General features: G+C 45.8%; 3 protein-coding genes across 4 annotated transcripts in view; 1 reads left to right on the plus strand and 2 right to left on the minus strand.

The window, feature by feature from the left end:
- The window catches only part of LOC311243870 (uncharacterized protein), a 24,003-nt gene extending 7,171 nt beyond the window's left edge, over positions 1–16,832 (minus strand). The window contains exons 1-4 of the mRNA XM_084333242.1: positions 16,723–16,832; positions 10,626–14,565; positions 7,109–7,897; positions 1,849–1,898 (exon numbers count right to left, since the gene is read on the minus strand). Coding sequence (XP_084189368.1) covers positions 1,849–1,898; positions 7,109–7,897; positions 10,626–14,303 — 4,517 coding nt within the window. The 5' untranslated portion in view covers positions 14,304–14,565; positions 16,723–16,832. The remainder of the gene's footprint in view (positions 1–1,848; positions 1,899–7,108; positions 7,898–10,625; positions 14,566–16,722) is intronic.
- Positions 16,833–18,420: 1,588 nt separating this feature from the next.
- On the plus strand, positions 18,421–54,694 carry zfta (zinc finger translocation associated). 2 transcript variants are annotated; one of them, XM_084325221.1, is made up of 5 exons: positions 18,421–18,702; positions 19,237–19,761; positions 26,568–26,960; positions 49,139–49,636; positions 53,434–54,694. In XM_084325221.1, the coding sequence occupies exons 1-5, from the start codon at positions 18,552–18,554 to the stop codon at positions 54,141–54,143; spliced, it is 2,277 nt and encodes a 758-aa protein (XP_084181347.1). In that variant the 5' UTR covers positions 18,421–18,551; the 3' UTR covers positions 54,144–54,694. The 2 variants fall into 2 exon arrangements, with proteins under 2 accessions (XP_084181347.1, XP_084181348.1); XM_084325222.1 differs by lacking the exon at positions 18,421–18,702 and adding an exon at positions 18,897–18,998.
- Positions 54,695–65,036: 10,342 nt separating this feature from the next.
- Positions 65,037–72,089, minus strand: part of rtn3 (reticulon 3) — a 38,573-nt gene continuing 31,520 nt past the window's right edge. Inside the window, exons 6-7 of the mRNA XM_084333155.1 lie at positions 68,798–68,856; positions 65,037–68,186 (exon numbers count right to left, since the gene is read on the minus strand). Coding sequence (XP_084189281.1) covers positions 68,138–68,186; positions 68,798–68,856 — 108 coding nt within the window. The 3' untranslated portion in view covers positions 65,037–68,137. The remainder of the gene's footprint in view (positions 68,187–68,797; positions 68,857–72,089) is intronic.

Consider the following 72,089-nt stretch of genomic DNA (forward strand, 5'->3'; position numbering starts at 1 on the left):
AGAGAGGTGTACATGTTACATTCATTATCACTGTTAAAGAGAGGTGTACATGTTACATCCATTATCACTGTGAAAGAGAGATGTACATGTTACATCCATTATCACTGTGAAAGAGAGGTGTACATGTTACATCCATTATCACTGTGAAAGAGGTGTACATGTTACATTCTTTATCACTGTGAAAGAGGTGTACATGTTACATTCTTTATCACTGTTGAGAGATATTGGTGTTTTTTCAATATATGTGATGTATAGATTGGGGGGAGATGACAGCATCTAAACGGTGCCAGGTCAGAGGGGTCGAAATGTGCATGGTTTAGCAGAGGGTGATGGAAGCAGTCAGTGTGAGCAGCACACTGCCAGCGAGCAGGGTGTTGACATTCCATCAAGAACATCAACAAGCTGATAAGAGCCGCCGCAGGCACAATGGTCTGAGAGAGAGGTTTGACATTAATGAAACAGACGTTTTGATGTGTGTGAAAGGTTTAAAACCGTTGCCATGACAGCGCGTCACCTGACAACCAGGAGAGAGGCCGGGCCTGTCGTTGCTATGGCGAGAATATAGAAAAGTGAGTTTCTTCCGGGTGTAAGGCAGACTGAGCCTAAGAACGACTGAGAAACTAATCCCACAGAGGAGAGAGAACCATCAGAGACTTGGAAGCGATTCCCCCTTCCCCTCCCCTTGCGGGGAGAGGAGGGGAGGACTGACGTGGCACGACCACGACGACAGGCTTCTGGAATAACCACCAGGCCGCGAGGATCCCCGAGCGGGGTTAAAGGAGAGATCATTAGAATAGACTTTTCAAGGACAATACAATGTGATAACATCTGAGCTGAGGCTTTCTGTTTATGGAATAAACAACGCTTTTCCTTGTAAGGTAGTACAGTGGTTCCCAAAGTCGGGGTCGCGACCCAAAGGTGGGCCGCGAGCAGCCACGGGTGGGCCACGAGATGATTTAAAAAAATTAAAAAAAATAAAAATAAAATGTTATTTTTATTTTTTATTTTTTTATTATAATTTTTTTTTGTCAGGCCACTGAACTTAGAAGCAGGCCAGGACAGTGTTTCTAGTTGTATTCTAAAATTCTATTCTATTGTATTCTAAAATGTGACTATATGGTTTTATATTAACTTAATAAATAAACAAAAACGAAAAATCTACTTATTTCAACGAATATTTCAAACTAAATAACAGATTAAGCAGATAAAACGCTGAAAACAACCGAAGCAACAATAGTATTTTAATGAGGCTATTATTATTATCATTATTATTTTGCAACAAGTTAGCCCTCTCATAAATAGCACATATAAATGAATAACTAACTTGAACTAACTTAATAGGATTGAAGTGATATTTGGCTTAAAAAATCGGTCGCCTGGCAAAAAAAAAAAAAAAAAAAAGCCCGACGATGTGCATTGGGCCGCGGCTCTCTGACGCCTTATTTTCTGGGCCCTGGCCTGAAAAGTTTGGGAACCCCTGAGGTAGTACACTGTCAAGTGTCGAATTCTTACAAAGGTGGTGAATTATTATGGTTGCAGATTGCACTAACGGGGAATGATAAGATTGTACAGCCAGTATGAGAAGACGTCGGGGGAATAAAATACACATTACACAACGCAGAGGTCAGTGGATGGAGAGGATAACACAAGCCAAACAGACGAAGACGTGATACTGGCTGATTGATCAGAATCTAACACTGTGAAAGAGGTGTACATGTTACATTCATTATCAATGTGAAAGAGAGGTGTACATGTCACATCCATTATCACTGTGAAAGAGAGGTGTACATGTCACATCCATTATCACTACGCGTTGAGCTCCAGGAGACAGAAAAAAAGGTGTCCCACCTTATTAGCTGATCAGAATCTTCAGAGGAGTTCATCCACTGCCCAGAATCCTACAGAACGATAGGAGAGAGAGAGAATTATAAACAGAATTATTATATACTGTACAGAATGCTTTACATTGCGGTGCTGTGCAGCATTATCAGAAAAGGCCACCCAATCTTCAACAATCAATGAGGGCTGTCCTTGACTTAAGAAATGTCTTAGTCAACTAATAGTCATAGGACTTTGTTGACTAATTGATTTGTTGATTTGAAGACAAATCCATGAAATTGTGTTTCCCACATGCAACCGTGCAGATGGACCTCTTTAAATCGAGTGCTTCCAAGAGATGTGCTTGTGACTTTTCAGGGGATAACGAATCAACGAACAAAGAGACCAAACCAACCGATGAATCAACTAAGAGAGGACTAGCCCTATAGTCAGTATAAATCTAACAATCAAGCAGATCCCCAAAGCCCTTATGAGCTGGTCCTAGACCAGTCACAGTCCCCTTTACCTGTGTCTCCATGCCCTGGAGCTGGTCCTAGACCAGTCACAGTCCCCTGTACCTGTGTCTCCATGCCCTGGAGCTGGTCCTAGACCAGTCACAGTCCCCTGTACCTGTGTCTCCATGCCCTGGAGCTGGTCCTAGACCAGTCACAGTCCCCTGTACCTGTGTCTCCATGCCCTGGATCTGGTCCTAGACCAGTCACAGTCCCCTGTACCTGTGTCTCCATGCCCTGGAGCTGGTCCTAGACCAGTCACAGTCCCCTGTACCTGTGTCTCCATGCCCTGGAGCTGGTCCTAGACCAGTCACAGTCCCCTTTACCTGTGTCTCCATGGCCTGGAGCTGGTCCTAGACCAGTCACAGTCCCCTTTACCTGTGTCTCCATGCCCTGGAGCTGGTCCTAGACCAGTCACAGTCCCCTTTACCCGTGTCTCCATGCCCTGGAGCTGGTCCTAGACCAGTCACAGTCCCCTTTACCTGTGTCTCCATGCCCTGGAGCTGGTCCTAGACCAGTCACCGTCCCCTTTACCTGTGTATCCATGCCCTGGAGCTGGTCCTAGACCAGTCACAGTCCCCTTTACCCGTGTCTCCATGCCCTGGAGCTGGTCCTAGACCAGTCACAGTCCCCTTTACCTGTGTCTCCATGCCCTGGAGCTGGTCCTAGACCAGTCACAGTCCCCTTTACCCGTGTCTCCATGCCCTGGAGCTGGTCCTAGACCAGTCACAGTCCCCTTTACCTGTGTCTCCATGCCCTGGAGCTGGTCCTAGACCAGTCACCGTCCCCTTTACCTGTGTATCCATGCCCTGGAGCTGGTCCTAGACCAGTCACAGTCCCCTTTACCTGTGTCTCCATGCCCTGGAGCTGGTCCTAGACCAGTCACCATCCCCTTTACCTGTGTATCCATGCCCTGGAGCTGGTCCTAGACCAGTCACAGTCCCCTTTACCTGTGTCTCCATGCCCTGGAGCTGGTCCTAGACCAGTCACCGTCCCCTTTACCTGTGTATCTAAACTGGAACATGTTCAAACCCCCTGCCCAAGTCCTCCGTCAATGGGACTCCCTCAATCTCACACAAATTATCACCAAGCCCACCAGATACAACACCAAAAACCCAGAAATAATAGAAAAGGCCACACTCATTCTGACAAATAACCCTGATAGATACACATCTGGTGTTTTCTGTAGCGATATGAGTGACCACTGTTTCACTGCCTGCATCCGAAATGGCAGTACAGCTAAACAGCCTGTCTTAATCACCCACAGACGACTACTGAAAAAGTTTGATGAGCAAGCTTTCCTCCATGACCTAGCTAATGTTAAATGGGACAGAATAAGTCTAATCCCTGATATTGACAATGCATGGTACCTCTTTAATGACTCATTCAGCAAAATAGTCAACAAACATGCCCCTATGAAGAGAATGAGGATCAAAAACAGATGCAGCCCATGGTTCGACCACAACCTAGCAGAACAACTTCGCCTCAAAAACACCATCTGGCGTAAAGCTCGTCAGTCAAAATCTCATGAAGACTGGTTATCCTTTCGACAAATAAGAAATAAATGCACCCAGGCTATCCGCAAAACCAAGACTGGTTACTTTCAAGAGCAGTTTAGACTCAGTAGCTCAAACCCAAGCAGGTTTTGGAAAACAGTTAAAGAGATGGAGAACAAACCCTCATCCTCCCAGCTGCCCACCTCCCTAGTAACTGGGGATATGGTAATTACTGGAAATGAGCGTGTGGCAGAGGCCTTTAATAATCACTTTATTAAAGCTGGGAGCCTGTTTGAGTCCATGGCACCCCCTGCCCCACCATCCAACCCCTTGCCCCTCAGCCCTACAGTGCCACCTGCCTCACCATCCAACCTTCGTGCCCCTAATCCAGCCACGCATCACAGTTTTGCACTGCAGGAATTTACTGAGAAGGACGTTTTAGAAGTACTCAGCAAACTCGACCCCAAGAAACCTCCTGGCCTTGACGGGTTAGACCCCTTTTTCTACAGAACTGCAGCCCCCATCATTGCTGAACCTATTTCCCATCTATGTAACCTATCCCTGCATCAGCGTTTCCGTTAGCCGGTAATTACCGGTATTTGACTGGCAAAATCTGTTGAAGTCCGACAAATTTAATCTCTCCGGTCATAGTGTCCGGTGAAAATAGTTCCCTCTGGGCACAGTTTGATTATTTGAATTGTATTTGGATGGGCTGGAGTTGGGTGGCCTATGCGATGAACGAAACAATCATTGCGTTTGTTGTCGTTGCATCGCCAAGCAGCCGGTCTGGTAATGACGACGCTGTGTCAGTGAGAGCTTGCTGCTGGATTTGCGGAAGGCATGCAGCTGCAGACCCACAGAACCCACCAGCTTTGCTGGCACAGTGCGGTCCCCAGACCTGGAAAGCTGCTCTGCGGGTCTGCAGCTGGATGCTTCTTGCAAACTAACTGCGGCCGGCTCGCGCTGATATTGTTGGACCGGCTGCTTGGTGGAGCAACGATGAAACGAATGTAATGAATCGTTCGTCGCATGGGCTATTTAATTTTGGCCTGTTTTGGTACGGTTCGGGTGGTCAAGTTGTGCTTGGAGGGAGTTGTTTTCACCGGACATTATGACCAGCACCAAGTCGTTGGGAGGTGGAGATATACATCACGCAAACCCACGATAATGTTGCCGTCTCTCTGCCAAATTTCTCAGTTCTTCGCTTGATATAATTAATACAAATGTCCAATATAACGGAATTTGTTAGCTCATAAAAATGTGATTATAACAGACTGCTGTTTAGTGTCGGACCGACTGCCCACATACACGGTCTATTTTATTTCAAGTCAGCAGCAGCACGGAGTATCGAGGGACTTATTTTATTTGGAATATATTAATGACTGTATACGCAAAAGTAGTCTAGTTTTAAGTAATAATATTATAAATCTACATGACATTCTTTATATAGCCTGCCTATCAATTGTTTTAAAGCTCAATAAACTATGACCGGAATTAATCTCATTTGTCCGGTAGATTGAAATCTTGCAGGTCACGGAGACCGGCAACAATTTTTTCTAACGGAAACCCTGCCCTGCATACAGCAGAACTGCCCTCTGCTTGGAAAGCAGCCTTGGTACGGCCCCTGTTCAAAGGAGGAAACAATACCGACCCCAACTGCTACCGCCCAATTTAAATTTTACCCTGTATAGCAAAAGTGCTAGAGAGACTAGTTTGCAAACAACTCACAAGCTTTCTAGAAACCTACAACAAACCTACAACAATCGGAAAACCAATCTGGCTTCCGCTCAGGGCATGGATGTGAGACTGCTACAATGAAAGTCCTCAATGATGTCCTCAATGCCCTTGACTCCAAACTCTACTGTGCTGCTGCCTTTATAGATCTGGCCAAGGCCTTTGACACTGTGGATCATGAACAGCTTTTGGAGCGGCTGAGAGACATTGGTGTCACTAATCACAGTGTAGCATGGTTCGAGAACTACCTCTCTGATCGCACTCAGTCAATAAAAACCGACAATCTATTAACCCAGTCCCTATCCATCTCTAAGGGGGTCCCCCAAGGCTCCTTACTAGCTCCAATCCTCTTCTCCATCTATATAAACAACATAGGCCAGTTCACTGGAAACTCCCTAATTCACCTCTATGCTGATGACACAGTCCTGTACACCTCTGGTCCCTCCCCGGATGTTGTCCTGAAAACTCTCCAGGAGAGCTTTCTAAAAATCCAAGCTGGTTTCTCCGCCCTTTGCCTGGTCCTAAACACCAGCAAGACCAAAGTTATGTGGTTCGGCCACAAGGGTACCTCCCAGACTGGCACCATTGTAGCCGCCGATGGCAAAAAGCTTGAACTGGTCACCTCTTATAAATACCTGGGAGTGTGGATCGACACCAAACTCTCCTTCTCTGAACACCTAATTAAACTGCAGGCCAAAGTCAAAGCAAGGCTTAGCTTTCTGTATAGGAACCGTTCCTCCTTCACTAGATCTGCTAAACTCACCCTGGTCCAGATGACTGTCCTGCCGCTATTTGATTTTAGCGATGTAATCTACCGCTTGGCCCGTAAAGGTGATCTAGAGCGCTTAGATATCCTATATCACTCCGCCATTCGCTTCGCTACCAATGCCCCCTACAGGACCCACCACTGCGAGCTATACTCCCTAGTAAACTGGCCCTCCCTGGAGATTAGACGCAACATCCACTGGCTGGCCTTTGTATATAAAACACTTCTAGGCCGTAATCCCCCTTACCTTACTCGCCTAGTCCACCCTCGTCCACTCCCAAATTACCACACCCGGTCAGCCACACATATCCTGGTAAACGCCCCCCATGCCAACTCCTCACAAGGCCGTTCCTCCTTTCAGTACGCAGCAGCTGATAGCTGGAACACACTACAAAAAACCTTAAATATGGAAACGTTTATTTCAATTCGATTGTTTAAGGAAACTTTAACAAACTCCCTAGAGCACTCATGTAGATGTTTCTCCATGTGCTAACACCATGCTGCCACTATTGTTCTGTTGTCCGCCAGTTGTTGTTCAGTTCAGTTGTTGCTCTGTATGTATGTCCTGCCTTTTTAATAATGTTCCTTTGTGTTTTATTTTTATTTATTTGATTTTATCCCCCATCCCCTTTCCCCTAGGGGGCTTTTTACCCCCAAATAGGCCGTTATTGAAAATAAGAACTTGTTCTTAATTAACCTGCCTATTCAAATAAAGGTTTGATGATGATGATGATGTATCCATGCCCTGGAGCTGGTCCTAGACCAGTCACCGTCCCCTTTACCTGTGTATCCATGCCCTGGAGCTGGTCCTGGGCGGCGGGTTGAATGGGCCTCCAGTTGTTGTAGGCTCTCCTCTGGGTCAGCTCCTTGTCCTTCATGGCCTTCCTGGCCCTCTGCTCCTTCTTCTTCACCCTCCAGTTTTCCCTCTTCCTCCGCAGGAAGTCCTCCTGAGACTCGCCCGGGATGGGCTTCGGCGACGCCATGGTGCTGATGGGCACCAGCTTCACGGGGGGCAGAGGCCGCATGTTCGCGGGGCTCAGAGGCTGGGGCCGCGGCATCTTCCTGGGGTCGGGCGTGGACGTCCAGGTGGGGGTTTGGGGCTCGATGGGCAGCAGCTTGATGCTGGACAGCGGGTTGGCCGGAGGGGTGAGAGTCGGGAGCGACGACGACGCGTCCAAGTCCAGGCTCTCCTGCATCCGCAGCGTCCACTTTCGAACCCTGGGCGGCGCCAAGCTCGAACCCGGCGCCTGTTGGTTCTCCACCAGCAGCAGTCGACCATCGGTCCCGTTCTTACCCGGCGAGGCCGCGGCGCCGAGGCCGTGAGACGCCGGCCGCTGAACCTGCCTCCGCTGAGGGGTGGCGTGAGGACTGCGGACGGGCGGCTTCACCAGGAGCGTGTCGGGCGGCCGTCCGACGTGAGGCGCGGTGGGGCCGACCACGAGGAGCGGGGGGAAGCCGCTGGGCGCGTTGAGGGTGGCGGCGGGGGGCTTGGGATGCAGGACGGGTCTCCGCTGGGAGCTCATCGTGACCTGATGTGGCCTCGCGGTCGTCGCGGAGAGCAGATGTGGGGCCTGGAAGACGACAATGCAGTGCAGAGATATAAAAGGAATCACACACTGAGGTTTCTTCAAGATCTTACTTCAACGCAAGACACAAAAGAGAACTAAGTGATACTTATTGAGGAACATTTAAAGATCTCAAAGGCTCAAGAGTGAGAGTAAATGTGCACTTATTATTTGAAACATGAGAAAATGCCCTTATTCTAATTTTTGTTATGGAACCGTATGGAATAGATCTCTTTTTGTTGTCTAGGAGGAAGTAAATAAGTGAGATCTCATCTTGGATTCTGCTTCCCTGTGGGAAGGTATCAACAGCGTTCCACAAGAAAACACGATACAATTCTCAGATTAGAATAATAGGGCTGGGTATCAGCGCCGATTACCCAATTCGATTTCAATTCACACGGTCCTGATTCCATTTTATTTTATTCAATATTAGTGATTATCAAGCAACCACGGTTCTGAACCATCAACCTTTCCCTGTAATATCCCATGGTAGGAATGTATGTTGCGCAAAGCACATATGCGTAATGCCACATGCCACTACAATGGAGGGTCAACTATAAACATCAATATTGAATTGCAACAGTGGATGTTGTAATTTAATATACATTATTAAACCGCACTAGATTACAAGATTGTCGTTTGTAGGGCGGCTACGTGGTGCAGTGGGCAAGGCGCTCACCACGAATACTGGAGACTGGGCTCGAACAGGTACGCCTCCCTGTTCGAGCCGAGCGCTCCACATTGCTTTCAGTTTAGCTGGTCGTCCGCACTAATACAAATTGGCAGTATTAGGGGGAGGGTATCGGGCGTTGTGGACAGCGACTCCTACAGGTCGGTTGGTGCGCCTGCGCAGTAGAATCAGGAAGCGACGGGGGCGGGGCCCCTCCAAAGCCCAGACCCCTGACGCTGGAAGATCGAGCCGCGCAGGTGGAAAGATGCGACTGCTGTTACCTCGAGTATCGGAGGGGACTCGTGCTATGTATGACTTAGTCCACATTGCAGTCGGCTTGTGGGAGGCAAGAAACAGCGTTCAAAGACAGGGGAGGGTTGAATTGGACGATATGAAAATTGGGATGGGAGAAAAATAGAAAATGGGAGAAAAAGTGGATAAAAAAAAAAAGATTGTCGTTTGTATTTTGCATCTTTAATGCAAAATAAACGATCCCATGTTGCAGTGCAGGGAGCTGGAAGTTTGAACATTAACGTTATCTCACTACTCACATAGCAGTCAATTAGATTAATTCAAGTAGAGTGAAGACATTTCCCCACATTAAAGCAAAATATTATTTTTTTTTCTTTTTTTCGATGGGCCATAGTACGTTAATCAAAAGGGGGTAATGAATACCGTGGTATTTTGGTAGATACTGTACCGTACTGTGAAATCTCATACCGTTACATCCCTGACATTGACTCAATTAGGCTCGACGGCGCTGGTTTCGGTGAGTCAGCACCTGCCCTTGTTGTCAAAAGATATCATTTGGTGAACTAGGTAAAACTAGAGGTCTGCAGGGTGGGAGGTGGAAGGCTAGACGTCTTCACACGTCCACTAAAAATAGGCATTGATTAAAACATAAATCTCAGGACTTTAGGGATCGATTTGATTAGACTCCACGGCCCTATGGCATAACATGTTTACTACCAAGGTATCTTTTCCAAAAGTAAACATCCAAGTGTTTGTCTCGAGGTTCTCCAGGGCCCCTCAGAGTCCCCCTCCTCTCTATTTTTGCTACTTAAGTGTCAGATGCCAGAGCGAGGTTTGTGCTCCGATGATTCAGGTTTCAGCCTGATTGGACAGCGGCCAGTACCTCGTCCTAAACGGTGCTCACTGGCAAACTGATATTGACAACCAGACAGTCAGTAGGCTACAGTTGAGCACAGTACATACAGGCAGATATGCTACAATACATGCCACCTGACCAAAACACTCTCTCTCCCTCTCTCCGTCTGTCTCTCCTCTCTCTCTCTCCCTCCATCTGTCTGTCTCTCTCTCTCTCCCTGTCTCTCCTCTCCCTCTCTCTCCCTCCATCTGTCTGTCTCTCTCCGTCTCCCTCTCTCTCTACTCTCTCCCTCTCTGTCCGTCTCTCCTCTCTCCCTGTCTGTCTGTCTGTCTGTCTCTCTCTCTCTCTCTCCCTCCCTCCCTCCCTCCCTCTCTAATTATTATTATCTTAAAGGGGAACCATCTTATAAATGACCTTTTCCAGTGTTTAGCATTGTTTCCTAGCTATGTGGACTTATATTAATAGGATCTATGTCTCTAATTCTCATATTGGCGCATTCTTCCAATTCTCCTCTCACAATATTCACCCTCACTGAACTGAGTCATCTGAAAATGTGCATATCTGTGATGTCAGAGATTTCTCAGCTGCATAATAATGTGGCAGTTGATGTGGCAGTTGGCACCAGGCCACACAGTGGTTGGAGCCCAGCCTCAAAACGGCTTAAGATCTTGAGGTAGAAAAATGCTGTTTTTGAGTATTTGATTAGAAATACAAAACAATGAATAAAAAAAATTAAAAACTTAGAGGTATTCCATAGACTCACAGGAATTGTGTAAAAGTGCCCAAATAGTGAAAGAAATAGTAAAATAGTTCCCCTTTAACAGGTCAATCCTATAAAACAAAATTAAATAAGTAAGTTTCCAATCTCTCACCACCCTCATACATTTGAAATAATACAGCATCTAAACCGTTTGCCTAGAGATATATTGCCAACCGCATCATGGGTGTTCCCTCACCTGGGCAGCCCTTGGGCCAAGGGGCCTGCTGTAGTCCCCTGGTCTGGCGCTGGGGTTCCCCATGGACCTGGCCCGCTGCTGTCTCTTCATCAGCCTCCAGTACTCTCTCTTCTTCTGCAGACTCATCGCAGGGCTCTGCTCCGGGCATTGCACCATCGGCGGTGGTCGAGACTGTTGATCACACTGTTGTGGTAGCAGTGGTAGAAGTGGTTGATGTTGATGTAGTTGTTGTTGTTGTGGATGCTGTTGCATCAAAGGAAGGTGATGCAGCTTGGGTGGCTCCGGCGAGCAGCAGTGGTGGTGGCCCGCTCTCTTGGCGCGGAGCCGCTGGGCTCTGAGCGGGGAAGGGCCGTCTCCGCCGTCCGACGAGCCGTCCCTGGAGGCGCACGGGCGTTCGGGGGTGCGAGACGTGGGCTCAGAGGTGGGGTGTGGGAGGGTCTCGGTGCACGAGAGGGAAAGAGAAAGTGAATCACTCGTCGGAGGGGAGTTTTTTAGATGAGGGCTTGGTGGACAAGTGGGCACCAGGGCATCGGCGTCCGCCTGCCAGCTCTTGATGTCCAAAGTAAGATCGGAAGCTATAGGGACCTTCTCGTCATCTCCAAAGGACAGCAGAGGAACATCCGGCTTCAACTCCTGGTACTGGTCGGAAAACTCCTCCACTACACAAGCCTCTGGTTCAGTTTTACAGGATAGCTGCTCCATTTTAACCCCCGCCTGATCACTTTCACACTCTGCCACTGTGCTGAGTGATTCCTCCAGGAGTTTCTTCATGGAGGCTACGGCTAGCAGAGTGGTAGCCTGGTTATCTGCACTCAAAGCCGGGTCGGACTCTGACTGAGGCCCTACAGGAGGTGGTGGTGGTGGTAACGGTAGTGGAGAAGATGGGGGTTTGATATCTGGACAGATGGTTGGCTCTGGTTGAGAATTGAGGTCAACCGCTGGTGTTGATTCTCGCTCTTGTTTTATGTCATTAGCCTGCGGCGTGACAGGCACACTAGTGTTGGGGTGAGGTTGGATATTTACAGTACGATTAGTAGTGCTTGTGCCCGCTCTAATATTGATCCCGGCTCTTTGTTGGAGAGGGGCCAGCCTTTGGACTTGTCTCCTCTGCCAGGCTGCGCTGCCTCTGGCTTGTAACACACCCTGCTTTAGCCGCACAGCGCGGGCCGCTCTCTGCTCCCGTTTCTTCACCCTCCAGTACTCCCTCTTCTTCGTCATCCTCCCTTCCTCCGTGAACTCGGGATCCAGAGTGATCGCCGTAATCCACGGCACTATCGGCAGAGCTTTTGACGGCGACGGCAAAGTCGTGACGGCCATTTTCATGACACAGCTGCCCCGGTTGGGCCCGGCTGCGGCGGCCACTCCGGAAGAGCTCCTCTGAAGAGTCGAGTGAGGATGAGTGAGTGTGATTTGACTCGGGGTTCGAACGAGCAGTGTGTGTGTGTTGGTAACAGTTTTAGTTGTGCTTTGAAGTGCCTCCCATGGTCTGATTGACAGTAACCTAGGAGGCTTGTTTACAGACTGGCCAGCCAGTGGAAAGGAGACTTTCACCTGAGCTGGGCGGAGTGGGGGGGGTGGGGGGTTTACCCTAATGGAGTCTCCTAACACCACATTCCTGGTGGCATTACCTGCGGGTTTGGGAAGAAGTAGGTGTTGGGGCATTGTATAGGTGTTATTGGTAGCAAACGTATGCATTTCCCCTCTAGTTAAGCTTGTGGCTGTGACAGAGCCGAAAGGAATTTGGGGAATATTGATGGTCACTGTCCCATCCTCTTTTATGAACCCCCCAATGGTCTCAGAGGCATGGGTGACATTGCTTCCCATTGGCTGTGTCACCATGTTGTGGCAGGCTCCCGCCCTGGCCCTCCTCATCTCCTCCAGTATGCTCTGGTAACGCTTGACTCTCCTCATCAGGGAATCCCTCTCCTTCAGCGTCGACTTCATCTCCGTCGACAGCTTGGCGCGCTGCTCGCGCTTCTTGACGCGCCAGTACTCGCGCTTCCTGGCCGCCTGCTGCTCCGGGGTTTCGTTGGGATCGATTCTCGGAGCGTTTCTGGTCGTGAACATGTGGGCGTGAGAGAAGAACCTCCCCCTCCCGTTTCTCTGACCCAGGAAACTCCGTTGGGCTTCGAGGAACCTCTGCCGGGGGGTCCTACACCGGACGATCCCTCGACTGGACACCTGCGTGTAAAACGGAAGCCTTCTGCTCGGTTCTCCCGCCGGTTTCTCGACGATAACGTTCGGCGGGATACCTGTATGTGTTTTCTTATTAATCTGTGGATGTTCTACTTTTATCTGGACTGTTTGTTGCTGGTTAATAGTGGTTAACTTAGCTGCACTCGGTTGTACGTCCACATTCTCACTTTTCACTGCTATGCCAGTGTATTTAGGCAAGATAGATGACGCCGCCATGACCCTGGCATTCTTCAGCAAGCGCCCGGCTGATATAAACGGAGTCTTGACCCTACTGACGTACTGCCTCTGGCCCGCTCCTTTCAAGGACAACGGAAGACTCTCGAGAGCCATGCTGGCTGTATGTCCTGTTTTTTGCAACATCTGCGATGCCACTTGCACTGTGTTTGGTGTCCTTTCTATGGCTTTCGCTAGCCTAGCTGCGGACCTGGCTCTCTGCTCTCTTTTCTTGATGCGCCACTGCTCTCTGCGCCTCGCTGCCCTTTGCTCCTCAGACTCTGGGTTAGCGTTAGCAGCCAGTATGTTAGCAATACCGCTAGCCCTCTGGGCAGTGACCAAGGCACTCTGTTTTCCAACGTGAGGTGTTGCATTTGCCATGCTGCCTTCCACTGTGATAAGTACAGGGGCAGATGGAGATGACACAAGCTTTATCCCTGTGGTAACATTGGCGGTTATTGGTTTGGGCTGAATCTGTACTGCAACTTGTGCCGTGGGCTGCACTTTGGGCACTGATGCACCCTGCATAGTTACGCATGGTCGGGGCGTCACGACAGAGGAGCTACCGTTGGTACCGGTCACTCTGCCCTGTGGCCGGCCGGGTGCAGAGCTGAAGGGTTGTGCCGCCACTTGGACCGGAGGCACTGAGGAGCTGCGGTTGAGCAGAGCCCCGTTGAGTTTGGGTGAGGTAATGGATCCGCTTACAGCGCCCCCTGTTGGTAGGCGTTTCACTGCAGTCCTGTTGACCACAGCGGCTTTGGCTGAGCGGGAACTCGAACCCGGGAACTGAGGCAATACTTTGTTGAGTTTCATTCTCTGGAACCATTTCTCCTTCTGGCTCAGGCTGGGCGGGACAGAGCCGACGGCCACTCTGTGTCCACTCAGCGACACCGCGGACGCAACGCCGGCTCTGTACGACCCGACATTGTTCTGCAGCAGGGGGCCAGACGCCGTCCTGGGGCCGATGTCGGATAAACCGGAATTCAACGCCGCAGGGGCGTTCCTAGGCGACGGTTTATCCATCCGACGGTCTTGCCGGGCCCTCTGCTCTCGTTTCATAATTTTCCAGTATTCTCTCTTTTGGGCAAGTGTGGCGTCGTCGTACTCCGAGGCGGGCCGGTAGCGCTTCCCCGGCGAGCTACCGTTGGTACCGGTCAATCTGCCCTGTGGCCGGCCGGGGGAAGAGCTGAGGGGTTGCGCCGCCGCTTGGACCGGAGGCACTGAGGAGCTGCTGTTGAGCAGAGCCCCGTTACCCTTTGTGGTCGGCATGCCGTCTTAAGGCTTTCGACAACCCCTCTGGTTCTCTGGCCCGCGGTGCTGACCAGCTCTCTTCCTCTGCTCCTCGTTTCAGTTCATACTTTCAACTCTGCACAGTCCAGCGTTCTCCAAGAGGAAGGGCCGTTAACTTGCATGCTGTAAGCCAACACTGGCCCCCTCTGTGTGATGTGGTGTCGCAGGTGTTTCTGCTCTGCAGTGCAACAGCCAAGTCTCTTTAGACATCACATCAGCATGGAGGGGGAGGGGCGGAGGGCTGTAGGAGGGAGGATAAACAACAGGTTTAGATACACACCTTTGCAACACAACACTGTAAATTAATTGTTTACTTGTTGAATATATATATAGATACACAAATGTTCTAGAATGTTTGATTATGACAAATAAGAGGGTTCAATGACTATCTAAATCCAATCAATATTCCTAATGCCGTTTCAATGTAAGGTTATAAAAATAAACATATAAACATTCATATAATACAATAACCTAAATATACAGCTAAGCCCCATTGTATTCTGAAATGTAGACTTTAACAGTGTAGGCCACTAAGCCAATAGAAATAAGGTATAACTCACGAGTGCTTTGGCTCCTATAGTATTCATCGGGCCTAGCTATGGTAAATCATTATGATGACAAACGGTTTAAAGCAGTTCTACTGGATGTATAACAAAGCTAAGGTGAGGTGTAGTCTGACTCACAGGATATAGACTGTGGGTATAAGCATGCCATTGGCCGACTATTTCATTTGGAATTCTCCTCCCCTTCCGCTATCTGCAACACTATTTTGCAAGAGCACCGCGTGATTGGTTTAAAGAAATACAAACAAGCCAGAGCATTAATATTTTTACCTATAGTGGAATGATAATAGGTTCAGCCAGACCTCTCTCTGGCACAGGCATAGCGCTGACGTTGTGTGGAGAGAGGTATGGCTATGCGAGACTAGCTCAAGTGTCACTGGGGCCAATATTAGAATTACATTTCATCTAATTCAATTTTGGACTGATGTGAAATCTATTTAAATGTAGGGTACCTGTATATGTTTTTTGTATTTATTTTTTTTAATGGAGAAGAAGGGTATAAATGTCCCCTGCAGTAGGCTATTACTGTTTTACACAATGGATGGTTCCCTCATATAATGGATTTGTTACACATTGCATAGGACACACATATATTCATGCAAGAAATCCTTCCTAAGAAAAATATGTTAGGCTTGTTGGAGATGACTGATGGCTCGCCTTGAAAATACTTGAAAAGTAGCAGATTGCGGTCAGGCGAGCAAGCTTCAACTTGGACATGTCAAGAGTTAACTACACCAGCAATGACAGATGTCCCATTTATTAGTCAGGATGTGTACAAAATGATGAGTAATTGTATCTTGCAATTATCAATCAGCAATTGAAATAGCTACACCATTAATAATATTGTGTAGGTTACTTTTGGTTTCGATAATACTATAAAATGGAACTACAAATGTATGTAAATCAAGTGTCTCATCTTTGCATTTTAATAAAAATGTATCTAAATAAAGATGAACAAAATCCGTATACAGGGCATTGAATAGCCCACCAAGGCCACCAGGTTTTGAATATTATACATTTACCTTGATATAGCAGGCATATTACACATTACATTAAAGCAGCATTCACCATATAATGTATTCAATTGTGAATGTTAGTAAGCTACTCAATCATTTGGTGTCTACTCGACAGTTCGTGAGGTGTAACGCTAGCCTATATATTGGAATAATGAGGAAGACATAAGTCGTTTCCCCAACAGCGTCCATTCTTCTGCAGTTTGTGAAGAAGACTAGCAACTGAACTGCAGCGCCTTGCTCTCCGACCTGCAAGTGCCTCGGTGGTCCCTTGAGGTTTCCGAGGCTCGTGCGGTCAGGCTTACGGAGCAAATCGGACACCATTCTAGCGTGTTTTCTTTTAAAGGCGATGGTCTAAACGGCGCAGATTCGACTAATGTCAAAACGAGACTAAAACGAGGCATATCGCGCGCCTCGCAGCAGGGCTGCTGCACAACAACCAGGAAGGAAGTGGTGTGACACTGTCCCTTTAAACCTGTCCCTCGATCACAAATTATCTGTCGCGAGCCATTTTTCATTCTTTAATCTTGTTTTCAATGATTACAAACGCAGTGTAATAAGGCACATTATACCCCAAATGAGAATAACTATATAAATAGTCCGAAATGTTCACACATTCGCGCGTAAATCACGCTTAAAACCCGCTTGTCTCTTACAACGGCACAATGGACAAGATCTTTCCTCCTCCTCTGTCCACACGGACTGGCGTCTGTCTGTGTCTGTTTTCCCTGCTACAGGAGCGGAAAAACCGCACGATAAGGCGAACTGTGATCAAGCGGGATCGTCTAAAAAACGTGTGGAAAAAACATGCATATGCGTTACCTTTTAGTTACACCTAACTTTCCGGGACAGTTTGCAAAACGTTTGGACAGATATTCTGCCAGGACACTGCAGCTACTTTCCGCGAGCCAGCCTTTCTCTGTGTAGCTGCCTTGACAACCAGGCGGCGGAGGGAGAAGTACCCGGATGTGGGACCCTGTGTGTGTGGACTGCGCTGCGTGGACACAACACTCCGTGTTAAAGCACCAGGCCGTCAACAAGGGGCCCAACTGTTTATGTCAACAACAACACAATATTATTTTGCCGATATGGTCGATGAGATGCGATCTATTCTACACGGTTTATGCCACATAGCTTATCTATAAATGGTTGATTGATTGATTGCTTGCAGAATGCGTACAGTAGGCTACAGTACAGCTCAATACATACAATTGTTAAGGGGATGCAGAGCAGAGAAAGACTTTCGTCTTGTTTACATCAGGGTCCCCCATTTTCAATTCATCATAACATATATGACATACACGACATACAGATAGACACAGTACTGCTACATCTATACATTTATGACATACCAGATTTGCAAATACAGTACTGTTTGTGATACAAAAAGAGTCTAAAAAAGAGAGTATATACATTTGACGTAGAAACTGTACATTGGAGGAGGTTGGGTGGGGGGGGGGTGGGTAGACAGGGTGGGGGAAACTGTACAACTGTACAAGCAAAACTGTACATTGGAATATCGACAAAACCTTACTTGGTCCCAAGAAGAGGGTCTCGTGTATTATTGGGTTAGGACATTTACTGTACATTTACAGGGGCCAGTTTCGAATTGCAGTCTCCCGTAGGTGCTCTTTGAGAGTGGTTTTGAAAGTGGGTAGTGATCAGGGTCCCCCATTTTCAATTAATCTGCTGCTGGACTGCTGATTACCTAATTTCTGAAATTATACTGTGAAATAATGTCAACAAAAGGGGACAATCGCATAATTCAACAGTTTGTTAATTAAAGGGACATTTGTCTACATGGATAATTCTGTACTGCAAAATAAGCTGCACAAAAAAAAATTAGCTCACATAATAACATTGTAGCCTGATAATGAGATAATTTAGAGAGTGTGTATACTAGATAGCTATTCATTCCCATTCCAACTTGGACCGTTTGGACAAAGGTCCATTGATTTATGTTCTTTTCAAAAGTGGACTCCAACTGCCTTTGGGATTTGGTAAGAATTGCATGGCAATGGGCAGAGAGACGGTGATGAGGATATAGGCTAATTAGGCAATACACGTATTGTTATGATACTATAAATATATTTCCCTTTTTGTGTTTGTTTTTCAGTAGATGGCTGTTTGAAGAAAGAAAAAACACGTTGCTAAATGCTTCATTTTAACCTGATTAGGAGGACTACTCGAGGCCTCCTCCCATCTGGCCCCCGGGTGCGCGTGTCAATGCGTGAAAGCCGCTACTGTCTCTTTAAATTTACCCAGGAGCCCCTTAAGGAGCCCCAGGGGCCCCTAGTCCGGCTCCCCACCCTGAAGACAAGCAGAACCTTAAAATACATACAGGAGGCCGCTAAAGCTCCACACAAACACGAAAGGCTCACACTCGAAGACCCGAAGACGGACAGAAGAGCGACAGAATACGGCGCCGATATATGAAAAGTTAACTTGGCTCCTCCAGAGCGGAGCGCGTGGGGGGACGAGGGGGCCGCACACAGGAACCACAGCCCGGGCACCCAGACAGCGATGGGGACGCTCGGCTCGGCGTTGCTCGCGAAACGCGTGCCGAATGTTCCTTCTAATATGCCCTGCCTCGCTGCTCCGTAAAGAAGGCGAACTGAAGGCACAACCAAATACTATAACGTCCCCCAGTAATGGAAGAGAAAGAGACGGGAGAGAGCGAGCCCGTGGACCTCCAGTGTGCTGCTGCTGCTGAGCAGACAGATCTGGTCTCATTAATAATAATAAGCGGAGAGGAGGAAGCGACGCAAGGAGAGAGTGACTTGGGACATTGTTCAGGAGGAGGTAAATGTTGTAATGTTCATGTTTAGAGACGGAGGGAGCCCCGTGTGTCAGACCCTCGTCCGACCGGCCAGCCTTTGTGTCACACAGTTAATCCGTGTCACGGACAATGCCATGTAGCAGCATGGCCCCCTTGTCTCGGCGGCTCCTATAAACAAAGGCTAAATAGCATGCTGGCTGGCTTGCTGTGATGCACAGTCGCCACCCAGCGGAAACCAGCGGCGTCCGAAGGATAGAGGGAGTCGCCGCCCCCTAGATAATGTGTGGGGTTCTGTGCGGAAATAGAATAGGACAAAATGGTTAGCAACATTTCATAGCTGGTCTACTACGGCATGTATATTCCAGTCACTTGATTTGTTGGTTTAATAATAACATAGTTCAAATTCAGATATGGACAATTTCAATGTCATTTCAGTGTTTTTATAATGTCTTCCACCAGCTTTTGTCACATCAGACGTCCACTGCTGGCAAAAAGACTCATCATATGTATCTTTGACATCTCGTCTGAACTCTCTCTCTCTCTGTCTTGTTTCCCAGAAGAGGACGGTCTCACCAATGGCCACATCGAGGACGAATCAGAATCAGGCGGCATGGTCACCCCTGTGGGCTCCCCGGGCACCAGCTACTGGATCATCAGCGAGGGGCCCGACACTCCCCAGGTGCTGTCCCTGGTCCCGGGGCCCTCCGGACACAAGCCCCGGGTGCAGAGGGCCTCCCGTCCGGGCCTCAGCCGCATCCCGGGCCGGGACCACCGGCGCTACTACCATGAGTACTGGCGCAGCGAGTACCTGATGGACTTCGACCCGCGGCGCCACGGCATGATCTGCATGGTGTGCGGGAGCTCCCTGGCCACCCTCAAGCTCAGCACCATCAAGAGGCACATCAGGCAGAAGCACCCGGACTCCCTGCTGTGGGGCGACGCCGACAAGCAGGTGATCCGCTCGGGCTGGGAGAGCCACCTGAGCCTGGAGGGGGGCCAGAGGCCGTACGGCCCCACCCCCCCGGGGGGACCCCCGCCTCAGGGAGAGGGGCAGCCGCCGGACTCCGCTCAGCTATCTACTGGTGGGTGTCGGGGGGGGGGGGGGGATCACTCGATAAGGTGTTATCATGATGTTATTAGTCGGAGAGAGATGTTCCTTTTATTGATCTCCTTGGGGAAAATTCAGGCGTCATAGCAGCATGGGGGAGGGGAGGCACAGACCGGTATGGGCAGGGTAATAGTAGAAATAAATGGTAAATGGCTGCATTTATATAGCGCTTTTATCCAAAGCGCTTTACAATATGTTCCTTACATTTTACCCGGTCACTCACACATTCACGCACCGACAGCGGAGGCGACCATGCAAGGTGCTGCCAACCTGCTCATCGGGAGCAGTTAGGGGTTAAGTGTCTTGCTCAAGGACACTTCGACACACTGCCTGGGAGGAGCGGGAATGGAACCGGGAACCTCCGGATTACCAGATGACTGCTCTACCTCCCGAGCCACTGTCGCAGATTGAATATACAAATATGAGAAAAATAAACAATATAATTAACTCTGAATATAAAAATAATTTAAGCAAAGGTAGATATATACATTACAATAAATATAGGCAATGACATTTTTTTTATCTGAATATATATACTATGAGTAATTGTAAACAGTATTCACAAGGTGCAGGTGAGGGTCTGTACCCTAATACCTAGGGGTGTTACTATCGACTATCAAATAAATCGATAACAAAGAGCGATTCAAATCACTGGATCAATGCTTCGAAACATGTCATTGGTTGCAGTTAAATGTAAAGCACCTTGTCTGATGGAAATACAAAAGAAGAAGAATCATTTCATTCAGAAGCACTAAGATTGCTCTAGTCTAAAAATACCCTGTTATAGACCTGTTCGCCATATACGTGAGACTCTGTGTGCTCGCGCATCACGGAGGCAAAAAGGAACGTAATCCTGGTCAGAACAAAGGGGCAGACTACATATTTGCATTTGTTAGCCATGCTAGCGATCTAAAGAATCAATCCATTCCAACGCTAGTTATGTAAAAGGTAAAAGACTCGCACTCACAGCCATGCTAATTTGGCAAAATGACATCCAGACGTTTTTGTTTGAAACAACTTTTAGTCAGGGGAGTGTCATGGTTTCTCCATAGAGCCCTGTCATACTTCTTTAGCGCAGCAGCTCGCACAGGTAGGGGGCAACTTAGTGACGTGACTCAGTTGGTATTGCTGACCGGCTCGAACACGGTATGTTTGTATACAGCGAACAGGTCTATAGTATACTTTAGCTTGATTTCAGCGTGCGTTCATGAGAGATATGAAACGCAAATAAACGTAAATGAAAATGTGAATTCGTTTTCTGGGGGATAAAAATGGATCTCTTATAGATGCACCGGTTAATTGATTGTAGTGGTCGTTAGGGGCCATGTGGTAGCATCGGCATCGTCAATACCTGGAGCTCACATCTAAGGGGCATTGGGCCTGTTGAAGTTGGCAACGCTGTTTGGGGGCCATTATGGGCCACGTAATAATAATAATAATAAATTGGATTTTAATAAGAGAGAAGCGCCTTTCTCAGACTCAAGGACACTGTACAATGAACTATAATACATTCATAGTGTGCAGTTCCATAGTATAAGTATTTATAGGCATGTTAAGTATCTTGTGTTTTATTCAAATAAAATAATCGCTGGATGAATGAATCATCGTTAGTAGCAGCTCCAATATATTAATGCTGTATAATACTGTAGCGAGGCGATGATGAGAACCTGGAACCAGGGAACACTGCAACTTCAGAATGGGATTCAAAGGTTTATAGACCTGTTCGCTGTTTATAAACATACCGTGTTCGATCAGCAATACCAACTGAGTCACGTGACTAAGTTGCCCCCTTACCTGTGAGCTGCTGCGCCAAAATAAGTACAATGGGGCTCTATGGAGAAACCATGACACTCTCCTGACTAAAAGTAGTTTCAAATGAAAATGTCTGGATGTCATTTAGCCAAAAAGAGTGTGAGTCTTTCACCTTTCACATATCTAGCTTTGGCATGGATTGATTGTTTAGATCGCTAGCATGGCTAACAAATGCAAATAATTATAGTCTGCCCCGTTGTTCTGACCAGGATTACGTTCTGCTTCGGGTCTGCGCAAGCATATTTGTCATGACGTCGTCGGTGAACAGGTCTATTGACAGCTCAATATCTTATATGGTTGGGGGAAAAACATGTCTACCTCCAGTCATGATGACCCCAGCGTGACCCCAGCGAGACAGGACAAAACTCCCAACCACCCCAAAGGGCCAATCAGATCGTTTCAATCAATAATCACATGGCACGTAAAAATAGGTCTCATGGACGTTTAAAAATGAGTCCTACAATACCAAAATCACTGCCGACTCGACACATGACAAAATTCCTCCACACCTGAAAGCCGTAAATCAACTTGCCGTTTCAATGTAAGGTTATAAAAATAAACATATAAACATTCATATAATACAATAACCTAAATATATAGCTTTGGCTCCTCTACAATACTATTAGACACAATATTAGTATAATATTGTGATTCTTAATGTTTTGATACCTTAAAGGCCCAATTTGTGATCCAAATGTTAACAAATGGCCCGACAGCTAAACTAAAAGATTAGATTCAAAATGTATTGTCATTATACAGTGCAAATACAGTACAACGAAAATAAGTTTGGCATCCAACCAGAGTGCAAATGTGAAAGTAAATAGAATGCCCTATAGAAATATACAATGTACATGTGTATATTAAACTGGGTATAAAATATATAAATGAGTACTACTGAGTAATAGTGCTAATCAGATGTACGTACAGAGTTGTGGTATTAATATGTAGTCATCACAAAAGATAGGGATGGAGAGGAGACATGTTTTCAATCTCTAATATGAGCATGATATGTTTATATTATCATTTGAATGGTATTTTTAATTAAAAACAAAAGAAACAGCACAGAGAAACCGACCAATGACACACTGGGCGTTCGTTATCTTTTCAATGTCCCAGGGTGAAGTATCACTCTTGTGAGGGAAGTATTGCAATTCCAGGTCAAATCAAATGTATTTGTAGAGCCCGAGATCACATGGAATTGCCCCCATGGGCTTGCCTTTCACAAGACAAGAAGAAACATCACAATAGATCAAGAACAAAAACCACCATGAAATCCAAATATGCGACACTCCCAGACTTTCCCCAATGAAGATGGAACGACTCACTAAAAACCTAGCAATAGGAAAACGAATTCCAGACGTCTCTCTTGTCTTGTCTCACACAGGGAGTTCAGTTTTCATTATCTTTAGATTCTATTTTTGTTTTCAGGAGCTCACACTTGGTGGCAGTATGAGCTTGTCTTATGATACCATGGTCTTTCAGGGAGAACGCAGTGTGAGAAGAAGATGATGTAATATTCCAGCGGCGGTGGTGGTGATGTGTGGGGTGGGGGGGTTGGAGAAGGAACGGATTCTGCTCTGGACTTAGTTTATATGAACATGTAAGGGTTTTATTTCTTCAAGGATAGATGCAACCACAGTGCAAGCGACCGCTCCTTGTGTCGCATCACAGCAGTGTTTAGCTACGCTGATGTTAGCCACTTTTCAATACCCATCCTCGGAGGAGGTTCGTACACCTATACACTGGCACTGTCGGCGCCGGGGATCGCACCGGCGACCCTTGGATTTACCAGGTGGCCTCCCTAGCCTGCCGCAGAGGTAGGCAGCCCTTGTAGATCACCGCTTTTAACGGGTCCTGAGGTTATTTGTGGTGGAGGCAGGCGAGGCACTCGGTAGAGCAGTTAAAAGGATTGTGCGTGCAGGACGAGAAGCAGCCTTGATGTGTTCTTGTGTTATGGGATACGTGTCTGTAGTCGACCTGTGACGGGCCGCCAGGAATCCGTCTGCGGCGCGTGGGAAGCACTCTACATAGAATGATGATGATGTCATTATATGATATACGACATAATGCTACAATGTAATTACAAATATAGACATTACGTGATAATATCACATGTTATTACATGGCGTTTTCACATTCGCCGAAATGCTTGCTTGTGATTGGTCAACAGCCCCCCGACTGCGGTCATTATTTTTCGATAATGACCGCAGATTTTTCAATAATGACCGCAGAGCGCAGCTGTTCGCAATCAAGCCCACTGACACACACTGTTTCAGTGCTGCCGGCGATGACAGGGGGCGGAGCAACGAGCGGAGCCTGAACACAGCGGAGCCAGAACAGAGGCTGCTGCTCGCGATAATAATAATCACTTTATTTGGGCTGACAGAGCCACAGAACTGCGATTTGTCAAATGAATTAGGTATATTGTTAGTAAGTTAGCCATGTAATAAGCGGGATAATGTATAGCTTTACTCGGTCATTGTCGCAAAATAATTGACCTTCACTCCGTTTAAAACACCTCGGCGCGGCGCCTCGGTATTTTAAACTCCGTGTCGGTCAATTATTTTGCGACAATGACCTCCTAGCCATACATTATCCCTTACATAATCTACAGCAGATTTATTGACTTTAAATAATAATTTCTTCCAATTTTTAAGGTGACAATTTTAACTAAAGTTTTGATCTTCACAACTTAAGTATTCTTTCTCTTTGAAGTATTACAGAACAGAGACTTAATGTATATCATTTCATTTTAAAGTTTTAAGTTAATAGAAGAAAATGGGCTTGGGGTTTGCAACCTTTTAATGACGGATATTATGTAAACTCAAGATTTACGCTTTAGTCAGTTTAGCATTACTGTTTAAAGGTGTATCCTTACACAGTTAAGAGTTTTTTCATAATGTCTACACAGTTAAGAGTTTTTCACCAGGCCTACACAGTTAAGAGTTTTTCACCGGGCACTGTCCATGCAGAGTGGGTCTCAGTGCTCGCTCCACAGCAGATCCTATGCTAAAGAAGAAGAAGTTGCCTTTGAGAACCAATGGTTCTCGAGCCGTAACGGCACATTGGGGCAGGAGCCTATCTCCTGTTTCCGTAGCGTGCGGCAGCTTGATGTACAAGTACACCCCTTGGACATGACGCTAGTATGTCGCAAGGACTTCCCCCCAAACCAACCCTTGATGCTGAGTGTCAAGCAGGGAGGCTATGGGTACCATTTTTTAAATAGTCTTTGGTATGACTCGGCCGGGGCTTGAATTCCCAGCCTCCCGAACTCAGGGCGGACACTCTACCCACGAGGCCACTGAGCCGGTGTTAATGCTAAAGGCATTAGCACAAATATGTTTTTGTCTCACATTCACCACCATTCAAAACCACACAGGGCTTTTAAATCCCCTACATTACAAAGGAGCTCCACCTTAACACTCCTTAAACCACCTTAAGTCCTTAACACTCCTTAAACAAGCTTAAAAGTGGTCCTCGATGCTCATCCTTTATCAATACTAAAAGAAAATGTTTAGTTTACATTCTATCTTTATTTTATTTATTTAAAATAGGCTCATTTCCATCTGTAGTCCCTTTGCAGGTTGACGTTAACAACAATGACTAATGTACACAAACCTCATAACCACAAGAACAGACAACAGTACATGTATAAGTTACTGAACTACATACACTTTACAACCATGAAAAATAGACAATAGATGAATATTTAATATATATATAATATGTGCAATGTGGTGAGACAATGGGAAGACAATACGTTTAAGGTGCTTTAGGTACCAACTAAGTGTTAAAGTGACTGGTGTTCGAGTGCTAATGTACTCATTATATATATACCTGTATTGATGGAAGTCTTTGTTGGCAATAATATCGTTTAGGGCTTTTTTGTTCTTTCCTGTGATAATGTTTAACCAGTGTAAGAATTGCGCTGCACTATTGTCAGGTTGTGCTGACGACACCGTGCCCTTTGACCCCTCTGACCTGCACTGTGGATGTCACTGTTTCCCTTCCCTGCTGTGGACTTTACCCTTTACATCCACGTGTTTACAGGTCATGTTTAAGACACTGAAGCTGTGAATGTGAACTTTTCCAGCGTATAGTTGAAGAAACAACGATCAGCAGTATATGAATAAATAAACCAGTTTCTCACAGGTGTCTTTCACAGGGCCCAGGTTCTGGGTCCCATTGTCTCCTCTGCCCCTAGCCCCTCAGGGGATCCACATCCAAACTGGATGTTGTTGTTCTCGCATCACGACGTGTCAGTCCAGGCCATAATGTGACGCAGGTTGAGGTCACTGCGGGGCTCAGGCCTCGAGGCAGCAGGCTGGAGCAGGTGATCAAATCTGTTCACTTCAGCCCCAAATACACTCACAATGCAATGCTCTGTCAGGTCTTTTATATATATATATATATATATATATATATATATATATATATATATATATATATATATATATATATATATATATATATATAACATTTCTTAAACACATTTGGAGAACATGATTACATGTGATGTGATTTTAAGTTGAGGTGTAAAAAACTCAATAACTACTGAAGCTTGAGGTGTACATGTGCGTTTTTAAAGATGCTCTTAATTCATAGCGATCTCTGTCCACTTCATTGAAGAGGGAGAGGCGAGATGTTTACAAGACAGAGCAGATGGAAAATGACTGGCATGTCAGAAGGCACTCCCCTAGTGTGTGTGTGTGTGGGGGGGGGGGGGGGGGGGGGGCTGATTTAACCTGTGTGTGCACACACCCACTCCCTGGTCTAATTAGCTTGACCCAGGACAGTGCGGCTGCTTGGCTCAAGCCACCCCCACACCACAAATACACCTGTATGTGTCTAGTTAAAAACACCACATCTTCCGTAATATCTACTCGTTTTAAGAGCAGCCAACGCTTCTAACCGGCGCTGTGTATCTTTCATTCATCCCCCCGACTCTCTCTCTTCTCCTTTCAGCAGAAGAACACCCGGACCCCGGGACTACCCAGCAGCACTGTCCGCAGACCCCCAGCCCGTCTCCGCCCTCCATGGTGGGTGAGGCCGTGCCCCGGCCCGGGGAGGGTGGGGAGGAGGAGGAAGAGGAGGAGGAAGGGGAGGAGGAGCCCCCGGGGCCCTCGGCCCAGACTCTGGAGCGCTACCTGAACGACTCGCTGCACGCCTGGTTCCGGCAGGAGTTCCTGATGGAGTACGAGCCGGAGGCGGGGCGCCTGCTGTGCATGGTGTGCGGGGGCCAGCTGCCCTCGCTGCACCTGGACCACATCAAGAGCCACGTGCTGGACACGCACCCCAACTCCCTGGTCTACAGCTCCGAGGAGAAGCACTGCGTCCTGCAGGCCTGGGCTCAGACTCACGGTGAGCAGGGGTCAGGAACGGGTTCGATCGGGGGTCAACCGCGCCGTCGAGTACGCAGCGTTTGACGGAACTGCTCTGATACTGTAGTTTACATTTACATGTAGTCGTTTAGCTGAACGCTTTTATCCAAAGTGACTTACAAGTTCTGTACAACAAGTCAGCAGGAAGGGTACAATTCAGGAAAGGCAGCTAAGGGTCTGTGACATTGTTTGTCAAACCGTGTCGAACTTGAGTGGCGTGCTACAGTCTTGAGTGCATACTTAGTAGTATAGACACAGTAGCGTGTGCAGATGGGGCCGAAGGGGGGCTTGAGCCCCTGCCCTTTTGCCCCAAGTGCCCATTCCACTTGGTGGGTTAAGAGCCCTTTTTGTAGCTTGAGCCCCTGCCCCCAAAATGGTCTGTGCACTCCCCTGTATAGACATAATAGCATAGTAGGTAGTAGGGCTGGACGGTATGGTCTAAAATTTATATCATGGTATAATTTGAAGCATAGACGGTAACGGTATATATCACGGTATATTCATTTATCTTAAAATGTCTATATAAATTCTTCTGAAGGAGTAAAACACTGGCATGGCAGCTATTACTGTACTCTTGTATTACTAGGGCATATTTCACATAGTACAGAGGTATTTTAAGAACATTTATTGTGCAAAACTGCAATAGAAAAATGCAAAACCTTTTCTCAAGTTACTTCCATCTCTTAAAAACTACAGCAGGACAGGAGGTTTCTTTCCCTCAAACACAATACAACTCCAACATAACTTAACTTTAGTGTACATGTAACTGAGGGGTACAATTCCCTGACTGTATTACTAGATATGATACTTACTACCACTACCTTTGTACTTAATATTCGGCCACCCAGTACACGGCATAAATATATTATCATAAACACTCTCACGTAGATGAAACGGATCCAACACAAATGTACGAAGTCGAAACAGGTCTTTATTTCTACACAGCGATGGTGTGTAGAACAAGCACTTAATCACTTAATTACATTTATGAATTGAAATAGTATGCACTTTTATGGCAAAGAGTATTCGTCGGTATATCAATAGAGAATGTCCAATCTCTGAAGGCGCAGGTGGTAAATATACGACCTGGAATAGTTAAGGAATAACAGCAATGATACTTTAATGATTATATACTAGATACACTAGAGGGGGTTAATCCGGTCGCTTGTAAGCCGACAGGAGTAGGAGGGGGGGGGGGGGGGTAGAATCCGGCTGCCTCGTCCGGCCAAGGGTATCCCAGGTGAACCCACTGTAGTGCCGTTCAATGCGCCGGCGATCCTTGGACCACAGATGAAAGCAGGTGGACTCTTTGTGGGCCGGCTCTCTCCGGTCCACGGGGGAGAGACGTGAAGCGACCTCGTCTTGCAGAGCGTCTCCTCACCTTGCGTCCTCTCCAGGGGGGGGGGTTCCAACACACGGCAGTGTCGGGGGTCTTTATCCATGGAATAATCAAAGTATACAAAGCATAATCCGTGCCTGGGAAGGCGGGCTGTCGTCGGTAGAATAATCCGGTATACAGGTCCACTCGCTCGTCGGCTCTGGGGCTCCTCGGGTGCAGCTTCACATGGGGGCAACCACCCTGGGTAAGCAGCCAGTTCTCTGCCCGAAACGATGGGGTACTGACTACGGTAGTATTCTCACCGCACGAAGCACTATATATTAACAGACTATTATTAGCTTAATAGACTACGTCCAACTCGACGATATAGTGCCAAATATGACTATTCAAATATTAATATACACGATGTCTCAATACCGATGGTAGGCGAACTTGGCCTTACTCCCACACGTGGCGTCGCGGGGAGGCTTTACGTCTGTGACTCTATTGGAGGGTAAGAAACTGGACTGAAAAGAAAGTCCTACTTTAGTAGCGCAGTATATATACGCACTATGAACAAATAGTCCCATTAGTGGTGCGGTAGCCAGATTCCTACGCGGAACTAGGACTTGTTCGTACATGTGGAGCGGTACGTTTGAACTGGGTCTGAGGGGTATGGCAGCCTGGCACCAAGGTCTCGACCAATAGTAGAATGGAGACTATTATGGGATGTTCAGTAGGCTAGAATGGATATTCAATGCATATTGTACAAGGAATATACAAGGGATATCAGGGAATATTAGAGAATATACAAATACAATTAAATATATATATATAAATAAATATATATATTCGGTTTAATCTGGCCCTTCACAACAGCCACCCCCTGAATAGGTCCCAGACCTAATCAGTTAAACAGAGACAGATTAATCGCGTTGTCTATTTACACATAAGGGTTTGCTGTAGGGGTCAGTCAACTTCACAAAGTCATAGGGTTGTAGGGTCATGGTCATCATCGATTGTGTCTGGGAGTCGAGGCAGTTCTATGAGCCTCGCCACGGGACGGGTGTAAGTGCGACCCTGGACGAGCACTTCAGCTGCTCGGACCTTGCCGTCGGCACCGGTGATCACTTTGCTTACGCGGCCGGCCGGCCACATAGCTCTGGGCAGTGATTGATCAATAATCATGACGACTGTTCCTTCTGTCAAATTGTCTCTCTCCTTTACCCACTTCTGGCGGGTCTGTAGAGACGGTAGGTAGTGCAGTAGGAAACTGTTCCAAAACTTGTCGGCTAATACTTGGCTGTACCTCCACATTCGTCGGCCGTTCGCTTCTTCAGGCCGGTACATTGTCTGTGGTAATGCAGGATCTAGCCGCCCCATCAGGAGTGTGTTGGGGGTAACTGGGTCGATATCCGCCACATCACTGGAGACATATCCGAGGGGCTTCGAGTTAAGTACTCCCTCAATCTCCGTGAGGACTGTCATTAGGACTTCCTCTGCTCCTGCGTGATGTACATCCTCATCGTATTTCTTTATAATCAGCTCTGTGACCTTGTGTCGGCTGTTCAATACGATCGGGTATTTAATGTCATCCGGTAGATTGGGGGCTCTGCGTAGGCGACCACCCACTCTGATGAGGGTATGAGCGTCGCTCTCGGGGGCCAGGTGAATTAATCTGCTGTCGGATGGGACGGGCTTTCCTCCCTGTAGACAGGCCAATTCATCGGGGAACGAGTCTCTCTGGGCTCGCTGCAGTAGAAGCAATTCTGCTTCCTCGTAGTTAGCTGCTGACATATCAGCGGGGGACTTGCACTCCGGGTGGTACCGCAGGAATGTTCTTTGTTGTGCACTCTCTATGGACGTGCAATCGTCTATGTTAGGGTCGGTGGAGGCTACGGTGCTCAATCCACAGAACACAGACTTCTTCTTTTCCACCTCCTCTGGACTTGCTTCCCTCGGGATAGGCATGGGCCACTGTCCTTCCGGGAGTCTTAGGAATGCGGGGCCGTCACTGTAGACATTGCGACGGGTGAGGTCATCCAGGGGCATCCCCCGGGTGATGACGTCAGCTGGGTTCTGTTTTGTATCAACGTAGCGCCACTCTGTTTCTCCGGTTAACTCTTCGGTTAAGTCTTGAATCTCGGTGACTCTGACTCCCACGAAGACTTTGTACTTGCATGAGTCCGATTTGATCCAGGCGAGTACCGTCGTGGAATCTGACCACAGGATTGTTCTAGACACCGGTATGGTGAGCTCACGTTGGATGAGCGTGGCTAGGTGCGCTCCGGCTAGGGCTGCGCAGAGCTCTAGACGTGGGATAGATTGTTGCTTGCGTGGGGCTATTCTCGAGCGGGCGAGGACAAATGCTGTGTAGATCTCTCCCCCCTGGTCTTGGGCCCGCAAGTAGGCTACTGATCCGTATGCGACCTCTGAGGCGTCACTGAAGACGTGTAAGTCCATTTTACATGTCTCTGGCCTCACCGTGGGTGGGAAGTAGCTTCGGCGCATATTAACGCCTGGGAGTGAGTGGAGCTCCATCTCCCACTCTCTCCAGGTGGATGCAAGCTGTGCGGGAATGGGGTCGTCCCAGCCCTGGTCCTTGTCCCACAATGCTCGTACAATCATTTTTGCCCTGGTGGTGTACGGTAGAATACATCCTAGCGGGTCATATTGTCGGGCGAGTGTTGTGTACACACTCCGTCTGGTGGTCGGCGCCGCCGCCGGCCTTCCCTGCTCCGTAGTCAGGGGCTTGTGTCTGTAGTGAAGCGAATCTGTTTTGAATCGCCACACCAATCCCAGGGTCATCTCCTGGGCTTCTCCCGGGATTGTAGCCATCCAGGTCTCGCTGCTGGCTGCCTTGTCCTCGGAGGAGAGGCTGCGCAGTACTTGCGGATCGCTGCTGGCCCACTGCCTGAGATCAAAGCCGCCTTTGATCAATGAGGCGCGGAGTTTAATCAGGAGAGCCTCGGCTTCTTCCTGGGTTGAAAGGCTTTGTAGACAGTTGTCTACGTAGAAGCTGTTCTTTACGCTGTGTCGGACCTCTTCGTCCGCTGCTGGGTCCTCTGCTACATGTTTCTGTAGTGCAAATGTCGCACAGCAGGGGCTGCACGTCGTTCCGAAGGGGACGACTTCCCATTGGTAGATGGCTGGGTGCTCATCTCCTGGCTTCTCTCTCCATAGGAACCGTAACAGGGGCTTGTCCGCCTCTACTAATCTCACCTGCAGGAACATTCCTTTAATGTCCCCGCTGATGGCCACCTTTTCCTGGCGGAAGCGGAGTAGAACGCCGAGTAGGGAGGGGCCGAGTGTGGGACCGGGCAGTAACTCTTTATTCAGATTTTGGGATCCGATCTGGTAGCTGCAGTTAAATACTATGCGGTCTTTACCGTTGTGATGGACCTTGTGGTGGGGCACGTACCACGATTCAGTGGTCTGGTCAGCCTCTTTAATGTCCATCTTTGTGACGTGTCCCGCTGTGATGAGCTTCTCAATCTGAGCGCGGTATACACTCTCTTGGGCGGGGTTCTTGGCTAAGCGCCGCTCCGTGTTCAGCAGGTACCGTTCTGTGGCGTCTGTCTTGGCGTGGAAAGTAGGCATTCCTTCTCGCCGCAGGAGTGGCGTGGCGTATCTCAACACGCCGTTGACCGGGACTCTCTTGGTCCCTGTCTCGAGGAGGTGAATTGCGTAAATGTCATCTTTAGAGCGAATGTCTTTCTTTCCGTTCTTAAAGGGCATTTGTTCCAAGGTCCATAGCCTCTCTACGTGTTGCAGGAGTGCGGTTTCTCCCTCTGTGACTCGGGAGTGGAGACATCTAGTGGCTGTACTTCGGTTGAGAGATTTGGCGAGCGGGCCTTGGAGAGTCCATCCCAAACGGGTCTCGACTGCTGCAGGACAGCCTCGGGGTCCGGTATGAACCCGGTCTATCGGGACAATGAGGTCTGCATGGTCGGAGCCTATCAACAGGGTCGGCATAGCATTGTCTATGAGCGGGATCGGTAACTTGCGCAGATGTGCATATTTCTCCATCAGCTTGGCGACGGGGTATGTGTACCGCGACAGTCCTATTTCTTGGCTGGTGAAAGCGTCTGCAATCTGGTACCGTCGCTCAGGCTGGCCGCTTGCTGCGATAGAGAATGAGACATTCTCGCCCTTTATCGTCTTCAAATCTCGTCTTATTGTCCGAATTGTCATTTGGGTTTTGCTTCCCCGCAGCCCTAGCTGGGCCGCAGCGGAGGCGAGCAGCAGGGTCTTCTCTGACCCGTCATCGAGGACGGCGTAAGTGTCCAGGACTTTATTCTGGTAGCTTAGTGTCACACGCACTACTTTTAGGAGTACTCGGGCTCCACTGCTGCTGGCGGGATCGATGTACATGACGCTCGCTTTGCGGCTGGATGGTGCAGGTGAAGGGCGCCGTCTGTTACTGTCGTGAAGTATGTCCAGATGGGCTCCATCGCACTTGGTGCACCTTTTCTTTAAGCGGCATTCGGCTGCCATGTGTGAGCGCGCACAGCGAAAACAGCGCTTGTTGGACTTTATCCATTGACCTGCTTCCTCCGCGTTCAGCTTGGGGAAGGAGTCACATTGCGCTAGCCAGTGTTCTTTCTCACAGTAGGGGCACACTATCTTCCACTTCTCCGTTCTGGAGGGGGTACTGTGGCTCCTGCTGCTCGGTACTGACTCCGATTGGTGCATCACAGTCACCGATCTTCTTCCATCATTTAGTCGTCTGGTTCCTTCTCTGGAGCCAGGGGTGCTCCGTCCGAATGTATCTAGCCGTAGGCTGCTGACTTCTCTCGCCAGGAAGTCTGCTAGATCGAGGAGGTTCGGTTCGGGGCCATTCGGGTCTCTGTGGTCCCTCTGCCGCCTAAAGCGCTCCTGACGAGCGGGCGGCAGCTTCTCCAGGATCCTTTCCACATTTGAGTTGGCGTAAAGTTCATGCCTCCCCTTCTCTCTTTGCGCTCCCAACATCCCTACCAGGGACTGCACTCTGATGGACAGGTCGTCCAGTGCTCGATTGTCTATTGCTGGGGGTAAGCGGTCGATGTGTCGGATCTCCTGGATCACGTAATCCCATATGCGCCCATACCTCTGGTCCAATGCTACCAGCGCTGCTGTGTATGGGGTGGTGGAAGTCGCGTAGGCGAGCGCTATATTATGTGCGCGGGGTACCTTTAAGTGCTTCAGTAGGATGGCGTATTTGTGGCGTTCATCCAATACATCCACCAACATGGTCTCCAGACACATGCGGAGTTCTGTATACTGGGCCCGGTTCTCTTGGGTGAAGTCGGGTACCATAGGCGTGCCAATGTATGACGCTGACTGTGGATACATCGGCGAGCGTTGGGGGAGAGGCCTCCTAGGCGAGTCTCCTCCCGCTCCTTGGTATGGGCTGGTACCGGCAGTGTACCATGGCCCGCTTGTCCAGGTGCTGTTCCTCGGTGCGGGTCGTGCGTCGTGCTCACCCGGGTATAGAGTCGGGGGTCTGTAGCGCAGCTCCGCGGGAGTATAGCCTGGGCTGTACCGGGCCTCCTGGTCCGGTAGAGTACTGTGCTGTCTTCGGGCGTGGTTCTCCTCCTCTTCCTCTTCGTCTTCAGTTAGGTCATCCAGTGCTTGTAGTCTCTGGTTTAGCCTCTCCACAGGATATGCTGCTCCTTCCCGGTTGCTAGGTCTCGCTTGGACCGGTGGGGGGAGGTGGTCTGTGGGGGGTATAGACCTCGTCTGTTGGTCAAGTTCAGGGTTGTTTACTCGGCTAGGGGATGCCGCCCTGGAGGTGTGTCTAGACGAGTTCCTGGAGCCTCTGGCGGAGGGAGAGGGTGTTGTCCGTCTGATCAGCTGTTCTATTAGTTGCGACTGCTGTCTGTCGCGCGCTGCGTCCCGTTGAGCACCGGCTCGTTCTCGGGCCACATTCTCTTCCATCTGAATGCGTCTTATTTCTAGACGTATCTGCTCGTGTTCGCTTCGCTGCTGGATCTGCAGTCGGTCGCGTTCAGCAGCGGCGTTCAGGCTGATGAGGAAGGTCTGCTGTAGGGTCCTCTCTGCCTCGCTGGGAGAAGGCGGTTGTATAGGGGAGCCTTCCCTCGGGGTACTCCTTGCGGAGCCTTGGAGTTCTATCTCCACGGTGCTCTCCCCGTCTTCTTCCGTGCCGAGTTCTCTCTCGGTAGCGTTGTATTCCTCCCGGGACTCATCGGGGACTACTTCTTCAGTACTGGCGGGGTGTGAAGTCATGTCTGGTTCCCACTGGTCCCCACCGTGAACTTGGTCAGTTACATTAGAGCCCGTAGGGGCCTCTATGGTCGGGGTAGTCTGGGCGTTGGGGTTAGACATACTTTTACTTTCTAGTTTTACCGCGTTTACTGTTAGTAGAAGACTAGGTTGTTGACTGACAGCGTAAGCCTCTAAGTACTGAGGGAGCCGTCGTTCGCGCTGCGGGCGTTGGTTAGGAGGATCGTTTCGTGGAGTGTTCATCATAGGCCATTTCAATATTAATAACACTATATTAATATTACACTAATTACCCTCCGGCTCGAAGGACCAATTGTAACTGAGGGGTACAATTCCCTGACTGTATTACTAGATATGATACTTACTACCACTACCTTTGTACTTAATATTCGGCCACCCAGTACACGGCATAAATATATTATCATAAACACTCTCACGTAGATGAAACGGATCCAACACAAATGTACGAAGTCGAAACAGGTCTTTATTTCTACACAGCGATGGTGTGTAGAACAAGCACTTAATCACTTAATTACATTTATGAATTGAAATAGTATGCACTTTTATGGCAAAGAGTATTCGTCGGTATATCAATAGAGAATGTCCAATCTCTGAAGGCGCAGGTGGTAAATATACGACCTGGAATAGTTAAGGAATAACAGCAATGATACTTTAATGATTATATACTAGATACACTAGAGGGGGTTAATCCGGTCGCTTGTAAGCCGACAGGAGTAGGAGGGGGGGGGGGGTAGAATCCGGCTGCCTCGTCCGGCCAAGGGTATGCCAGGTGAACCCACTGTAGTGCCGTTCAATGCGCCGGCGATCCTTGGACCACAGATGAAAGCAGGTGGACTCTTTGTGGGCCGGCTCTCTCCGGTCCACGGGGGAGAGACGTGAAGCGACCTCGTCTTGCAGAGCGTCTCCTCACCTTGCGTCCTCTCCGGGGGGGGGGTTCCAACACACGGCAGTGTCGGGGGTCTTTATCCATGGAATAATCAAAGTATACAAAGCATAATCCGTGCCTGGGAAGGCGGGCTGTCGTCGGTAGAATAATCCGGTATACAGGTCCACTCGCTCGTCGGCTCTGGGGCTCCTCGGGTGCAGCTTCACATGGGGGCAACCACCCTGGGTAAGCAGCCAGTTCTCTGCCCGAAACGATGGGGTACTGACTACGGTAGTATTCTCACCGCACGAAGCACTATATATTAACAGACTATTATTAGCTTAATAGACTACGTCCAACTCGACGATATAGTGCCAAATATGACTATTCAAATATTAATATACACGATGTCTCAATACCGATGGTAGGCGAACTTGGCCTTACTCCCACACGTGGCGTCGCGGGGAGGCTTTACGTCTGTGACTCTATTGGAGGGTAAGAAACTGGACTGAAAAGAAAGTCCTACTTTAGTAGCGCAGTATATATACGCACTATGAACAAATAGTCCCATTAGTGGTGCGGTAGCCAGATTCCTACGCGGAACTAGGACTTGTTCGTACATGTGGAGCGGTACGTTTGAACTGGGTCTGAGGGGTATGGCAGCCTGGCACCAAGGTCTCGACCAATAGTAGAATGGAGACTATTATGGGATGTTCAGTAGGCTAGAATGGATATTCAATGCATATTGTACAAGGAATATACAAGGGATATCAGGGAATATTAGAGAATATACAAATACAATTAAATATATATATATAAATAAATATATATATTCGGTTTAATCTGGCCCTTCACAACAGTACATGTTTGACGAGAGAGAGAGAGCTTCCTAAGATGCCATAGGTGATGATGTCACACCCGGATTGTCAACACACAGAGTTGCAAACGGGAGCAGCTCCGATGGATAAAGCTATATAAAGAAACGAATAGCCAAATAAATGTGAAGTTATCTTTGAACCTCTGTTGTCAAGCCTCGTCAATATACCCACGCCCCCCTCCTCACTAATGGAACTGTGCCGCAGAGTCACGTTAGAAGAACGTTAGCTTAGTGGCTAACGTGAGTTAGCTTAGCGGTAGCCCCTTTCGTGACTGTGATGCAAGCCTTGCATCAGTCACGAAAGGGGCTAGCTTAGCGGCTAATGTTAGCCCCGTTGCTGTGCTAAAGCAAGTCTCCTCGGCCTCCTTAGCCAAATTGAAATGACAACTATTATGGCAAGGTCCGTGAACAAGTGGAGAAAAACTCAGTACAATTAAACACTATGCAACGACCACTGCAAACGGCGAGTGAATCGTCAAGTAACGTTAACGGCATTGCTACTGCTGTGACTAGCTGCTCTAGACAAGGTATGAAGGTATAGTCAAAATCCATACCTTATACCGTCCACCCCTAGTAGGTAGTCATATAGGCATAGTAGTAGTATAGACATATTAGCATAGTAGGTACTAGTAATATAGACAAGGTAGATTCCTTAGTAGCAAAGTGCACACTAGTAAAGACACTATGAAGGTTGGTTTTTTTTTTTTTTTTTTTTCTTTATTTCAGATATTGATTTGAAAATATGTGTTTTAGTCAACGGTGGAAAATTGGGCAGGTTTCAGCTGTAGTAATACCGGTATTTGCTATCAAACTGCTGGGTCAGCTACTGAATGCTACAGCTAACACTGGTTGGTCAGCTACCGAATGCTACAGAAAAAGCGGATGAAACTTGTCTTACTGGTAATATGTGTGTTCGATGTAATGACAGTTTGTTCCAGTTTGACATGGCTCTATACATCTATACACAGTTTTCTTTAATGAATTAGTTTTGGGTAGTGGAAGGCGTGAATCTTTCCATAGCTGCATGTCTGGTATTATAAACATGTTGATCTTTAGTATGTATCATCAGTGTATACAAACATATAGGCACTCTCAAGGTACAGATATTTCTACCAAAGAGGATGATGCTACAAGCCAGTCTGACAGTCCCCCATAAAATAATCGCTGTTTACCTGCTGGTGTGAAAACTCTCAATTAACTGTCAGTTAGATAATACAACATTTTAATGCAGAGGAGTTTTTCCATTATTGACTATTTTAAGAAAATCCACTTCCTGAATTGATTATATGACAAGTGAGTGAATTGATCCCAACCCTGCTATGTAGAATATACCAGAACCTCAGGCATCATCTATCATAGGAATTACAGATAATAAATGAATTATTCACTACCAAATTACACAAAACACACATTCACCACAGTATCAACTACTCGGTGTTCTAAAAGATTGATTAATGTGATTCATTTCCTACAATATGACACTGCTAATAAACACAATTCATTGGCCACAGTTGTCATATAATGATGATTACCTGTTAATACGATGAATATAATACAAATTGAATTAAATTTGTAAAGAGAACATTAAAATAAATGTATAAAGGAGAAATTAGTCTTTGCCTACTCTACAACATGGGGCCTGGTGGCTCACCCTTGACCTTTATTGCATGTCCCACCCCTTCTATCACCACACGTTTCCTGTCAATCAACAATGTGCTAACAAATGAAAGCAGAAATGCCCTAAAAAACAACAATAATATACATAACATTTTGTAACTCCCAGCAGTTTCTATGACTATCGACTCGAGAGTACGGCAGTTGAGGGGCTGCCTGGTCCAAGATCAGACTCTTAAGCCATAACGGCTATGGCCTGTTTAAAGGGATTACGATTCAAACCAGCCAATCAGAGAGCAAGTTGGAACCATAACCATATTGCTTGGTTCTGCCTAATCCATTGGGATGTCCATAACAGCTTCTTAGCGGGGGAGGGGCGGTTTTAGGCACAGACTGGCGGTTAAACCCAGATTAGGAGCTGTGATCATTGATTTTACTTTTTGTTATTGGTTAACGGTTTTCTTTTTTTTGGGGGGGGGGGGGTATTTTCCATCATACCATAGATGTTTTTTCTCATTGTTTTCTTTCTTATTTTTTCTTCTTATAATTTTTTTGGTAGATTTTTATTGTTTTTCTCCGGGCAGTCCGGCAGAGAGAGAGAGGAAGTATGGGGGAAGACATTCGGCAAAGGTCGCCGGGTCCGGGAGTCGAACCCGGGATGGCCGTGTTGCACCGCAGCGCTGTACGCCAATTGTTTTCCGCTGCAGAGCTGGGCTACAACTGTTTTTAGTAGGGATGTTTTGTAAGTGTGCAGGCCATGCTGGTGCTCCTCAGCTTCTGACAACAACAATAACCCTTTCACTACCACACTACAGAAGGTTAACCCTTTCGGTAGTGAAAGGGGTTAACCTTCTGTAGTGGCTGTGAAAGGGTTAACCCTTTGTCGTGTGGTAGTGAAAGGGTTACGGTAGTCCTGTCTATCGCTCAAACATCACCTTGAAAAGGAGTTACCCTGCTTTCAGCTCATTAGCGATGCTCGCAGTCTAGGGCCGCATTCACACTGCAGGCCTAGGTGCTCAATTCAAATGTATTGCTCAGATCAGATGTATTTTCTTTTGGGCTGTTCACGTAATAATATATATATATTTTTTTATCCACTTTTTTTTCTCCCATTTTCTATTTTTTTTTTTCATCCCAATTTTCGTATCATCCAATTCAACCCTCCCCTGTCTTTGAACGCTGTTTCTTGCCTCCCACAAGCCGGCTGCAAATTAATGTGGACTAAGTCATACATAGCACGAGTCCCCTCCGATACTTGAGGTAACAGCAGTCTCATCTTTCCACCTGCGCGGCTCGATCTTTCAACGTCAGGGGTCTGGGCTTTGGAGGGGCCCCGCTCCCGTTGCTTCCTGATTCTACTGCGCAGGCGCACCAACCGACCTGTAGGAGTCGCTGTCCACAACGCCCGATCCCCACCCATCGGTTTCCCTCCCCGTAATACTGCCAATGTGTATTAGTGCGGACGACCAGCTAAACTGAGAGCAATGTGGAGCGCTGGGCTCGAACAGGGAGGCGAACCTGTTCGAGCCTAGTCTCCAGTATTCGTGGTGAGCGCCTTGCCCACTGCACCACGTAGCCGCCTACGTAATAATCTTTAAAAAAAATGTGGTCAATATCAGATTCCAGTGCGAACTGGTCACACTCCTGAACTGACCCGCATGCGCAGATGAACAATAAAGAAAAAAACTAATTTGACAAATGTCAAATCTAGAGTGACGTAAAAGTCACATGACCCAGGATAACAAATAAAATAGACCTGCATCTGATTCAGGAACACATATGTGAAAGTGGCCCAAATCAGAATTGGAAAGATCAGCTTCCATGTGATTTGTGCCGGTCACACTGTCGTGAAAATAACCAGATTTGGGCCAACTTTGCCTGCAGTGTGAACGGGGCCTAAAAGCCCCACAGTGCTGTTCCTCCTCACATGCGATTTAAGAACCACAGGTCTGTCGACTCTTTCAGCCGACCCAACAGAAGTGAGCGTGACGCCTGCGGGTGCAACCTGGCATTATCCTACCTCTCTTATGTGTCTCTCTGTCTCTATGTGTCTCTCTCTCTATGTGTCTGTCTCTGTCTCTATGTGTGTCTCTCTCTCTATGTGTCTCTTTCTGTCTGTGTCTCTCTCTGTCTCTGTGTCTCTCGCTCTCCCTTGGTCTCTGTGTGTCTCTCTGTGTGTGTGTGTGTGTGTGTGTCTCTGTATCTATGTGTCTCTGTGTGTCTCTCTGTCTCTATGTGTCTGTATCTATGTGTCTCAAATTCAAATAGGCTTTATTGGCATGAAATATTAACATACTTATTGCCAAAGCAAGTTCAACGTACAAACGATAACATATATATTAAGCAATAAAATACCATAATATTAATAACAGTAATATTAATAACAGTAAAGACAATCAACAAACTTATTCAATTACAAAATAATCATTCAATCGGGTAGTCATTTTACAGATGTAGCCACCCAGATACATGTATTTACAGAGCTTGTTCTCTTATTGTATGACAACCATCTACATATTTTGCAGCTAATGCTGTACACTTTTCTCCCCACACATATATAACAGCTTTTGATGATCAGGGAGATGGATAAACTGTGGATCTATTTTATCAAAGAAAACTTCTCTTAGATCCTTATATTTCTCAGTGTAGTAGGAAGTGAGATTCTGTCTTAACATCCCCCTGATGACAAAGTGAACACAGCCTGGCCTCTTCTGCCTGTGATGGCCTGTTACTATGGCTAGGCTATGTCCACTCAGTCTGTACTGTGTCAATGTCTTTCTTAATTTTATATCATTCACAGTGGTCAGGTATTCTGCCACTGTGTACTCTCTGTTTAGGGTCAAATAGAATTTGAATTTACTTTGTGATTTGTTCCAATATTCTATATCATTTTCTTTTTGTTTTGAGATTATTTGGTTGGGCCAGATTTCTTGGTGTCTGTCCTGAAGCCCTGGGCCCTCATTCATCAATTTTTCTCAGAAAGTATTCTATTTTCATACGTAAGCAAGCACAGAATTTAGAATGTGTGCACGCACAAAAGAAACGGGACTTATCACACGTGCGTACACAGGTCCTACGCACACCTGTCTTGATAAATATGACTTTGATCCTACGTTTGAGCTTGTGCACTGTTTTAAGTATTTGCATACCAGAACCGCCCCGATTAACCATATACGGTAATGGAACACCCCCATGAAATGTGGAAAAGTGGACTAACCCGAGCAAACTCTGAGAGACTTCACTGAGAGCGAGATTGATCACCGAGGTCCTCCAACCAACAAATTGAACGTATACAGCATTTCCCGTTGTGAACAATCTTATTTGGAAACATGACACACAGAATAATAGTATTTAGCGTTTTATTTTAAACAATATTTAATCGTATGATTATAGATATCTTTAGAGAATAAATAAATCCAATGAAGTTGCCAAATTCACAGACAACTCTGCGCTCTAATGCCTATTATGTGCGCTCGTCATGAGCCCGTTCTGGTCAGAGTCATATGGCTTCAGTGGATAACTATGATCTGCATTTAAGTGAATATGAATGAGACTCCGGCCACCGGCACATTATCAGCCAAAATGCGCATCGCAGATTATCTGTACATTGACCAAGTGGAATCCCGTTCACATTACTGATGGAGCAAACTCTGAGAGATTGTTCACAGAGGCGCTGCCGAACCAAGATATAATATGATGTGTATAATATAATGTGTGTAGAGGCATATGCTACAATCTATTTTGTTGTTGGTATTAGGCAGCCTATATGAAGTACATATAATAGCAGCCAGCCCATAGCCTACATTATGCAACAGTAACTTGCGCATATAATAACACACAGCCCTGCGAAGCCTGCATACAGTAAACTAACTTGATCATTAATCTAGCTGTTGTATCTTTACGCTTATGAAAACATTAAATAATATGTATAGGCTAGGCCGTCGCTTTAGCCTATATTCTCAAATTGCATTTAATGGCTGAATGAATGAATGAAAAACTTTATTTAACACTTTGAGTGCCACGCCGGGTTTTCCTTTTTACCCCCTGAATGCCACCATCGGCGCCAATGTTAACGTTAATATTGCCTAATCTATGTTTTAAATTATGGCTATGTGTCTAATCTGCCCATCGCATTATCAAAGACTATTTTCCAGTCAGTGCTGTCAAGGCAGATTGTTTTTTTATCGCGTCATTTCCGTTTCAGAGCATTTAGAAAAGCACCCGTTTTCAGATAAAAAACAGCCCATTCTGGACCATTCTATGAAAATCATCTTTTACTGGAATATTCCACAACGTTGATATTCGTCTGCCTTTTTATGAATCGTTTTCAAATAAACGCTAGATGATCAATATTATACGTGCACGCAAGCACATTCGGGCCGCGCACGGATAATCGCTGCGTTGATTTCCTCTCGGACTTTTACAGTGACACCGAAAGAGTCCTTTTCACAAAACCGCCTATAACTTCATCAAACTTACTCTGATTATCCTAAAGTGGTCTGCACACGGCGGGCGACAGACGTCGCCTGGCGATGTGATCGCCTGTCGCTCAATGACAATCGCTTAGCCCCCCACACCAGAGGCGACCGTTCTCAGGTATAATGATATGCATAAGCTATGTGTTGCTCTGTTTAGCTGGGGGTGTTTCCCCCCGGGAGATATAGTAGGGCGGACCGCCGGGACCGGAGTCCCGGACGTTACGTTATTAGGTTGTTGTGAAGCGGGTTAGCGGGTAGCTGTGTTGTGCAGTACGAGAGAGTATTAACCTGTAAAACCCATATTGAGCTGGAATTAAACCACCATATACGAATACAACCTCTCCTCATTCTTCCTGACATTACTATGCATGCCTGATCGCTACGATACGTTCATTACCAACGATTGGACAAGTATTGTTATGCAGCTGCTGAGAGTGTTTTTTTCACGGAAGACGCAAACTGTTTTGTTCTCAACCATAATTTTCTTTGGACAATAAACCTTACAAACTACATCAGCTGCAGCCTGGACATTAAACTCTTGTCAACATCCACAGCTTCTTTTGTTACCCGAGTATAAAAACACTAGTAGTAGGTGCATCGTGGCGCATTGTTCATTTATTAGTTAATGACAAGCGGCCACTACAGCTTCTCAAACTAACGTTATTTATTTAAATTGTTCCCGTTATTAATAATGAACATAACAAGTAGCATGGTAATAATATGTAGGTTATTGATCAATGAATGTATTGAATGATACATTAATGGTGTACAAATGATACACCAGTAGAACTTCTGTAGAAGTCATGTTATTTCCTCATTGTCCTGCTGTGTCGCCTCAAAAAATAGGATCGAGGCGATATTTAGCGAGGCGACAGAAATATCTGCGCAACTGTCGCTTCAAAATCTCCTGCCGTGTGAGTTCTCTCATTCATAACAATGGAGGCGATACAATTCTGCCGGTCGGCTCGCTAAAAAAATCGGTTGCCTGGCTAAAATCGCTCGCCGTGTGGGGACCCCTTAACACTGATAACATAGAGTCCTTACCTGACATCAGATGGTATCCAACTGGTATATTCCAATTCCTGATCACCATTCGAAAAAATCGATAAGTGTATAGATGCAACGCGATACAGTAGAACTCCATGATCAGCGAGGCTCAGAGGATCCAGAATGAACTCTGGTAACCCCGGCTGGATCAGTGGACTGGAAAATGTGGAGTACTGGATTTCTTTCCCCATCCATTTTCATTGAGTCCATTCCAAAATCCCTTATGTCATCTGGGAGACGACAGGGGGCGCTTTTTTCCACAATGATCGCCGGCGCCGCTCGGGTATACTCGGGTAGGCTCGGGTGATGCAATATGATTTCAGATCGCTAAAAAAAAAAAATCCGGGAAATCTCGTGAGTGGCTTTCAACCACCTATAAATAAACCAGAGATATCTCGTGTGCGGCACGCAAAGTCAGATTGCAGAATGGGTACAATACAGTACGGCTCAATACACACAATTGTTAAGGGGATGCAGACCAGAGAAAGACTTTTGTCTTGTTTACATCAGGGTCCCCCAACTCGAGTCCTCGATATCCTCGCGGATGGACCAGTATACCTTTATATCATTTCATATTCATATCATAGTTTACTCTATCAGCCTACCAGCATGTAATACGTTCTTTGTTAGAACTCAACTCATTATTATTTTGCGCATAGATTGCAGAAATACGGGGACATTTTGATTTAGGCTTTGACACAGAATACAAGTCATGATATCACCCACACGATATATGCTCTGTGTCCAGAGCATGTATGCTTTTCATTCATTTAAGACACATTTATTGCAAGGGTTTTGTATACACATACACTCAACAAATAACCTCTGTCTGTTCTCGTTGCAATGCGTTTATATCGTGGGTGTTCATATGACTTGTATTCTGCTTACAGCTTCGGGGTTCCACTTATTACGTTTAACAATGGCAAAGCCTTTTAAATATAATCAAAACGTTCCTGTATTTCTGCAATATATGCGCAAAATAATAACGAGTTGAGTTACGCGGAGCGCAGTCAGTGCTTATTTCCGCGTTGTAAAAATATTCTACCACCGGGCGCCAACTACGCATGGTCTGACCTGTGCTTAAATATATGCACAAAGTCAAGCACAAGTTCAAATTGATGTATCCCACACTTTGCTTAGAAATGATCGTACGCACGGGTTACGCACATATCTGTGCGTAAGTCAAGTTGATAAATGAGGGCCCTGGGCCCTCATTCATCAACGTGCCGTAGAAGATGTTCTATTTCCACACGTAAGCACAGAATGTAGAACCAGTGTACGCACAGAAGAATCGGGATTCATCAACCGTGCGTACACAGGTCCTATGCTCCTCCGTGTTGATAAATACCACTTTGTTCTACCGTCAATGCTCGTGCATGATTATCCATATATGGTCATAAAAGTGATTAAACCCCCCCCATGGGATGTGAAATAATGGACTGACCCGAGCGGAACTCTGAGAAACTTCACGGAGATTGTTCACTGCTGTCGAACCAAGAAGACACAACGCGTGTTATGGGATAAATAAAAGGCGGACTTGTAAACGGTGATGTCAGATATCAACGGCTCCCTAAGACCATTGCTGCAATTCTGCCTGGACAGCTCAAAATACTAATAAAGACCGTTCGTTGACCACTGTTTGGCGTTGGTTGTGTGTCATTATAACCGTGCTGATATGAATGCCTTTATTAGTTGTGTTCGATTGGCTATATGATTTTTAGAGGCATCTATTTTGTTGTCGGTATTACCGACAACAAAATAGATGCCTCTAAAAATCATATACTATTAGGTAGCCTATATGAATTACATATAATAGCAGCCATAGCCTACATTATGCAACAGTAACTTGCGCATACCAGTGTATGCGACGGACCAGTGTATACCTTATATCATATCATATTCATATAATAGTTTACTCTGTCAGCATACCAGCATGTAATATGTTCTTTGTTAGAACTCAACTCGTTATTATTTTGCACATAGATTGCAGAAATACGGGAACGTTTTGATTTACATTAAAAGGCTTTGACATTGTAAAACTAAATACGTGGAATTCTGTAAGCATAATACAAGTCATATCACCCACACAATATGCTCTGTGTCCAGAGCATGTATGCTTTTCATTCATTTAAGACACATTATTGCAAGGGTTTTGTAATACACATACACCCTGGTGTCATTGCAATGCGTTTTTTATTCTTTCTTATACAGTAAAAAGGGGGAAGAACACTATATAGTGGGTGTTCATATGACTTGTATTCTGCTTACAGCTTCGAAATTCCACTTGTTTCATTTAACATAAAGCCTTTTAAATATAATCAAAACGTTCCCGTGTTTCTGCGGTCTGTGCGCAAAATAATAACGAGTTGAGCTATGCGGAGCGCAGTCAGTCAGTACACCCCGTATATTCCGATAACGCTATATAAACCATGCTGCATTCATTCTGAGAGAAAGATCTATTATTCCAAATGCTATTTATAGGGTTTTGACCATAATTACACTACTGTTGCTATTTTACAATGAACTATAATGAATTACGGTTCATACAGAACATGCCAGTGTTGAAACTAATGCACAGAAGCTAATTTCCTTGTTGTAATAATATATTCTACCACTGGGCGTCAGCTAAGTGTGCTCCGAGCTGTGCGTACACATAAGCATGGAGTCAAGTTCAAGTTGAAATTGATGAATCCCACTCTTTGCTTAGAAATGGTCGTACGCACAGGTTAAGCACAAATCTGTGCGTAAGACACGTTGATGAATGAGGGCCCTGGTGTTTGTGGGCAGAGATTTCTGACTAGCTGGCAGAGGGGTTAATCTCTTGGCTCTGAAGGGCTTTGTAGTGGTAGGAGTGGGGGACACTTGATTGGAGGTGTGTATAAAATTTGATGGCTCGCTTTTGTATTTGAATAATTCGAGGGTATTGGCCAAGTTCTGCCCTGCATGCATTATTGGCAGTGTGTCTGTGAACCCTAAGTAGGTTTTTGCACAATTCTGCATGCAGTACTTCTAATGGATGTTTTTCCCATTTTGGGAAGTCTTGGTTAGTTAATGGACCCCACACTTCACTAGAGCCATATGAAATCCGTTTTATTTTTTTCCAAATTCCGTTTTTTCCGTTTTAATATTTCAGAATTCTGTATTTTGCTTTGTACGCTCATTTTACCATCAGAAATAGTGTCTAATAAGTGGGAATGAATAAATTTCCACAATTTAATAAGATATAACAGTCCATTTAATAGGGCTGTCTTAAATACTTCGAAGCTTTGTTCGATGGGCATGGGATTCGAATATGAAAAAAAAAATCGATTATTTAAAAAAAAAAATTATTATATATATTTTTGCTAAATCAACTCTGCCTCTCTTTGTTAACTACAACAAACAATGCTGTTTGTTATTTAAGATGAGGTCAGACTCGGCACTGACAGATTTGTGTTCATTGTGCTGCTTTTATAAAGCCTCAAATGACATGAAAGCAAAGTGTTTTGTTTGTCTAAGATTTAAAAAGGTTTAAACTTTACAGCACTGCCAAAGTTGAACAAAGTGCTGTACAAGTCCCACAACATAAAAAAAAAAACGTTTAATTTTTTTTTTTTATAGTTGATTCCATTTTTATTGCTCAATTCCGCGATTCCGTGATCGCGGATTCCATATGGCTCTACACTTCACACTCTGTGTCTCTGTCTCTGTGTGTCTCTCTCTCCCCTGGTCTCTGTCTCTCTGTGTGTGTGTCTCTCCACTATTATCCCTGTACCCAAAAAATCCAAGCCTGCTTGCCTCAACGACTACCGCCCTGTAGCTCTCACCTCCATAGCCATGAAGTGCTTTGAGAAGCTAGTAAAGGGCTACATCTGCTCCTCCCTCCCCATCAACATGGATCCCCTGCAATTTGCATACCGCCCCAACAGGTCCACGGAGGACGCCATAGCCCATGTGCTGCACACAGCAGCATCACACCTGGACAAGAGGCAGGGGAACTATGTGAGAATGCTATTCATCGACTACAGCTCGGCATTCAATACCATAGTTCCCTCCATACTCATAGCCAAGCTCAGGGACCTGGGCTTGAACTATGACCTCTGCCAGTGGGTCTTGGACTTCCTGACGGGCAGACCCCAGGTGGTGAGAGCAGGCAACTACACCTCCTCATCCATCACCCTCAACATAGGGGCCCCCCAGGGCTGTGTTCTGAGTCCCCTCCTCTACTCCCTGTACACACACGACTGTGTGGCTCAGCGGAGTAGCAATACAATCATCAAATTTGCTGACGACACAGTGGTGGTGGGCCTGATCTCTGCCAACGACGAGAGGGCCTACCTGGAAGAGGTCAAGGTCCTGGCGGGATGGTGCCAGGAAAACAGCCTCTCCCTGAACGTCAGCAAAACAAAGGAGATGATTGTGGACTTCAGGAGGTCGGGGGTCAAGGACTACAGCCCCCTCAGCATTGACGGGGCACCGGTTGAACGGGGCACCGGTTGAGAGAGTTAACAACTTTAAGTACCTCGGAGCCTACATATCCGAGGACTTGATATGGACCACACACATTGACAGTGTTGTGAAGAAGGCACGACAACGCCTCTACTTCCTCAGGCGCCTAAGGAAGTTCCAAGTCAGTCAGAAGATCCTTAAGAACTTCTACTCATGTACAATAGAGAGCATCCTGACTGGCAACATCACCTCCTGGTTTGGGAATAGCACTGCACAAGACCGAAGCAGACTACAAAGAGTGACACGTTCAGCCGAACGCACAATTGGAGGGGGGCTCCCCACCCTCCAGAACATTTACAACAAGCGGTGCAGGGGCAAGGCTAAGAGAATCATTAAAGACTCCAGTCACCCGAACAACTGCCTCTTTGAACTGCTGCGGTCAGGCAAGCGATACCGGAGTCTCAAGGCGAGCACAGAAAGACTCAGAAGAAGCTTCTATCCCCAGGCCATCAGGCTGCTAAACGAACAATGAACACTACACCAACAACCATCAAACGCACATAGCACACACATCCACACGCACACACTCACTTTAAACAAACACACTGTAGCACCCACTCCACACACTTTATAGCACACACTCACTTTAAACAAACACACTGTAGCACCCACTCCGCACACTTTATATTTATTGATGAAGGATTGCACTACAACTCGTACACCTTACTGTAAATTGTACCTAAATTGTACCTCATCCCATTTCTGCTCTGCACTATATAGTACTGTACATTAGTACACTGCATAGTATTGTATATTATATGGTAACTCAGTTACGTCTATTCTGCATCGAACATTGTACATATGTCTATACTGAACACTGTGACCTCATTTTCTACTTCTAAATTACATGCTATACTATGTTATTTGATACTATCTTGTCTAGCACAGTCTCTGGAGCGTAACAGTAAGAAGCATTTTGTATGAAAGTATTCTGTACTTCTGTATGACAACTATTAAAGAAACTTGAAACTCTCTCTCCCTCAGACCCTCCTACTGTGTCCATTGATATGATAATAACAACTAGTATCGTTTGACACTGACTCTAGTGTTTGGCCGGGACGTATAAACACGTAGGTGTGCCGCAGGTCTGGGCAGTTTTGCGCTTTGGTCGTCGGAGCGTTCTCTCGGCACAGATCTCGCTACACGGATGTCTCGCGAGGTTATAAGTGACGCTCGTGCTGTTATTAACCTGTTAATCCCCTCCCCGCTTTCTCCCCCTCGCCAGAAGAACCAGACCCTTTGAACGACTTCATCAAGTCTGAGCCCAACACCAAAGACATGAGCGACCCCGGGGTGGACCTCTTCCCCCAGGACCCGGACGCCATCCAGATGACCTCGGACCTCTACGCGGACGGCACCTCAGCCCAGGACGCGGCCCTCATCGGCGAGGACGGCATCGTCGCGCCCCCCGACCAGGCGCTCCCCCCGCGTCAGCAGCAGCCCCTGCGTCAGCCCCGGAAGAGGAGGTTGCGCGGGGGCGACCCCTGGAGGCTGCGCCTGGACTACCTGGTGGCGTACGGGCCGCAGGGCCGCGGCACCTTCTGCATGGTGTGCTCGCAGGTGCTGCCCGAGACCAAGGTCAGCAGCTTCCGACGCCACATCCAGGAGTGCCACCCGGAGACCACCACCCTGAGCCGGCAGGAGAGGGAGGCCATGGCTGCCGTCTGGACCAAAGATTACCCCACAGAAGGCACACCTGCAGCCGGCACGAGGATTAAAGAAGGTATTCGCTATGCAGAATTCACTCATTATAAACGAGGCATGTTCACGTACGCCATTGAGGAGTTTGACTTTTATTTAAAAGAAAATTCAACAACCTACATAGACAACATTCATAGATGATACATTTCAACATATCAACAGTACATAAATATAAAACAAATAGACAAAAATGAGAAAATAGTGTGGCATGGGTCCTTCGGTCCATTCTATATTTACATTATTTATTTACATTTTCATTCATTTTCTTGTATCCTTTTCAATCCTCTGTGATGTTGTTACTTCCCCTCCTATATTCTTCCCACTTTCCCCATTTCCATTCATACTTTTCTTCTTGCAGCCTCAGCAGATGTGTGATTCTCTCCATTTCCTGTATCCCCTCTACTAACTCTATCCATTGGTCCTTCGTCGGCACTTCTACCTTGTACCACAGTTTAGTTAAAGCTTTTTTGGCTGCCACTATCAATATCTTAATCAAGTATTTGTCTTCCCCTTGGATTCTTTCTTGTGATAGATTCCCCAGATACAACACTTGGCCTCCCTGGGGTATTTCGTATCCTATTATTTCATTTATTATCTCTTCCCAGTAGTGCCTTATCTTCTGACATTCCCAGAATATGTGTGTATGGTTCGCCACTTCCTGTCCACACTCCCTCCAACATGTTTTCTTTGCTGGTGTGTAGGGCTGCACGATTTTGGGAAATAATCTAATTGCGATTATTCTGACAGATATTGCGATTGCGATTTGCGATGCGATTATAACATATTTTAAAAAAAAATTACAAGAAGAATGTTGCTGCTTTCTGTAGTCGGGTCCCAACTGCAAAATTACTGTATTACCATGTATTATACACTTTTACTATCATGTAGACTATTCTGCTTTGTGTTTACATGTGATGTATTGTATACATGCACATTTATTATGTTCTTGTGTGATGTATCGCACATTTTATTGCTGTGTGATGTATTGCAAATGTTATTGCTGTCATCTTGGCCAGGTCTACCTTGCAAAGGAGATCTTGTATCTCAATGGAACTTCATGGTTAAATAATAAAAAAAAAAAAAAAAAAAAACGTTTTTTTTTATTTTTATTTTTTTAATTGCAGGCTTGGCGATTTGATAATTGCATCATTCCAAATCGCGATTTCGATTAAAAAACGATTAATCGTGCAGCCCTACTGGTGTGTAATTGCCCTGTATTTCTGGTGTTATAAAGTATCTAATTATGTTTTTCCACCCAAACTCCCTCCATATCCTTGATCCTGTGGTTGTTTGTTGCGTCTTACATGTGTTATACCATTCCTCTATTTCTAACTCTTTCTCCCACTTTTCTTTTACATACAATGTTGTATTTCTCTTACTGTCCATTATTGCCTGATATAGTGCTGATATCACCCTTCCCTTCCGTCCTTCGTATGACTTTACCATTATCTTAATTACCCCATTCTGTTCTTTGTCTCTGTCTTGCTTTATTTGAGTTTGACTTTTAACTGCGACCAGCGGCTCTAAAGCTTGCTCTGTTGGTTCAAGTTTGCTTTTATTTGTCATGTATAAAGTATATTTGTCACATACATTACAGTGAAATGCTTGGTTCTGTATGAGCCTCCTGAGAATGTGCTTCATACAGTAAAAAAAGTAAGTAAAAGAGGAATAAAGTCCCAACACTTTACAAATATACAAACTTAGTATAAGGGTTAGGGTTAAGTTGGGGGGGGGGGGGGGACTTTTCCGTCAAGCCAACTGAAGAATCCATTGTGATCGCCGGCCCGGAAAACGTGTGGATTATGTATTTACAGTACCCAACGCTGAATCAATAAATGCGATGGATATTTGGAATGGCGATCAGGAATTTGAATAATCTTTTTGGATAACATCTGATCTGAGGTAAGGAATTTATTTTACCAGTCTTAGGATAATCAGAGCTATTTTCACCTATATATCAGTGTTTGCCATATGTGTGTGTGTGTGGCTGTGCGAGCGATCAGGAAATGAGAGAATCGATATTTCAGCCCGCTTCTATAGTGTGCATAAGTACACATATACTATCGATAATCTAGCCTTTATATGAAAACGATTCATAAATAGGCCGAAAAATGACAGTTTTTGTGTATGCCCGAATATTCCAGTAAATGCCGATCATCACGGAATCTTTATATTTTCCTTAAACAAGGGCTTTTCAAAATGCTATAAAACAGAAATGAAGCGATTAAAAAAAGAAAATCCGTTTCGACAATGTTGACTGCAAACAAGTCATTGATAAACGACGGGCAGATTAGACACATAGCCATAATTTAAGACAGAGATTATGCGTTCACAACGCTATCATTGAAGTGGGTGGTGGCATTTAACGGGGGTAACGCGCACCGCATGGCTGGTAATCAAAGTGTTACGGTGAGTGTTTGTTTAAAGTGAGTGTGGATATGTGTGTGCAATGAGTGTAGAAGGGGGGGGGGGGGGGGGGGGTTGGTCCACCCTAGGAGGCTGCGATTTGGCATAGAGGACAAGTGTGTGCAGGTGAAGTAACTTTGCTTAGGTTCAGTTTGAGGTGGTTGGTCGTCATCCAGGCAGAAATGTCGGACAGGCAGGCCGAGATCCGCTCTGAGACTTGGATATCTGATGAGACTTGGATATCTGAGGGAGGAAAGGAGAGGAAGAGTTGGGTGTGATCGGCATAGCAGTGATATGAGAAGGCATGAGACATGATAATGTCTAGATTTGGTGTAGAGAGAGAACAAGAGGGGCCCAAGGACCGAGCCCTGGGGGACACCCATCTGTAGGGGGCGGGGGGCAGACAGGGTACCTCTCCATGATACTTGGTAGGAGCGGTTGTCAAGGTAGGATGTCGGCCATGCCAGTGCAGAGCCAGCCACTCCCATTCCTGCAAGGGATGCAAGGAGAATCTCATGGTTGACTGAGTCAAAGGCTGTTGACAGGTCCAGGGGAATCAGGACGAGGCTCTTGCTGAGTGAAGAGCCTCTGTGACCGCTATGAGGGCCGTCTCTGTGGAGTGACCAGTCCTGAAGCCTGACTGATTAGGGTCTAGGAGGTCATTCTGTAATAGATTATCAGTGAGCTGGTTTGATACAGCGTGTTCAAGTGATTTAGAGAGGAAGGAGAGAAGAGAGAGACAGGGTGATAGTTATCTGTTTCAAGTTTTGTTTTATTTGTCACGTATAAAGTACATGCACATTACAGTGAAATGGTTGGTTCTGTATCTATGACGTGGGGTTCAGGGTTGGTTCTTTGATAAGATAGCTTGTTTTAGGGAGGTGGGAACCACCCCAGAGATGAGCGAGGAGTTGATGGTTGCAGTTAGAGTTGATTGTTGCAGACGGTTGCAAACGCGACGGTCACGGAGATGAACAATGTACAGCTTTCCAGATGCGTGATTATATACACGTACTGTTAACGTTATTAGGAGTGGCGTGTGCCTGGTAACGAAACGGATACGCTGACGCAAGCGGTCTACCACCTAGGAGACGAATGAATGGAAGCGGATACGGACCACTAGCCTAGCTTAAAACTCTGGGAGAGGTGTTTTTGGCCAACAGCTAGGCTAGCTGGTCCGTATCGGCTTCCATTCATTTGTGCTAAGGTAGGCCAGCTTGCAGCCAGATAGCTTTCTACTGATCTGACTCTAGAGAAGACGGTAAGCACATAATGTTGGCGTGTCCCTTACCATATCTGTGCACAAACTTTATCCATTAACTCTTAGCCTATTCAACAGTATCTTTTAACCATAATGTGAACCAAAACAACTTCTCTGAAATCCTCTCTCTTTCCTTCCCTCTGTCGGGGCAGAAATCAACCCCAGTGAACCCGTCACCCGAGGTACAACAGCGGCGGACAGCGGCAATCAGACTTCCCCCGGCAACCGAGCGGCCGCCAAAATGCTGAAGACTGAGGAAGGGGGCGGCGTCATCGGGGGGAGGGGCGCCGGCACGCCCTCCCGCCACAGCCACTACCCCGGCAAGGACCAGCGGCGGAACTACCAGGTGCGCTGGCGGATGGAGTACCTCATGGACTACGACTGCCGGCGGCACGGCCTCATCTGCATGGTGTGCGGCGCCACGCTGGCCACTCTGAAGGTCAGCACCATCAAGAGACACATCCAGCAGGTGCACCCGCACTCGCTGGGCTACGTGCCGGACGAGAAGCAGCGGGCGCTGCTCGCCTACAATCAGACGGCGCTGCACTTCGTCCACTCCGACGACTGCTTCTCCTCCCAGGACCACGGGCACATGGCACTGGGGCCGGGAGGCCACCCGGAGAAGTCGCCGCCCGTCAAGAGCGAACTGATCCCGACCGGTTTGGCACTTAGGGAGGGGCTTCCCTCGCCCGCCCCCCCGCTCCCTCCCTCCAAGCACACGGCGTCGGGGGGCGTAGGGAAGTCCCCTGTTGAGAGTGAGATGATCCCGAGCTCTTTGGCACTTAGAGAAGGGCCCCCCCCCCCGCTCGCACCCGTCCCGCCCTCCAACGGCTCCTGCTTTTCCAAATTACCTTTCGCTTGAGTTCCTTGAGTTCCTATGAGTCCTGGATCAGAGACGTTGACGGTTGAGGTATAGGCAGGGTCCAACGTTAAAGCTTGAGTCCTGGATCAGAGACGTTGGTTGAGGTATAGGCAGGGTCCAACGTTAAAGCTTGAGTCCTGGATCAGAGACGTTGGTTGAGGTATAGGCAGGGTCCAACGTTAAAGCTTGAGTCCTGGATCTGAGACGTTGGTTGAGGTATAGGCAGGGTCCAACGTTAAAGCTCGTCCTCGCAAATCCGCTGGCCCCAAAGCAATTTCTACTGATTGCTGATTTGTTTACTGTCCAAAGTGAAGTTCTTTTTTTATTGACCCCAGACCAATGGGCCATTCTTATTGTTGGACCTTGGATATATATATATATATATATATATAAGTTGTAGACAATCCTCCAATATTTACCTGATGGCAAGGCAGGTGTTTAGCCATCAAGGTTATACCTTTTGGGTATAAAGGTTCCAGTTTCAAAGACATATATTAAGCCTAGTTCGCAACTAAAAACTTGTAGCACTTACCCACATATTACAGGGTACTTACTGTGTAATAACAGAAAGATTACCTGGTCATTTCTGCTCAAGCTGATAATGACAAATATTTATTTGTAACACAGTAATTACCCTTTGTCTTTGTCTCTGTAATATGAAGCGCTGCCGGGAACTCTTGTGAGGAAAATCCTTCATCCGGGACGAGGCTTAAGCCACGTCCGTGAAACCCACCAAACGTTTTCAAATCCAGGTCCTGGGGGGGGGGGGGGGGGGGGGGGGGGTGCAGGACTTGGAGTGCAGGGCTTGAAGTGCAGGACTTGTTTCCTGACAGGTCTCAAGTCTTCTTTAACGTACTCAGGAAGATCAGAACCAGAGGCTCTCGGCGAGGCCGACGTGACGCTGGTTTTGAGTCGGGATGTGTGTCTGGAAGACAAACTCAGCACTTTTTGTTCCAAAAAAAATATGTTTTACTAAATCCTAGCTTTCCTTCTGTGTAGCTAATTGAATGAGAGTGTGTTTTGAAGTGTATTGCTCAAGACAATGAATGGCACAGAGCAGCAGTCAGTGCTTTGGTCAACTTCTGTCATTTGATTCCTTGTTTACAAAGGGGGGTGGGAATCGTCCTTCCCTCCCCCTCATTTTCATACATTTCATTGAGACGTGATGATTTCATCTCTCTCTGTCAGTGTGTTAAGAGACAGCCGTGTTGTCGTTGTCGTTTACTGGCCCCGTATCCATTTCCATGTTCCATAGACTCCACCATAGCTACGAAAAGAAAGCTGCACAAAAAAATGAAATCTATGTAAATACTGTATGTGGAATATTTTAATTATTTCTCCTTTTTATACAAGCACTTTTTTGCATCCTGGTTTCTACAAAAAGTTTGTAATTATGCCTGGTTTTTCTACACAATGAAGAAACAATAATGCCATTTTCTTTGCATGAAATCCCACAACCATGCATGATTGTCAGGACTGATTTGAGCTTTAATGGCTGGACCACGGTTCATTTGGGCTTCACCAATTCAAGTTCATGACGTTGGAAAAACACATTTCCTATTTTCGTTGGACATTTCACATAAAGTCAAGTCACGCCGTCTCGCTCAGTTACGATGTTTATGCAAAAAAACAACAAGGAAAAAAATTATAAAAACATGCAAACATCTTAAAAAAAATTAAAAAAAAATACCGACTTTAAAATAACCACTTTGCCATAAAAGTTGGCCACAAAAATGTGACTTTTACACCTGGAAAATGCACAACTCAGGGATTATCCAGTTTCCATCATTGCTCGCTTTATTCAGTCACCTTTTTGTTAGTAGAGGCTGTTGAAAATGTTTAGGAAGACGTCGGATTTCAAGCAACCTTTTTGATGTCCAGGTTTTCTGACGCAATAGACGGGAAGGAGCGACGTATTGGGATCAGTTTTAACTCAGTTTTAACTCTTTCACTACCACACTACCAAAGGGTTAACCCTTTCACAACCACACCACAGAAGGTTAACCCTTTCACTACCATGCTAGGTTAACCTTCTGTAGAGTGGTAGTGAAAGGGTTAAAGGTGCACTACGCGGTTTCAGAGGAGGGGGTTTGTTTGCAGAGCCTGCGAAAAACATTTACTCCAATCAAAAATGAAAACAAAATAATTTTGAGGCGCTGTGAACCAAACATTAGCCTGGGATATGTTTGTTAACAAAATCGCGGCCCTGCCTTTTGTAAATGACCGCGATGAAACTGTAACTTGTCAGGAAGCTTTCTAGCTTCAAACAGTTTTTCAGGGACCTCATTTTCCTCTGAGGACAGTTTGTTTATTCAGTTGTGAAAATATACCTTTAGAAATTATTCCCTTCTCTGATTCTCGCAAAACTACAGAATGCACCTTTTTAAATGTATTGAATTTCAAGTAAATTTATCCCAACCCTGGTATATTAACTGAAGACTGGACGTGATTTACATGCATCCAAAAAGCAGCTCTGGAAATAAGCAGGTGGCAGTAATGACAGTGAAGGAACACAACTGAACCGAATCCCTCTGATCTCCTCTGCCTTGCAAAGGTCTCCACCTCGCCATGCCATAATTAATACGATTAAATCATGTTTCCCCTCTCAAACGGTCCTTATTGGCCCCCTGAAGATTATCGCCCACATTATGATTTTCGACATAGCACTTAATTATGAAAAAAGAAATGAATAAAAATAAAGTCAATTTCGGCTAAATTAATGATGAAATGAATAAATGTTGTTTGTTATGATGAGGTGTGTGTGCTTGTTTGTCTGTGTGCCTGTAGCCTAACTGTATGTATGGGGGAGGGGCACAATAAAAAAAAAGAAACTACCCTATGAATTAGTGGTACTATTGGTTAACCCTTTGACGTGTACAATAATCACACCGGTTGCCACGCCAACAGCTGAGAACGGAACATTCTAATGAAGACGTCACACACACCGGTCACTGAAAGAGAATGTTATAGAATTCCAAAATGGAATTCTTTTTTAAAACAAAGCGCACTTCAAGGGGTTGATCAGCGACCACAGAAGTTGATCTGATGGTTCCTTCTTTGTTTTTTCCCCATTTCCTTTACTTTCGCTGTCTCGTCGTGTCATCAGCCAATCCACTCGCACCACCTCTCACCTGTGCACCTGTCGAGACATGCGTTCTCAACCATCCTTGTAATAAAATCTGGTAAATAACAGAATGGAGGTCGTCTTGTCGGGTGTTTTTGTGTGACATGAGTAAATATGATAAGATATTCCTTTATTGATCCCCTTGGGGAAATTAAGGCATCATATAGCATGGGGGAGGGGAGGTACAGGTAGTAGAAGACATGATATAGTACAGTGGAAAAGTACAAATTAAAATAGGCAGTGTTAACAATATAATTAACTCTGGTCAAGCGCATAATTATGGGCAAGTAGGCAGTGTAAAAAGGTCACGGTGCAAGATGAGGGTATGTATGTCCTCAGTTATATTTGCTCTACAATAAATATACTTTACAATATATATCTAATCTATAAATGCTAAATATATGCTCTGATGAACTAGGTATACCGTATACACATAAGGTGCAGTATGCATATGGTATGTATGCAGAGAATAGTTTTGGAGGTGGATCCATGCAGATTGTGGAATGGAACATCGCCAAGAAAGGAAGTCTACTTGAGTTCTCGGGTTGTAAATCTGCAAAAGTGGACCTCTTTCAGACCTTTTTCTTTTCTAGTTCTGGATCTTTAGATATAATGATATAACGTGACTGTCCATAACAGTCCCTTTCAGACATTGCAGGGATAGGGTTAGGCAATGCAGATGGGTGATGTCACCCTTGCTTTTAGAGTTTATAACTCAAAACTCATCAACCACACTTAATCTCACCCCAGTCCAATTTTAGGATTTTTTTACCACACTAGCACATGCAGTGCTGGAGGAATGTCCATATTTATGACATGAGATATACAGTATGAAACGTTGCTACCATTACGCAACAACACGTGTGCTCTTAAATTTAGTTGTCATGTCTATAACTGAGTTTTAATACTTAATGTCTCATTTCAACATTAAAGTGGTCCCGGTCTAAGATTAGAATAACGTAATCCTCCCTCCGCCACCATTCCCTCCATCTACTGTATAACCAACAAACACTGAAATCGAATCCTATTTAAAATGTTTAATACTGCAAATTATAATTCCCAATGCTTCCATGGAGGAGGCATGTTGAGAATGTAGGCCGTAAAGGCCTAATCCAGATTTATTTGAACTAAATTAGGGTTATATTTAAATACATCCTGAACGAGTTGGATTTGTAGATTGAAAATATGATGTTTGAAACGTTCTTACCCCACTATGAATCTAAATAGTTTATATTTTGATCTAGCATTGATTGATTGATTGATTGAAAACTTTATTAACAGATTGCAGAATTGGTACAATAAGTACAGCTCAATACTAACAACTGCTAAGAGGATGAAGACCAGAAAAATACTTTCGTCTTGTTTACATCGGGGTCCTCCATTTTCAATTAATCAATACCTTTATGACATACAAATATACAGTAATGTGTAAGAAAAAGATATCATAAAAAATATATACATCCGAAGGGGAAGAAACTGTACATTGGAGGGGGTTGGTATGGTTTGGTCGGGTTTGTGTGTCCAGCATTAGCTATGTTCAGCCTGGCTGGGGTAGCCATGATCTAGCTGTATGGTTTGGTCAGGTTTGTGTCTCCATTGCGTTTCTTGTAAATTCTCCGCTTGCTAGGCATTAGGCAACCGTTCAAAATCCACACCAGCAACTAGTACAAGAGCTAAACCAAGATGATAGGAGACGAGTCAATCAACCATGCTCCGTTCACTGACACTGCAGACGATTTTTCGCGTTTTGCAACGCGACCGCAGTCTGAACGTCTTGTCAGAATCCATGCGACGTTTACGTCACTCTAGATTGACAGTCGTCACAATTCTGTGGCGGCAGTCACTCGCTGAATACAAACATGGAAGACAGCTGTGATGGAGTTGGTCAATGAAGGAACAGTGTGGTGTTTACTTTATAGGGAGGGGTCCGTGTACCACAAATCACGTTCAACCCAGATTCGGCTCAAACAAGGGACCTTTCCATCACAGTCGAGAATGCAACTGTGGTCCGCGTCCCGGGTGGCGTCTACCTTAATGATAAGCAAGCAGTGCAAAAATGCGGAAGCATTCGTCACCGCACGCCACTACGGTAAAGCGCCTTTCTTTTCAGGCCCGCTTTGGGAGGCGTTTTCCTTAATGCCAAGCAAGCAGTGCAAAAATGCTTCCGCATTCGTCACCGCACGCTAGTGCGGTAAAGCGCCCTTCTTTTCAGACAAATGCTACCGTGCGTGCACCGGCGGCGGCGTGCTCGCTCAGGTGCGTGCGTGCGCCGGCGTGCTCGCGCGAGGTGCCCGCGCATGCGCATGAGATCCCGCCTTGGTTCGACACGAGCGGAGCTCAATATATATAAGTCACCGCCCCTTATTCAGTATCTAGCAATAGCTCAATTGGCAAGGCCACATGGCCGTGGATCCTATGGCTCGTTTGCTGGCGAGTTCGAATCCCATCGAAAATATTTTTTAACGTGATTTTTTTTTAACGTGTATTCTTTCGCCGGTTAAGGTTAGGCATGGTTAAGGTTAAGGTTAAGGTTAGGCATTGTTTCGGAGTTGGTTAAGGTTAGAACGGTTAAGTTTAGGCGCTGTTAAGGAGCTGGTTAAGGTTAGAGTTTGTCAAAGAGAATGGCAATATAATTTCTATGGTTAAGGTTAGGCATGGTTAAGGTTAAGGTTAAGGTTAGGCATTGTTTCGGAGTTGGTTAAGGTTAGAACGGTTAAGTTTAGGCGTTGTTAAGGAGCTGGTTAAGGTTAGAGTTTGTCAAAGAGAATGGCAATAGACAGCCTATTTCCGCGCGACCTGGGCGCTGGGCGGCGGAAAATGAAAGGCGCATTACTGCACGCCACTACGGTAAATTTTTGCACTGCTTGCTTGGCATAAAGCTACACGCCTTTGGGAGCTGTCGCGCGGAAATAGGCTGTCTATTGCCATTCTCTTTGACAAACTCTAACCTTAACCAGCTCCTTAATAGCGCCTAAACTTAACCGTTCTAACCTTAACCAACTCCGAAACAATGCCTAACATTAACCTTAACCATGCCTAACCTTAACCATAGAAATTATATTGCCATTCTCTTTGACAAACTCTAACCTTAACCAGCTCCTTAACAGCGCCTAAACTTAACCGTTCTAACCTTAACCAACTCCGAAACAATGCCTAACCTTAACCTTAACCTTAACCATGCCTAACCTTAACCGGCGAAAGAATACACGTTAAAAAAAAAAATCACGTTAAAAAAAAAAAAATATTCGATGGGATTCGAACTCGCCAGCAAACGAGCCATAGGATCCACAGCCATGTAGTCTTGCCAATTGAGCTATTTCTAGATACTGAATAAGGGGCGGTGACTTATATATTGAGCTCCGCTCGGATCTCATGCGCATGCGCGGGCACCTCGTGCGAGCACGCCGGCGCACGCACGCACCTGAGCGAGCACGCCGGTGCACGCACGGGCGCTGGGCGGCGGAAAATGAAAGGCACTACGGTAGAATGCTTCCGCATTCTTGCACTGCTTGCTTATCATTAGGGAAAAGGCTCCCGGGTGCGAGTCCGACGCTTCTATACTTTAAGCAAGTGGCTTGTCCTTCCGCGTTCCCGTTTTGCGCTCTGATTGACCACGCACGTTTCTGGTCATGTGACCAGATTGCAGAATGGGTACAGACTAGTACAGTACAGCTCAATACATACAATTGTTAAGGGGATGCAGACCAGAGAAAGACGTTCGTCTTGTTTACATCAGGGTCCCCCATTTTCAATTAATCATAACATATATCATAGACATACAGATAGACAGTAGGCCTACTGCTACATCTATACATTTATGACATATCAGATTTGCAAATACAGTACTGTTTGTGATACCAAAAGAGTCCAGAAAAGAGAGTATATACATTTGACGTAGAAACTGTACATTGGAGGGTAGGTGGGGGGGGACTGTACATTGGAGGTTGGGTGGGTGGGGTGGGGTGGGACACTGTACACCTTACATTGGAATATTGACAAAACCATACGTGGTAATTTACTGTACATTGGGTTGGGTTAGGACATTTACAGGGGCCAGTTTCGTGGGACCAGTTACATGTGCGCCAATCGTGGGACGGCAAGTTTTTGGACGGTTAAGCTTAGGCGCTCTTTGGAAGTTAGAACGCCTGCCCTGATTGTTTTATTGCACTTGTGGCAACGTGCATTGTCTTCGTTTTGTTCTCTCCGTCCTCAGCTTCAAGCGCTGAGGACACAGACCGCGCTCTGCGCTCATTATTATTATTATTATTATTATTATTATTATTATTATTATTATTATTATTATTATTATTATTATTATTATTATTATTATTATCATGGCGGAGAGAACAAAACGAAAGTCTGGGTACACTTTACGAAAGTCGATGCCGACAACGCACGTTGCCACAAGTGCAATAAAACATTTGCAAGTATGGGTGGCAATACAAGCAATTTGTCAAAACATCTGTTGTCAAAACATAACATTAGTCTCCAGAAATGCGCCGTTTTCGACTGCTTTGCTCGCAGTGTTCCATCTCCATGCACGTCCACTGCAGGTAAGCCAAGATAATACGGAGTTAGCTAGGCTAATAACGAATTATTACGAATAGGCTAATAAATAAAATATAATTGTTTAGCTACAAATATATTTGAAAGATGACAGCCCACGCCTCCTCCCTCTCCCTCCACCACCAGCCTCCCAGCCAAGCCAAGTCCCTTCACCCTAGCAGCTAGGAGGGGGGGCGTACTAGTGTAGGTAAGTGGCCAATCAGAGCGCAAAACGGGAACTCGGAAACACGAACGCATTGGTAAAAGCATAGACGCCTCCCGGCCGCGTGTATATTTTCCCTAACGCACTTTCACTTCTGCGTTCGGGTTCCACGATCTGATTGGCCACTGACGTTTCTCTCAGCGCCAATCGCGTTACGCCTAGTTATGCCTCTAACAGCCTGCTAGCTAGCTAACGCCTAGTTCTATCACTGGTTAAGCTTGGCGACTCTTTTGAAGTTGGTTAAGGACCAAACTCTAACCTTAACCAACTTCGAAAGAGTCGCCAAGCTTAACCAGTGATAGAACTAGGCATAACGTGATTGGCGCTGAGAGAAACGTCAGTGGCCAATCAGCCACCAAGCCTCTTCAGCTCATTCAGAACGCAGTGGCCCGCCTGATCTCAAACATACCGAAGTCAGCCCATGTCACCCCACTTCTCAGTGACCTGCACTGGCTCCCCATTGCTGCACGAATACGCTTCAAGGCCCTCGACCTGGCATATCATGCAGCGAAGGGATTAGGGAATGGCTCCTGCCTACCTCCGGTCAGCCGTAGCCACAGCCGTAAAATAATGTGAATCCCTACCCACCTTCAAAACCGCCCTCAAAGAGCACCTACGGGAGGCTGCCATTCGAAACTGGCCCCCGTAAATGTCCAACCCCCCCGGCCCCCACCTCCTAATGTACAGTTTCTTCCCCCTCGAATGTATATATTTTCCTTTAGGATCTCTGTCTCTTAAACAGTACTGTATATTTGTATATCTTATGTCATAAACGTCTGGATGTAACAGTAATGTATGTCGTGTATGTCATAAATGTCATGATATATATCTATGTCGTGTATGTCATAAATGTCTTGATGAATTGAAAATGGAGGACCCTGATGTAAACAAGACGGAAGTCTTTCTCTGGTCTGCATCCCCTTAACAATTGTGTGTATTGAGCCGTACTGTATTGTACCCCTTCTGCAATCTGTTAATAACGTTTTTAATCAATCAAAGGTATTTGGGGTGACACTTCTGTACAAGCAACACTCGAGGGGACGTATCACAACTGGTCTATGTTAGAAAGAATATTGAAAGAATGGCTCTCTCTCACCTCCTCCTCGCCCCCATTATCATCTGCTCATGAATTAGCTGCCCTCCACTGCACATCAACTTATTAGGTTTCAAGTTTGCTTTTATTTGTCACATATAAAGTACATTAAAGTACATTACAGTGAAATGCTTGGTTTTGTATGAGCCCCTGAGAATGTGCTTCATACAGTAAAAAAGTAAGTAAAAGAGGAATAAGTCCCAACACTATACAATATACAAACTAAAGTACAACCCTGTAGATGCTGAGAGGGCTGTAGTCCCTAGCCCCCGACCTCCTAAAATCATCTCTTTAGTTTTGCTGACGTTCAGAGAGAGGCTGTGCTCGCGGCACCACAGCACCAGGTTCTCCACCTCTCCCAGGTAGGCCCTCACGTCGTTTGCAGAGATCAGGCCCACCACAGCTGTGTGATTGAATTGATTGATTGAAAACTTTATTAACAGATTGCAGAATGGGCAAGGGGATGCAGACCAGAGAAAGACTTTAGTCTTGTTTACATCAGGGTCCCCCATTTTCAATTCATCATTATGACATACACGACATACAGATAGACACAGTACTGCTACATCTATACAATTATGACATACCAGATTTGCAAATACAGTACTGTTTGTGATACAAAGAGTCCAGAAAAGAGAGTATATACATTTGACGTAGAAACTGTACATTGGAGGTTGGGTAGGTGGGGGGGACTGTACATTAAAGGGGGGGGGGGGGGGGGTTGGGTAGGAGGGGTGGGGGACACACTGTACAAGCAAAACTGTACATTGGAATATTGACAAAACCATACTTGGTCATTTACTGTACATTGGAGGGGGTTGGGTTAGGACATTTACAGGGGCCAGTTTCGAATAGCAGCCTCCCGTAGGTGTTCTTTGAGAGGGGTTTTGAAAGTGGGTAGTGATTCACATTCCTTTACAGCTTTGGGTAGGGCGTTCCACATTGATGTGGCATAATTGCGAAACGTGTTTAGTCCCTTGTTTGAGCCGAATCTGGGTTTAACATGATTTGTGGAGCTCCCTCTGGTGTTGTGATTGTGGTATTCACTGACCTTTGGGAAGTATTTTGACATGTACATGGGTACCTTGGTCGTGTAGTGTATCTTGTAGACCAGGCCCATTGCAAGTTGCTGTACTCTGTCGTCTACTCTAAAGGCCCTCCCATAGTCGAGCGGACTGTACACCTCCGCAGTCTGCTCTGTGTACAGTCCGCTCGACTATGGGAGGGCCTTAAGCCATCCTAGGTTGTCAAAGTGGGCAGGGGTGAGGTGGGTTCTAGGAGTAAGGTCAAGCAGTAGTCTGACCAGTTTGTTTTGAGATGTTTGTAATTTTGTTTTTAGCGCCTTTGAGGTGCTTTGGTACCATGAGGTGCAAGCATAGTCGTAGTACCCCTGAATGAGTGTCATCAGCAAACTTGATGATTGTGTTGCTGTTGTGCTTTGCCACAGTCGTGCGTGTAAAGCAAGTAGAGGGGGCTCAGAACACAGCCCTGGGGGGGACCTGCTCTCTGCACTTGGTCTTCCTGTCAGGAAGTCCAAGACCCACTGGCAGAGATCGTAGTTCAAGCCCAGGTCTCCGAGCTTGAAGGAGACTATGGCATCCTCCATGGACCTGTTGGGGCGGTATGGAAATTGCAGGGGGTTTGCACATGCAGGTCAGTTCAGGAGCGTGACCGGTTCACACTGGAATCTGATATTGGCCAATTTAAAAAATGTGAACAAAAAAAAGGTATCAGATAAATTAATCGGAATTGAGCACTAAGGCTTGCAGTGTGAACGCAGTCCCAGAGAATGAAAATAAGTCTGTTCCTATGTTCATGTTTTTGTGGGTCAGGGCTAATTTGTTTACATTTGACCTTTCAAGTACACCAAGGATGGGGCGGACAAAGCGGACAGACGACCAAAGCAAGTCCTTTGACATGTTTTTATTAATTTCACTTTGACATCAGTACAGGGACCAGTTTTCTTTTCTTTTTCTGCAACATCTTTGCCCAAAGCTCCAAAATGTTATAACTAAATTCATCGCTAACAGAATAAGAGCTCCGATGTTAGTGAACACATCTAGATACCAGTAGTCAAAAGCAAAAAACAAAGACTGTCAAAGAGGAGAAAATTAAACACCTGCCACACACCCCCCCCCCTCCCTTTCTCCCGTCCCCAAAGAAAACATAGAACAAACGGGAAGAAAGCAACATGCTTCGAGACGAGTTTTAAAATGCGCATGTAGATTTAATATTGTATTTTACTCTCTGGAGAAATAAGTCACCTACGACGCTGCATCTAAAAAGAGGTTTGTAGTCGAGTAGTAGTAATAGCAGTAGTAATCTCAAAACATAGGTAGCATACTGTTAAGTATACACACAGCCTTTGTTGAACAAAAGGTTTCACTGGAGTGGGCGGCGTGTCTATGAAAAGCCAGTTTGCCATAACGCGAGTGTGTACACGCACTGCACCCGTGAGGTCATGTTCCACATGTCCAGCATCACACGGAACACTGTGGTTCACACATGTTGGATACGTGTGTGGTTGACAAACATCTAGAACAAACAGATTCAATCACTTGGGTGGATGAACGGGCTGAAGTAACCTTTACCCACAAGTCAAGGGGTAAAACTCTGAATCCAGCAGCTTCACTGAAGAAAAGAAATCTCCTTACAGTCATTATAATCTCGTATGAAGTCTTTATATCCTATTCTTTCTTGAAACAAATACAAATCTTCCATTGGGTTAGGATAATTTGACTAGTTGCAATACAACTGAACTGGTGTAAGAAATTCTTCAAAATAATGTGGCTAATTCTGACAGAATTTACCATAATTATTCACATGGTGGCCATTTTACTCTCATGTTGTACTCGGGTTGGGATTCCTTTCCACCCCGTTTTCATCTTAAGGAATCCCAACCAGAGCACAACATAAGATCAAAATGGCCACTGTGTGAATATGGTCAATTGCATCAAAACAAGTGAAATTATCTCATCCTATTGGCATCATTTTTCCACTCGTCTATGAGAAAAAATATGATTTTACTACACTATACAATATATAATTACTAGATTAGAAGATCCCTTTTACAGTGTCGGGTTCACAGCCAAGAATATCGATATAGACACGCACAAGGAGTGAACTAAACGCTGTTGATAGGACGTGGTGCGCGGTAGGCATGTTCTACCAGTGTTGCAGAGAACATTCAGCAGCTAGGCAGACATCCATCTCAAGCCCTGCCCTCTTTTCCTGATCCTCCAATCACAACTGGAAGCAACAGTTGTGATGGGAGGATCAAGAAAAGCACGGCGGGGCTCGATAGATCAATCACCATATTATAGAGGCGATGAGAGAATGATCCGAAGTGATCATCGTAGCGTTGGCCATTCAGTCGTTTGAGGGTGGGTGCAGTGGGTGGGGGGTTGCACTATAATGACAAGTGACGTGCAAACTTACTTTGGGGATACTATGACGTGACAATCACAACACATGACGTTGTGTTCGTCCCGCCATTTGCTTCTATATATATATATATAAATCCCTTTGAAAGACGCAGTAGCCCTAAAGTAGATGACTGTGGTTTTTCTTTCTAAAATGGATTCAAAAACACCAGTGAAGCAATTGATCACGAATAATAATAATCTTATAAACAAAACCAAAAGAAAAGGGTTAAGAATATGATACAGCCTATATAAAAGGGTTAAAGTCTGTCGTTTCCAGCGTATGCTATTACATGCTCTTCACGGCGTTCAAAGAGAAAAACAAATAAACAAACTAGTCCCGGATGGTGAACGACGAGCTGACACCACTCGCCTTTCCGTTATTCTTTCAGCTAACCCTCCGATGAGAAAGGCCTTGCTCTGGAGACCCGGAGACCCGGAATTCAACATTATGAAGCTTTGTGACTCGATGGGAGCTCTTAAGCTAGTTACGAGTGAAACCCGTTAATCCTATAAGTAATAATCATAGCAATAATAATAATAATAGTGATAAGAACGATAATCAAAATGTACAAGTGAACGCAAGACTTCCAACACATTTGGACTTCAGGTGTGACAGAAATGAGGCTGCTGTAAGGGGTGGGGGTTATTTTATATAAAAAGCGAGGCTAACTTATTACATACAGCAGAGGGTGGCCGTTGTTGACTTATTGTGTATATATATATATATATATATATACATAAAACAGTAAAAAAAAAATCATCAAATCAGAAAAGGTGTGAACTAGACCAAATTATCACAGCTGGCTCACGTTTTCAATCTTTTCTTATTTTTATTTATTATCATTTTATCCTGCTCGCGTGTTTTTATGAAAATAAAAAACAAAAAAACATTGTTCAGTGCATTGCAGAAACAGACATACATTAAGTGCCTTTAAAAAAAAAAGGCTAACAGAAAAAAATAAAAATAAAGAAATACTCTGGGCCAATCAGTAACAAAGAAATCCCAGTACCACGTTCCAAACACGAACCAACTTAGCTTTATTTTTTTCTCTCTCCATTATTCATACGACTGCCAGAGCAAAGAGCAGGAAAAGACTAGCCACAATTACGCCCCTAAAAGGTTGATGATTTTCTTTAGTTCTTTTTTTCTTAGTTTTCTATCTCGTTTTCTCCACTTAAATTTTCAGCGAAATGTATAGTTGAAAGTACAGACATTTGCTTTTTGTGTCCGCGTCCCCCTCCCTGCCTACAGAACCAGGTCATATATTCAGTCTAGTTCACTTGGTTTTGCGTCGTTCACACTGGACCAGAGCGCACCCCAAAAGAAGACGGGCACCGCTCACAGCGTTACATCACTTCCTCTGCTAGCGACGTACTTCCTGTCCGCGCGGGCGCAGCTCTTCTCTAATGCTCATGGTTAAGCTGCGCTGTAGTTTACATTGAATAGCTCAGAGGTTTGGAGGATGAGGGGGAGGGGCATTAGATATGTGGGGTTGGGAAGGGTCCGGTGGAGGGGGGTAAAGGGGAGGGGCTTTAAGATGGCGATGAGGATGATAATGGTAGTGGAGACGTTCCAGGAGCGCATCACTCGGTTTTGCTGCGCCTCACGGATCCAGGGAGCTTTTCCTGCAATCTGCAGAGAGAACAGCAAGATCAGTGAGAAGATCAAATGCAACAAGGTGAAAACAACGCATCTACAGTCATAATGACACCATTTGTATGTATTAGCTAGTTACTGTAGGCTAGACGGCCACCTGGGACAAAATATTCTGCAGAGTAAAACAAAATCAGAGAGAGAAGATCAAACGTTAGTGTCTATTGTAACTATATTTATTGTAATGGGAATATAACTGAGGTCATACAGACCCTCATCTGCACCTTGATTTACACTGCCTACTTGCTCATTATGCGTATACTCAAGAGTTAATTATATTGTTTGTTATGTTGTTTACACTGCCTATTTACATTTTTACTTCTCTACTGTACTATAATTGTATGACCTGTATCATGTCTTCTACTATTACCATGTACCTGTACCTGCCCTCCCCCCTCCCCATGCTGCTATGATGCCTGGATTTTCCCAAGGGGATCAATAAAGGAATATCTCATCAAGACAAAAACAACGCATCTACCGTCATAATTACACCATTTGTATGTATTAGCTAGTTACTGTAGGCTAGACGGCCACCTGGGACTAAACGTTCTAGCAGAGACTGAAGAAGCAACAACGGCGGGTTCACTTACTTGGCAATTGTGGTGTTGACCTGGGTGCGTACGAGGTCTATGTACTGATCGATCTGGGTCTGGAGGAGAGGAGAGAGAGAGGGGGGGGGGGTTAGCGTCAGTCAACTCCCAGGTAGTCTGGACCGGCACCACGAGACTGTGGGTATGAGCGTTTAGTCATTGACAGACTATTTCAGTGGCGATTCTCCTCCCCTTCCCGGCTATGCGAGACGCCATTTCACAAGGGCACCGTAGTTGCGTCCTGGCCGCGGCGCCGTCCAGGATGATTGCGATTGGTTTAACCCTTTCACTACCACGCTAGAAAATGGTTAACCCTTTCACTACGACAATACAGAAGGTTAACCCTTTCACTGCCACAGGACAAAGGGTTAACCCTTTCACAACCACACTACAGACTGTTAACCGTCCGTTAGGCCCGTCCCCGAATAAGGATTTGTATAGTCGACTTTGATTGGCAACACATTTTTTTTTTATTATAAATATATATATTATCTTTTTTGATCATTCCATTTGGGCTGTGGGGGGTGCTTAATGTCTGAAGGAGTCGACTGAAGGCTTCTTGTCCTCTGCCAAAGCATGCAATTGGTCCACTGATGGATACATCTTGATATTTGTCTAGTGCAGGGGTGGCCAACCAGTCAGAGACTAAGAGCCACAAAAATGACTGTGGTACCACAAAGAGCCACACCATATACCAGCGTTTCTCAACCTTTTTTTTCAGTCACGGCACCCTTCATGTGTTTATAGGTCTCACCCTCTGGCCTCTGAAGTTGCTAATGTCTTTTTTATTTGGGTCTCACAGGGTTAAATGTACCCTGTGAGACCCACGGTTGCAAAATTACAAAATCACTTTTAGCCATTAAAAAAAATAATGTTTATTTAAAAAATGTTAAAGGGGAACTATTTTACTATTTCTTTCACTATTTGGGCACTTTTACACAATTCCTGAGTCTATGGAACACCTAGGTTTTTTTCAAAAAACAAATTCATTGTTTTGTATTTCTAATCAAGTACTCAATCTACCTCAAGATCTTAAGCCGTTTTGAGGCTGGGCTCCAACCACTGTGTGGCCTGGTGCCAACTGCCACATCAACTGCCACATTATTATGCAGCTGAGAAATCTCTGACATCACAGATCAGCACATTTTCAGATGACTCAGTTCAGTGAGGGTGAATATTGTGAGAGGAGAATTGGAAGAATGCGCCAATATGAGAATTAGAGACATAGATCCTATTAATATAAGTCCACATAGCTAAGAAACAATGGTAAACACTGAAAAAGGCCATTTATAAGATAGTTCCCCTTTAAGCACATGTATAGTCAATTGGTCCTGTTGTTCAGCCTCACAATGCTATTTGATAGTAAATGGGTTTATATGTCCCACCCTCTGGCCTCTGAAGTTGCTAATGTCTTTTTAATTTGGGCCTCACAGGGTTAACCTCTTAAGCCCGAGATATACAGTAAAAGTGTATATTTTCAGCATTACGTTTGTTTACCAATTATTTTAACTGTTATTAGTGAAATATAAGATTATAGAAATCTCAGGGCATTGAGTCAGAAACCGGCGCATATTGACAGGAGGAAGTGGCACATCCAAAAGTGAGTCTTTTGAAGGAAGAGACTCAGGGCTTTCAAATTTAGAAAAACTACCCTACCCAGCTCACACCAGCCCCTGTCAATCATCTGACTTCTGGATTTACTTTTTTATTTCTCTTATTTTTTGGGATTATCTCCCACAAACCTGAACGTTATTGCCATAAAACAGAACGCAGTTAGTTTCTCTACCTTTCTGTGAACGTCCAAAAAACGGTGTTGCAATATGATGAAAAATGGTGGATAAATGTACATTATAAAAAAGATGGCAGAATTCATTATTATTCATTTGCTTAGATTTTTCAGGTCTGGTCAATTTTAGCATGGTGTTATTCACAGTCAAAGATATATTTTTTTTTAAATAGAATTGATATTCTCCTTTGGTTCATTACAATTTACTCAAGCCTAGTAACAGACACACTATTTCTGACACTGATCCATATATGTCCCTAGATTCAGATACCAAGAACATGCAAATGAACAATTTAAATGTTTATTCTACGTCCTTATGGAATGAGTGACATACAAAAAAAAAGAAAAAAAAAACGTTTTTTTTTATGGATGGAAGAGCCGCACATTGACGGGCAAAGAGCCGCATGCGGCTCGCGAGCCGCGGGTTGGCCACCCCTGGTCTAGTGTGTTCATTAGACGAGTGAAATCCTCTTTCAGTGCCTGTGCCCGTTTTCTGGTATGCACACCATTAGCGTTAGCCACGCTTCTAGGCCTCTTTGCTTTTGGAAAGAATGATCCAATGATTCGCATTCGACTAAGAGTTTGGCAGTCGACTACGGCTCCTTTCAATCGATTTGTCAAATATTAGACTAGTCGGGGTCAGCCCTACCGTCTGTAGTGTGGTAGTGAAAGGTTAACCTTTTGTAGTGTGGTAGTGAAAAGGTTAATAAAATATAAACAAGCCAGAAAGTTTTTTCCCCCTATACCGGAATGATGATAGGTTCAGCCAGACCTCTGGCACAGCACTGACGTAGTGTGGGGAGAAGTACGACGAGACCAACTCGTATACGTCATGGAAGGGAGGCGATGGTGAATGAGACCTAGACTCAGAGCAGTCGGACTTGAAGCTTCTCTCACTGGCCCGACTCTTCAGGCTTCTATGCCGATGCTACTACCCACAATGCACTGCTTGACAAACAATACCACTTACCCTTAGCTGCCACCAGGTGTTCCCCTCCAGCTGACTTGTTGTACACAATTTTCAGTCATTTGGATGTCAGCTAAATTACTAAATGTAAATTCCAAGGTTTATTTGTGACATAAAGTGTACAAGCAGTAGCACAGAGCAGTGAGATGCCGCCCCCCCCCCCCCCCCCCCCGGACTGTACATTGACCATGTTCACACGGTGGCCATTTTGCTCTTATGTCATGCTCGGGTTGGGATTCCTTTCAACCCTGTTCCTACCCTGGGTGGGATGAGATTAAAAAGCTAGGAGGGGGTAGTTCCAATCTACACAATGTGGTCATAGAAGAACGAACGTGTCAAATTCATAATATTCCACCTCTTTTCTACCCAGAAGTAGACACTGCTTCTTCCTCATTTGAGATTCAATGGCGGCTGGAACACTGAATGTCATCACTGTCAGTTACAGGAACAAGTGACGGGGCTCAGTGACCCAAGTACATTCAGGAGCCTCTAGGGGGCGCTATACACATGATACATACAGTAAACCTCCTCTACACATG

This window comes from Notolepis coatsorum, assembly GCF_963971535.1.
Source record: "Notolepis coatsorum genome assembly, chromosome: 1".
In the NCBI taxonomy this organism is placed as follows: domain Eukaryota; kingdom Metazoa; phylum Chordata; class Actinopteri; order Aulopiformes; family Paralepididae; genus Notolepis; species Notolepis coatsorum.

Bases quoted from the DNA above. Each gene is read 5' to 3' on its own strand.
- zfta (XM_084325221.1), top strand. From the start codon at position 18,552: ATGGAAGAGAAAGAGACGGGAGAGAGCGAGCCCGTGGACCTCCAGTGT. The intron at 18,703-19,236 runs GTAAATGTTGTA...CTTGTTTCCCAG, and splicing joins GGGACATTGTTCAGGAGGAG to AAGAGGACGGTCTCACCAAT. The intron at 26,961-49,138 runs GTGAGCAGGGGT...CCCCCTCGCCAG, and splicing joins GGCCTGGGCTCAGACTCACG to AAGAACCAGACCCTTTGAAC.